This window comes from Pygocentrus nattereri, chromosome 9, assembly GCF_015220715.1.
Source record: "Pygocentrus nattereri isolate fPygNat1 chromosome 9, fPygNat1.pri, whole genome shotgun sequence".
NCBI classification, from domain to species: Eukaryota; Metazoa; Chordata; class Actinopteri; order Characiformes; family Serrasalmidae; genus Pygocentrus; species Pygocentrus nattereri.
This window is the reverse complement of record NC_051219.1, coordinates 18,964,051-19,036,139: the sequence shown is the minus strand read 5'-3', so window position 1 is coordinate 19,036,139 and position 72,089 is coordinate 18,964,051. Positions and strand designations below refer to the sequence as shown.

The 72,089-nt window shown below is 37.8% G+C and overlaps 1 protein-coding gene across 1 annotated transcript; it reads left to right on the top strand.

Moving 5' to 3' along the window:
• The first annotated feature begins 25,049 nt into the window (after positions 1-25,049).
• si:dkey-261h17.1 lies at positions 25,050-63,880 on the top strand. The gene is made up of 8 exons (XM_017694225.2): positions 25,050-25,276; positions 41,478-41,573; positions 43,244-43,488; positions 43,676-43,756; positions 50,805-50,928; positions 51,012-51,055; positions 56,451-56,618; positions 60,758-63,880. The coding sequence occupies exons 1-8, from the start codon at positions 25,201-25,203 to the stop codon at positions 60,947-60,949; spliced, it is 1,026 nt and encodes a 341-aa protein (XP_017549714.1). The 5' UTR covers positions 25,050-25,200; the 3' UTR covers positions 60,950-63,880.
• The last annotated feature ends 8,209 nt before the right edge of the window (positions 63,881-72,089 follow it).

Sequence of the window (72,089 nt, the reverse complement as noted above, 5' to 3'; positions counted from 1 at the left end):
TTGTCTTTATTTTTTCTTCACTCTCTCTGTCTTGCTTTTATTTCTTTACAAAAAAGTTTGGACACTTCACAAAAAAGTTGGGACACTAAAATAAAAATAGAGTGCAATGATATGCCAGTCATGTAAGCCATATTTTTAAAGGAAAAATACTACAAAGACAGCACATCCAGTAGTGACAGGTCTTTTTAACATGGAGCCATGCTGTTGTAATACATACAGAATGTGATTTGACATTGTCTTGCTGAAATAATCAAGGTCTTCCCTGAAAAAGATCTGTCATCTGGATGCCAGCATATGTTGCCAAAACATGCATCTATTGTTCAGCATTAATGGTACCTTCCCAGCCCACGCCATGTGCACTAATGAACCCCTATATCATCATGAATACTGGCTTTTGAACTGTGTACTGATAACAAGCTGAGTGGTCTTTAGCCCGGAGGACAGAATTTCAAATGTTGATTTGTCGGACCACAGGATACTTTCCCACCTTCACCACAGAATCATGTTTGTTCTTAATGGAGTGCTGCCTGAGGACTCAAAGATCACAGCCAGCAAATACTGATGTTTGGCCTTGTCCTTTGCATACACAGATTTCTCCAGATTATCTGAATGTCTTAATGTTATTATATACTGTAGATGATGAAAAGCAAAAGTTCTTTGCTACATTGACAAACATTATTTTTGAACTTCTGCAATATTTGATGATGCAGTTTTTGGTGAACCCCTCCCCATCTTTACTTCTGAAAGACTCAGCCTCTCTGGAATGGTATTTTATACCCAATCATGTTACTGACATGTTGCCAATTAACCACCAGGTGTTTCTATTTTTTTTTGCATTACACAACTTTACCAGCCTTTGTTGCCCCTGTCCCAACTTTTTTTTAAATGTATTGTTGGCATCAAATTTAAAATGGGCAAATAACTTTCAAAAAAACAATAAAAAGTCTTGGTTTCAACATTTTATGTGTTTTCTTTGTAATATTTTCAATAAGATATAGGGTTTAGATGATTTGCACATCGTTACATTTTGTTTTTATTTATATTTTGCACAGAGTCCCAACTTTAGAAATTGTACTTAAATAGTACTTTTTTGGGATTGTACTTTTGAAACCAATTCAGCATCTTTTTATGTAGTCTACTCTGTCCCTCCATAAAATTCCAAAAAATTGAAGTACCATACAGTAATTTGGCAATTATATTTTTTCACTCAGTTTAGTTATGTCCAATTATTCCCTTAGATTAGGCTGCTCCCTTGGACTCCCGGCCACGGATGGCTCTGGCAACGAATATTTAGATGTTAGCACCACTCAGGAGCCCTACTAGGTAAAATATTACTCCAGTCCAAGTAGAAGTTCTCCCTTTAGACCTCCACTTGAGTAAAAGTACAAAAGTATTAAATGTACGTATGAAAAGTAAAAGTACTAAAAGATCATTATAATTCTAGTGTCCTGTTATTGTTTTTGTAACAAGACTCTTGTTTCATTAACTAATTTTAGATGAAAATACTCCAGTGTCACCCTTTCAATAAATTGTTATTAATTAGTAATGCTGATGTCTATTAAAATTATCATAAGCACAAAACACTGAAGGCAAACAATTTCCATTACATAGAACTGAGTGGCTCTGAAATAGCTTCTTTGTAAACAAGCAAAGTTTAAGATTTATTTGCAACTTAGATACACGTTTAATAAAACCTTGCTTTAAATACAGGTTCACAAATGGGTTTTCCTTTAGTATATTCCATCTGTAGGTCTCTGTTCATAAACATAAACTAGCCAAAACTAATTTATTATAAAATTAAAGTGTTTGTATAAATTCAGAAAAAAGACACGTCAGTCACGACTGCATATGTGTACATATTTCTTTATTGTGGACTATTTACAGTTAGGTTAGTTCCATCATTTATGTTGAATAGACACTCCCAAAATTTTACACTGCTGCACTGACGTTAAACCGTCTGCTAGCACTGGGTCGGTATGACCAACAGGTCAAAACAAGCTTAAAACAAAGTGCACACTGTGCCCTGATTGGTGTTCTTGCATTGCGCTTCTTTCATTTTGACATGTTACTTTACAACATGTTACACACATAAACCAGAAGGAACAACAGATTTCACATAATGTAGTGGAGTAAAGGGTAAGATATTTAACTTTGAAATGTAGAGTGAAAGTAAAAAGTTGCCCAAAATGGAAATACTTCAGTAAAGTACAGATACATGAAAAAACTAGATTAAGTACAGTAACAAATTACATTTACTTAGTTACTGTCCACCACTGTCAACAAGTACCTACTATAAGACTTGTGTTTATATTTGTGCTTTTTACTCCATGTAACGACTGGATACTTGGAGGTTTTTCTGGTTTGCTTAAACATGTATTTACAGTAAAAGTTAGTGAAAGTACAGTTTTCTTTACCTTTTTACTCTAAATAATTATTCAACTGTGAGGAATTTCACCATGTACAGTCAGGTCTGTAAATATTTGGATGTCAATAAAGTCATTGTTATTTTAGCAGTCTACCACAGCATATTGAAATTTAAATTAAATAATGAATATGAGCCCAAAGTGCAGATGTTTAGGTATTTACTTCCAAATTGAGTGAACGATGTAGGAATTACAACCATTGTTATGCACAGTACCCACTTTAAAGAGCTCAAGTCTGAAACCCAAAGACATCACCAGATGCTAGGTTTCTTCCCTAGTGATGCTCTGCCAGGTCTTTACTGCAGTTGTCTTCAGCTTCTGCCTGCTCCTGATGTTTTACCTTCAACTCTGCCTCAGCAAGTGAAATTGTTGTGGTACTTTCTATCATGTTCTATCCTCAGTTTTTGGATTTAGCACCTCACACTTGCCTGGTTATCACATACAGCTTAAGGCACTGTAAGAGAAAGTGTTTCTAATAATTCAACATATTATTATTTTGCTCTTTTCATGCCAAAAGACAATTTTCATTTTTTTCTCCATTGTTAAGAAGTATATAGCATTAGTATAGCATTTTAAATGTTAAATATAAATGCCATAGTGTTCACACTGCTTATGACATATTCACTCATCCATTACACTACTCAGATGATGTGATGCACACAATGCGCATTCTTTGCTGGATTCTTTTAGAGCATATGTATGTTCTGATCCTGTCAGAAGGTTAAGGACATAAACATGATCTTCTGTACCATCACTAAAGTGTTGTACATGCTGCAGGTCTTCTTGGACCACCTGATCTACATTGGTTCTCACACATATTAGTATTATTACACAAGTTATTTTGCACCTATGCAAAAATACAAGTTTATGCAAAATATAAGCATTCCCAAAAGGCAGAAAAAGAAACACAAGAGCTCAGCACCATAGCTATATTGGTGAATAACAAGCAATTTTAGTTTCACTGGTGCTGAGCTGTCTAGCGGGTGGAAGAACAGTGGCTTCCTGAGTGGAAAAGAGCCACTGAACTGAGGCATGATTAGCAATCCATTCATTGTAATGGACATGTGAGTTTAAGCTGCAGATATGAATAGCAATAATTAGTGTGATTACGCTCTATGAGCTAAAACTGGGAAAAGCCCAATTAAACACAGAATTATAGCTGTAGTACAGTAAATGTGTTCAGCACAGGTGGTGTTACAGCTGTGTACCTGCCCTCTTGTGGTAACAGCATGCACTGTCAGATATTTTAGGTGTTCGTGCTCATGATCTTAAATGTATCTGTAGTAGCCACTGGGAATGCCAGTAGGGAGCACTATAGCAGCAATCTTCTTGATGAAATTCAATTATATCATATTATACTGTCCATTCCCATCAGTTAGACTTACTATAGTGAAAAAATGTTTTCTCACAACCTTGACAATATGAAAATAATGGCTTGTTAAAACTGAGGAATGTTGGCACAAAGTTAGAGCAAAGACAAGAAATTCCAACACTGCTGGACAATAAAGTTGTACTCTATTATTACTGTACAATATGTCATAACTGTGAAATATTAAGTCAAAATCATGGGAAATTAGGTCATGAAAAATGTAATTACATCTCTGCTGGTGCATCGACTGGGCATGTTTTTTTTTTTTTTCAATTACAATTTCTTCACAACCAAACTGATCACTGAATGATTTCTGGCCATTTTTTAAATAGCCAAATGCCTTTTTTGAAAGCAATGGATAATGAAGACAGTTCAATAGTTTGTTCTCTTTTTACCCACCTAATACTTGCTCGACCCTGCAAATGCAGTATTCAATTGCAGGATGCGTGTGCTTAGCTACTTCATATTTGTCATACAAATGTAACACAGATCCTCCTAAATACAATTAAGTGACTGATTTTGCTCCAGACCAGTTCTGACAGTGCACCCGTGGTTGAATCGGGATTTGGATGATTATGACTGAATACATATAGAGCACTTTGAATCCTATCACTCAGTGACAGTGCTGAGAAGTGGAACAGTAGATACTTGTATCCAAATTAGACTTCAGTCTTCAGCTTCATTCAACAAGGATCATTTGTTGATATACAGGATATCAAGAGTTTACAGAGAGTGATATCTCAGCTGAGATTGCATTGGTGGGTTAAAAATTGACAGTGGTAGCTCAATGGGACACTAATACCTTTAAAACGCAGTCATTTGCAAACTTCTGATCTATAATTTATTCAAATATTCTTGTTTACGTCAAGTATTTTATTTCTAGGATGCTTTGGCAATAATACTTAATAACCGCTCTTACCTAAATAGCCCAAAAAACTTTATCAGCTTTATCAGAAGTCACATTATAGTCTGCACATGTTTTTCAATAGGTGGTGCTATAGCACAGATTTATCATATCTGTAGAGAGTTTGTCTAAACTGCTTGCTAATTAACAGCTGCCCTTCATCTAAACTCCCTGGCCACTTTATTAGAAACAATTTGTAATTACACTTTGCTATTATATATTTAGAAACTGTTTCTATTTGTTGCCATGTATAGGTTGTGTTAGTCATCAGTGGTCAGGTTGTGTTAGTCATCAGTGGTAGGTTTGTGTTAGTCATCAGTGGTAGGTTTGTGTTAGTCATTAGTGGTAGGTTTGTGTTAGTCATCAGTGGTCGGTTTGTGTTAGTCATTAGTGGTCAGTTTCTGACCACAGAACCACGCTTGACTATTTTGGGTGGCAACTACTCTCAACCTAGCAGTAACACTGAACACTCAATAACACTGTACCCAAAACACTCATACCAACATGACACACACTGCCATACTACCACGCTATGTTAAGAATGGACCACCACACAAATAATATCGAATGAGCAGCAGCACTATGATCAGACACTGACCAATGACAAACTGGGTAGAGGGAAGCTGACAAATTAGGTAACATTTCAGAAGAAAATATGTAATCCACTTGAATACGGGAAACAACAGCAAAAAAAAAAAAAACAGAAGTTGCCAAAACTGAAACTAAACGTTTAGAGAAGTTGGGACTCCTAATAAGTGAGAATTACGAGAAAATCAAGTTCCACTTTTGCTTCAGATCTGAAAAATCCATGTTTTTGTTCATCCTTCCACTGTGAGAAGACTAATGAATGCTATGGATCTGAAATTATGTGTAGTAGTGTAAAAGAAGAAAAGGAAAAAGAAAGAACTTGAACTAGAACATCAAAACTAGACAGAGACCAGACCTCAACACTACTGAATGTATTTGAGATAATGGACCATGAGAAGCAGAAAAGCAACGTCTATGACTCACTAAATACTGAAAAAGTGAAATTGTGTTTAGTTATATGATTCTGTGTAACTCATCTTCTCTAGATGTTAATGGCTCAGTACAGTATAAGGTAGGTGAAAGTGCTCGCTGAGTGGAATTCCATTAGAAAGCAAAACCATCTGGTTTCAATGGTCTTTTTTTAGTAGGTATAACATCTATTGAAAGGTTCTATAGGGAATCTAAAGCGGTTCTTCTATGGCATCTGTGGCATTTTGTTTCTATGGCATTGCTAATTTGCATAGTGCAGGGTTCATCAGCAGGGTGACCAAATGTTCCCATTTTCAAGGGACAGTCCCCATTTTGGTGGTCCACAACAACAACACAAATGTCTTTTCAATTAAAAGCTGAGTAATTACTAGACTTGAATCATACAACCAGGTGATAAGCACCTGATTTGTATAGGCAGACAATCTACTTGAAAGTAGGTTACCATATGATCTATGAATAGTGCATCATTTTTTTAAACTGCATCTTTTCAGCCATCCATATATGACATATGGCATATGTAGATAGCAACTGTCTCTGTCTCTCCAGAACTGGAGCTAGCCCAGGGGTGTGTTTAGAGTCTGGCTATTAGGCTATAGCCGTCTTTTTTCTATAGCCTTGGATCACTTTCACTGCCAAAATCATTAATATGAATAAACATTATGGGCTCATACAACCACTGAATCTTTGTGGTAAATGTATCCCTGCCTAACCCCTTTCTAAAGACTTTTAAGACCCTTTTTACTTAGTGACTTTATTTCGAAAAAGTGACACATTTCACAAAGGAGCTAGCAAAAATATAAATCTTATATTTACGAATTTATTCTCATGCATGCATATTCTTTACTGAGTGCTGCCACAGCTTCACTCACCATAATAGGCTACCGTATTTTCTGACATGCTTTATAAAGTTAGTACCCAATTTTATCAATCAGCCTTCATCATAGTTTATTACAGTACAACCGTTACTATGGTCAAAATACACGAAAACTTCATTGACAAAAACATTGGATATTTTAATGGTACAGTGACCAATGAACTGGAAATGTTCCTGTTTCATTTCAGATCTGGTCACTTTATTCATCAGTCTTACTGGTATGGCTTCGGGTTTTCATTTGAATCATGCAGGAGGATACCTCATATAACCAACTATTTGTTTGTCGTTTGAGACTAAGCAAAAGCATATATGATCCTGCTTAATAGGAACTGATACTGATCTGGGAGTAACAGATAACACTACTGCCCTCCACATAGCACATTCAGGTTTGATCCCACATTCCAACATGCCCACCACACTATAGCAATAATTGCATTCGCCTCCCTCCATAACATGATTAAACTGAAAGTTGATTTGATTGTAAATCACTCCAAAGAACAATTTTAACAACCTTATTTTTAAGAGTGTATGCCAAAAAGTTCCCAGTATCTGCCTTTCTCTGAGTTTTCATTCCATACTTTGCATTATATCTCGACATATTCCAAATCCTGTCATAAATCATTTCAGTATGTCTGCCAAGCTGCCCAATTAGGACCATTTAGCTCTGGTCAAGGACTCTGGCTCTGGCTGTTTTGCCAGGACACAGAAAAAGGGTTGAGGACAGATGGAGAGATTTGACATGTGGTTTTGAGGGAGAGATGAGGACATATTGAAATTAAAGTTGTGGGTTAAGGCCAATTTGAGTTTGATCACGACAGATAAATAGAGCAATTGGCTAGATGAAGTGGTTATGTGAAATTTGAAAGTGGCTTGTGGAAATTTGTTACGGGTGAAGACTGCACTGATTGACTGCAGTGATGAGTTATCTGTTCCTTTGAATATACAGCCATTTGGTATGACATTCTATTTGTTCATTCTAAAAGTTTGAGAATGAATCTGTAGTATACTTGTGTAGAAAGCCTGTGTTAGCAGGAGTGTTATTGTGTTCGTACTGTTTCATAATTCTGCCGAGAATGACGTGTATGATGTTTCTCATGCTGTTGGGGTTACGTGCTCTGTAGGGTGTGGTGGGGTTAGTTTTATTAGCATTCAGAGAGATCCCCCCCCCCCCCCCCCCCCCCCAAGACAGCTGCTAAAGTAAAACATCTGCGCAGAAACTCTGGCCTGGGCTGGAGACAATGGGAGTAGAGGCAGGAAAGAAAGGAAGAGGAGGCATGATGAAGAGGATTTTGGCAAGAGACAGAGAGAGAGAGAGAGAGAGAGAGAGAGAGAGAGATTTGTGTTTTTAGAGAATGCACACACACACCCATACATTCAGGTAATTATAAACAAATACCCAAATATTTTTTTTTCCAAATTTACCATTATTTTACTATTGAATGCACATGTAGTTTTACTGGTCATTTTGGAAAATAAAGTGGCTATATTTGTGCTGTAAACATCTTGACCCCTGGTTCCTACCACCATGCGGTAAAGAAAAAAAAATTGATTGGTACGTTTCTCCACAATGAGGCACTTTACATGAAACCATTCTGAATGACTATTTATATCTCCATGACAAAAGTGCACAGAATTTTTAAAAAAAGAGGTTGTTGTGAGATATGAGGTTTTTTTAAGGCAGTAACACACAGTATGATACGATAATATACACCAATGTTCAATAAATAAATATTTGTATTTGTCATATTTTGTATTGCATTGTAATCACAATCACTCTTCTTCTAAGCAATGGTATTTGCAGGGTGCAGTTGCCAAGCAAAAAATAATAAAAGATTTGTACTTGAACATGACTTAACCAATCAGGTTCAGTTAGTGAGTGCCTGATTGTATTTCTGATTCCCACTTTTATTGGTCTATGGCTGTCCTTTTCTTACAATGAGGAGTGAATTGGTGTTTCCTGTGGGTCCGAGGCTTGTTCTGTAAATTTATTTTAAAAATCAAAGAAAGAAAAAAAACATTTAGTCACAATGAAATCACATTTGCTGTTACCACCTCAAAAAGAATCTTATGGGATCTAATTAGATCCCTAAAGCAGAACAGTGTGCACATCCATCTCATTGCCCATAGTGATTCTTTCCCTCCACCACTGCTGCACGCTGTGGAATATCTTGGTGTGCTTGTTTTCCTTTTCCACATTTGGATTTGAGTGGAGACGATGCTGCTCTAATAAGACATGGAAAGCCACAAACAGGCATGCAGAGTTTTATGCACCCTTATATAAGGCGAGACGGAAAAACTACGCCACTGCTGCTACTGGACATGTGAGCTGAAGCTGACAGATATGTGATGTCTGTCTGTCTGTGCTGTTTCTGAGCATGGGAAACAGGAGCATGTCCTGTGATGATGCTGGCATATGGCTGTTCTTGCCTGTGCATGTATGTGAAACACTTTTCATACAAATGTTTTATTTTACATTTATACACAAAAGTAACTTACATAGTATAGCTTATGCCATGGAAAACCATATTTTTTGTATGTAACTCCCAAACAATCAGACAGAGAGAGGAAGAGAGAGAGACAGAGGAAGAGAGAAAGGAAAGGAGAAAGAGACAGATAGAAAGAGGAAGTGAGGGGGGGGGGCAGAGAGAGGAAGAAAGAAGGACAGAGAGACAAACAGACAGAGAGGAGGAAGGATCAGATCAGGCCAATGATAGCATGACAGAATCATTGTCCAGAGTATAAGAAGAACCTATATTAGATTAAATGTATGTAATTTTTTCCACCTCTGGTAATGCATTATGTTATACACTGACTGAGCACCTTATTAGATACACCTACTTAACATCTACACTCACTGTCCATTTTATCAGCTCCACTTAACATATCAGTAGACTTTGTAGTTCTACAATTATAACATTTCCTTCTGTTTTCTGCAGTCCAATTTGTTTTCTAACCTTTCTCAATGGTGAATATGCCACAGGACCACCACAAAGTAGTTATTATTTGGGGGGTGGATCATTCTCAACACTGCAGTGACACTGACATGGTGGTAGTGCTTTAATGTGTCTTAGATAGTGTGGAATAAGTGGATCAGACACAGCAGACTGAGAATAGTCCACCAACCAAAAATACAGTCAACAGCATCCTGTGGGCAGAGTCCTGTGACCACTGAGGAAGGACTAGAGGATGAGCAACACAAAGTGTGCAGCAGCAGATGAGCTATCGTCTCTGATTTTACATCTACAAGGTGGACCAACAAGGTAGGTGTGGCTAAGTGAGTGGACAGTGAATGGACAAACACATTAGTCTCACTGCAGTGCTGAAAATGACCCACCACCCAAATAATTAACGTTCTGTGGTGGTCCTGTGAAGGGTTCTGAACAGGGTAAAATGGGGATAGCTAAGTATACAAAGAAAGGGATGGACAATGATCTGTAATTGTAGAACTACAAAGTGCACCTATGGTAAGTAGAGCTGATATATTGGACAATAGGTGTAGATAAAAAGTAGGTGTGCCTAATAAAGTGCTCAGTGAGCATTCATTTATATAACTGAATTACAGTTACTGGCTTAACACAAATGTGTTGCTTGCGTTACTCATATGTCTCTAAGAGAAAAAATAAATGTCCTCTATGTAGATTGTCCATGCTTCCTGCAATAGCTGACAGCATGACAATGAAGGAAACCATGAGCAGTACAGCGAAAGCATGGGAAGTACTGGAACTTGGCAAAGAATCTGTCAAAGCAAATGTTATCAGAGTAATAAAAAACTGATGTATAAAGATTCCTGTGCTGAGGATGAGAGTCTAAATTTCCCCTAAAAAGGCCAAACTCATTCAGGTTTTCATTCAGCAACAGCTCTGTAAGCTCCATATTTTGTACATAAAAGGTAGCTGTTTCGAACAGCCATAGGTGTTCGTAGTTGTAATCAAGTATAACTGCCTGTGTCTCGTTTCAAAAATGCACATGCAAATGCCTTTTAAATGATGTTTACTGAGATTTTTTCTAAATAAATTACTGAAAAGACTGCTGGGTTTTCCCTTGCACTTATCATTTTGTAGAGACTTGTATGGGCAAGATAAAAGTAAAATAATAGGTAGCAAGATCTTATTTTTTTGAGTAACTACCTCTTTAGAATAGTCATTCCAAACCTTTGAAATGGCAGTATAGGTATGAAATGATGAAACTATGCATAGGGAATTTAAGGAATCTTACGAAGACAGACAAAGAATAATAGGATATTTGAGGTGGCTTGGTCAGAATGAGGAACTTCCTGCATTGTTTCACTGAGCCAGGCTATGGTCTGCATGACACTTTGGGCTTAAAATAATTTGATGTGGACGCCGACCAAACCCATACGCCTATCTACTGCCATTTCCATCCAGAGCAATTCACTCTCACACTTTGGAATGCAAGCAGACAGCCCTGTCCTCAGCAGCTATTGTACTCTTGGCCTTGTATGATCCATCCATCCATCCATCCATTTTCTAAGCCGCTTCTCCCTCAGGGTCACGGGGGTGTGCTGGAGCCTATCCCAGCGGTCATTGGGTGGTAGGCAGGATACAACCTGGACAGCTCGTCGGTCCATCGCAGGACAGACAGACAGACACAGACAGTCACTCACACACTCACACCCAGGACCAATTTAGCATGTCCAATTGGCTTGACTGCATGTTTTTCGGACAATGGGAGGAAACTGGAGAACCCGGAGGAAACTCACGCAGACACGGGAAGAACATGCAAACTCCACACAGAGAGGACCCCGGTCACCCAGCCGGTGAATCGAACCCAGGCTCTCCTCGCTGTGAGGCGACAGCGCTACCCAAGGAGTGTAAATCAATTTAATTCAGACCAGCATAAATAAAGTCTTTATTATTGTTCTTATGGGTGCAGGAAAGGGAGTTAAATTCCAATGTACATTTAACATAGACCAAGTCTACACTGAAGGGAGTGCTACACTTTAAAGTGCTGTTCAAAGGCACTTTCAGTAGAACAGTTTTTATTCCCAACGAAAGCTGTCTGCGTTTGAGAGAGTAAGTCATTTACTGGAACTACAGCGGCGCTACAGACCATGATTGCATGCACGCAGGGTTGAGCAGAATAAGTATATTGCTGAATACTGAATATGCTGTCCTAAATGTATTCAGTAATATATTCTATTCCACTCCATAAAAAGTAACATAATCTACACTGTTCCTTGCTGTTACTGGTTGCAGTTTTCTTAATGTAATTCTTTTAATATGTTGCCTGCTTTGGTTCACTTCTGCTCCCAATTTCCCACTGCTGTCTCAAGAACTAAACAAACAATTTCCCATATGCCAATAACAAAATCCTGCAAACCTGAATATAAAGTGGAAAGGTATGTGATTTTCAGTTAATAACATGCATGTAACTTGCCACAAAATGACCAGTACAATACCAATGCTAAGCTTATCACTCATGAATTTCTATCATCAAAAAAAAAGGTTAGTAATGCTGAAATGAATAACTGATCATCACACTATTTTATCAGTCTACTCAGGCTTTAGCAGTAACTTCATTTGCTGTACACTGATTTAAAGTAGTCAGTAAACAAGCATTGCTGGTGTCTCTTTTAAAAATTGTATATATTTTTCAATTTACTTGGTAAATATTCTGAATACTGCCTTTATATATTGTAGCTTGGACTGAATACAGATACTGAATTTCTGTATTCTGAACATGTATCCCAAATTCTTGTATTCCAATACATCCCAGCTGTGGTGGCATGCCCACCTGTCAGGATTGATGTGTTTTTACCTTCTTTCTCTCTTGTTTCTTGTCTCCAGCTAACCTGACTACTTTATTTGCACCTATCCATCCTTTTTTACTGTAGACTGTAGCTGACATTATTGTACCATGGAAAGGTATGACCTTATTTGTGAAAATTATTTATGGAAGAATTCCTTCACAGCTATTGATGACACATAGTATGCAAATCAACTTGTATCCATGATTTTCCTCAAATTTGACCTTTCCCATAAGTAATAGCCAAAGCTAGTTTACTTTGTATATGAATGAAATCGTGGAGGTGTGTTGCTATTTTTTTGACAAATTTTTTTGTTCTTCCATCTGATGTTTTTATAGCATTACAAACTTGACCAGTCTTTTATTGCCCATGTTCCAAATTTTAAAAACATGATGCTGGCATCAAATTCGAAATGGGCATGTATTTTTCAAAAAAACAAGTTAATATTGTGTTTAATTGCCACCAGAAACAGAAAACCAGCAAGTGGAAATACGGAACAGTCATGGCAGTTCCTACTGAGCTTTCAGAAAATTTTGGACATTATTAATTTTCTTACACTGACTTTATCCCCGTATTTATAAGGAGGAAGCTGTTTAGAGGAATTAGCCTCTTGTATTAGTCATCATGATCATGGACGGTATGCGTTAACCACCAATTGTATTGTAGCAACACAGTAAATAACAATGAGGCGAAATACAGATTAAACATCTGACACTTTATTTTAACTAGCACTGCTAGAGGCTCCTGAATCGAATTCAGAAGAGAAACACATGTAAAAGAGTTAAACTGAAGCAGCTGCAACGTCTCTGTTTAGGCTTGGTGGTCCAGTGGATTTCTTCGCCTTATGCAGAACAGCAGGGGAGTTTGTCATTTGCACAATATGTCAGGACATTTATGCAATGAAATGCTTGTGGTGAGGCTCAGATAATCACTCTACAGGAAGTAAATAAGTAAAATAAAAATACAAGAAAAACAAACTGTAATATATTAAATATACACAAAATACACACAAGATATACACAAAATATAGAGACAATATACATTTTAAAGTGGCTTAAGTGACTTAGTGTTACTGTTCTTTAAAGTAACTTAGTGTTAAGGTGTTATTGTCCATAGCAGATGATATGATATACTGATAATACTGACAGAGTAACTGAGTGAAATGGTAGCTGGGAAAGGACCTACAGCTTCACAGCTTGTTCAGAAGTCTAACAGCCTGTGTGTAGAAACTATTCATTAACCGGGTTGTTCTAGCCTATACACTGTGAAATCTGCTGCCTGATGGAAGGATGGTGAACAGGCAGAGTGCTGGGTGACACCGTCTGACCAGACCTTTTTGATTGTCCTGAGGCAACGGGCCTCAGGCTTCTGCTATCCTCACCACTCCTTTAAGGGGCTTGTAGTCGTAGGTGGTGCAGCTGCTGATCTGAGGAGGCAGACGAAACTTCCTGAGCCTGTGCAGGAAGAAGAGCCTCTGACAGGCAGATCTCACAACAGTGTTGGTGTGGAGGAACCAGGTGAGGTCATCAGTGAGGTGTATTCTAAAAAAAACTTCACACTGCTGACTTTCCCCACTTTGGAGTGACCACCCCTCTGCCGCTTCCTGTAGTCTACGATCATCTCTTCTGTTTTGCTGATGTTGAGACAGAGATTGCTGCCATAGCACAGTAATGACATGGTTAACAGTTATGCATGTTCCAGCCATTTAAGAGTTTCTAAAGAAGTTCATTAGTTAGCGCAGATTGTGGTTGTAACAAGACTCAGTGGGAAGGTAGATCTCTAGGACAAGGTGTCCACTGCTGTAGGATTATCACTATTGATTGTATTAATAATTGATCTGCTCTAATATATTTATTTATATTTATATATTTTAGCATTGCCAAATAATCACATCCAGTTCATAAAGATGGTCAATTTTAATCATTGTTTAATCGTTGTAATTGTAATACTGTAACATAATGGTGGTACAGCATTTATGTACACACTATAATACAAGAGCAGGTGCGAAGAGAGTTGTCAAATACTACAGTACATGACAATAACAAACAGTTAAACAGTACACATTGGGCAGACCCGGACAGTGAAGTGTGCTGGATGGTGTAAAGTACATAACACGTAGCACAGTGTCACGATTGGCTCCTCCCACTCCATGTGCGTTTGTTTTCGTTTTGTAACTCCGCCCTTGATCGTGTTCACCTGTCCCTCATTGTTCCGTGTATTTAAGCCCTGTGTTTGCCCCTTGTGTTTGCCAGTCTTTGTATCTTTGTATCTGGTCTCTGTATCGTGGTATTGGTCTTTTGTTTGATGTGTTGATTCTGGTGTTTGTCATGTCTTACCCTCATTCTATCCGTGTTGGCTCATTGACCCTGGACTGCTTTGACCACGACCCTTGATTTGCCCATAATAAATCTCACTTATCTCAGCGTGTGCATCCGCCTCCTCACTCCCCCTTACACACAGTGCCAGACAGACAGTAATATAAGAACAGCTGTACGAAGGCTATTATATTAAACACTCTTTAATGTAAAAGTATTTGGTACAAGTGACAGGCACAGCACCTGGGTATGCCAGAAGCACAAGTGTCTCTTCTTCAGAGGCCTTTATGACCTTGTCTCATTTGAGCAGCCAATGAAAAGAGAGCATATGGTTGTGTTACTGTTTGGAAGCCATAAACACCAAATGTTGGATCCACTGCATCATTACAGAAAGTAATGTTTCCATGAATCAGCCGAAACCACTCAACTCATTCATGTGTGGTCCCCTAGTAGCCTTTTAAAGATTTACAGCAGCTCAGCATTTGGTATTCATTATTCACTTTTGTTTAATATGTTAAAGTCTTATACTAAATGATGGGGAGATTTCTAATTGCCACTAAATAAATGCCCTCACAGAGTGCTCCAAATATGTGTGCTTCAGAATTCCTAAGGACACTATACTAAGCAGAATGTTAACTGAGAAAGATGCAGGTTTACAGATTAACTATGCTCTTTCAAGATGCTTCAGCTCGATGAATTGTCCCCTGCTACAAGTGGCACGTCTGATGTAGCAGCAGCAGAAGGAATCCCTGTAGCCTGTTCAAATGTGTCATCGTGAATTATGGACATCAGACAGATGTACAAGAGCTTAGCAGTAACGCAGCTGCAAACAAACTAACAGCCCTCCTCTTCCTGACTGCAGTCAGGGGAGTCATGCTGCCTCCACTTGCCTCGATATTTCCATTTTGCAATATCATAATTACAAAGAATTCTTTGAAATTGAAGAATTTCTTTGTGGTCAGATGACATTAGCTAGTAAGCTAGTTAGCCTAATGTATATAGCCTAATGCATTTTGGTAACATTTTCCCCATCGTAAAAATTGACATAATGAGACAAGTAGTCAGAGAATTTAGCAAATGTTTAAAGCTTTATCAGTGACTTCTAAAAGTAAATTACTTTTTTAAAACTTAAGAAATACAATCAACAACTTCCAAATCAACAAAAACCATCTTTTCCTCCACCATGATTAAAATAGAAAGAAATATGGTTCACTTGGAAGCAAGGCTCCACCTGACTTCTGCAAAATGTAGTTACACAGTTACACTGTTATATTTCAGGTTAAACCTCTGGAGGCTGCCAATGATAACATCATAATTTATAGCCAACTCTGCAACAAGGCATGGAACAACGTTTTTGTATGTGTAAAGACAGCATTACCCTGCTAGAGTTTCTGCACAACTTAGCTGAGCTTTCCTAATTTGTAGCGAGCTAGGCAAGTAATCTAGATAACTGTTGTAAAATAAATCTCAGTTCAATGTTCAGGGAAAACACATCTGGCCCTAATTCTGTTAATATTAGGAATTTAGTTAATTAGCCTTTACATGCTGTGGTATTCTATCAGTTTTTGCAGTAACAAAGCAGTTAAATATGAGATTAGCAATGAGGTGTTGTGTTTAAAATGTAGTTCTTTTGCGTTTCAGGACATGGTGCCTACAATGATGTAGGCTAGTTTACTTATTGGTAGTTGTCCACCACACTATAGTGTTCTGTGACATCTGGGACATACATTAATGCTTCCTAAGTGTCTCCTCTGCCTGTAATTGGGTGCTTCATAATATTAGATTCTGGCTACACTACTGGGGTATCAGAATTGTGCACATAAAGTCCAAAACATTTTTTTTGCAAAATTCTTTCATTTAGAATCGATTATTCATTTCATATTAAATTTATTTTGTATAAAAATTAATGTAAAGGATACATTTTTTTTTGTGCATGTGTGTAAACAAGATGATGTTCCCAAAATGTCCCAACACAGTCCAGCCCAGGAGCCTCACATGAACTTGACAAGGTTTAGAGCAACTAAATGAAATAATATATGCATTTTTAAAAAATGGCACAATTTCTTTCAAGGTGAGGGTAGGGCAAATGGGGTTGAACCTTACTTGTCCAACCTTGCAAAAAAAGGCGGTATCAGAACATGAATAGGTCAATTGCAACTTGACGTTACAATCTAATGGAACTTTTATATTGGAAACTCATTAATACTTTAATTCCAGTAGCACATCAGGCTCAATCCAGTTTTCCATAAGACGAAGGAAAAACACACACATGCTCGAGGGCAGTCATGCAGAATGCTGGGGTAATTATAGGAGACCATTTCATGAATAGGTGATACTGAACTGAGAGCAGGAGACGAATTTGTTGCTTAGCAGAGCTAATGTCTGCTGTATGATGGCTCTGGGCGGCATACGTGTTGGTCATACCCTCTCTCTGGAGGATGCCAGCTGGCTGTGGGACAGCTTATGCAAAGTAGCATTTTTCTCTCTCTGAAATAGAGAAGGAATCACACGGGTCTCAGGCGCTCTGGCCGTTTTGTTTTGTTGCCTCCCTCTAGGCCACTCGTTCAGTCGTCACAGTAGCAACACAGCAAGCAGAGGGTACAGAGATACTGGAGTGACATAGAAGCAGTGAAAGGGGAATTTTCAACAAATTCTAACATCTTCTTTTCTCTTCAAAAAAGGAGTGAATCTGACTGTCTGTGAGGCAATCTCTACTTAAAATGCACAGGGGACTGTGAGAGAAAGAGAAAGACAGAGAGAGCGAGAGAGAGAGAGAGACAGAGAGAGAGAGAGAGAGAGAGAGACAGAGAGAGAGCGAGAGAGAGAGAGAGAGAGAGAGAGCGAGAGAGAGAGAGAGAGAGAGAGAGAGAGAGCGAGAGAGAGAGAGAGAGAGAGAGAGAGAGAGAGAACAATGATTATTCTTTTTTTCAGTTGTAATGCAAACCAGGTTGGGCTTTGTGTATGTGTGTGCTTGTTTCTGCACGACTTGTGTGGATTACATGTGTGTGATTTACAGTGTATAAACAAACTGACAAAATAACAATCATTATGATAATTCTGCTGAGCAGGGCCTCAAATAAGAAATGATAGACTGCCAGCGAAATTCCCATTTCTTTCTCACAAACAATGTTGTGCAAGTAAAATGCTCTCTAAAGCTCAAGGCTGTCATTACCATCTGCCATTTGGAGAAACGATACATTCATTTTCGATGAACTTCAAAAATAAGTTTGCCTGTGATGTGCCTCAGTGCGCATTCTGAACCATGAACAACATCATTGTTCGTTAGGCTGGCACTGGCAAAACCTCATAGTTCTTACTCTATTGGAACACATGTTCTAAATACTCTCATTCATTGCTTTTTGTGTGTGAGAAACAGTGTATTGAGAGGTACAATGAGAAGAAACAAGTGTTCATGCCCTTTGTTTTTGCTATTTAATAGATTTCCAGTGTGTGTATCCACTACACATTTACACATACAGGGTCTTTTGACACTGTACTTAAAACATGAACAAAAATATGCATTCATAAGCACTAACAAATAAATTAAAAGGGAAAAAGTGTTCAGATGCCACATATTTATAACATCAATATTTTGTTGCAAAGCTGGCAACTACAGCCTCACAACCTCTACAGTAAGATGTAATTAGCTTTATGCAGTATTGTCATTGAAATTTTGTCCATTTCTTTGGACAAACTACATTTAATTCCCCAAGGCTACCATGTTCCCATGGTTGGATTCTCAATGGCAAAATATTTTATAATTTTTCAATAGGATTCATATCAGGAGATTGACTAATCTAATTAAAACACTATTACCTTACTTTTGTTGTATATTTGGAGTTGGTGTCTTTGATTGAGATTGAATTCTAATATATCCCCATTCATCCCCTCCATTCAGGTTTCCTTTGATGATGTGTAATACCCCGGTACTATTTGAAGAGAAGCAGCTCCATATCATGACACTCCCATCATGCTTCACTGAGAATATGATGCTCTTAGGATCATATGTGACACCTTTCTTTCTCCAAACATAACACAATGAATTATTGCCAAAGAGTTCTCTTTTTGTTTTGTTTGACAAAAGTACATTGTTCCAAAACAGGTTTGATTTGTCTAAATGTGATATTTACATATAAATGTCATCAAATTCTAGGTATGCATCTCTGTGTTTCTCTTTTAGCAAAGGAGTTTTGTGTGAGGTGTAGAAATAGACATGAGTGCACAATGAAACATTGAAAGATTCTACTTTTCACTCAATTTGTTGCCTCTAACATCATTTTGTTACAAATTTTGTATTAAACTTTAAAAGAATTACAAAATAAGTTTTTTTTGTTGTTGTTAATGTTAATCTTTGTATATCGCTACTGTCTTTTACATTATGTGTAAATTTCATGATGAATGGACAAACAGAAATGGCCCAAAATGACTTGGAATGAAGTCTGGTTCCATTGACTCACATTGAAAATAAAGAAGGTTTTTTTCATTCTCCAGTAAAGTTACTAATTTGGAGATAAGAGGTTTTGTTCTGACAACAGCAATATGCTTATAAACACATATTTTTTATCCATACTTAATTTATCCATATTTGAAGTACAGAAAGACATTATTTGTGCAAATGTAAAGTGCATATATGCACATGGAGTATAATAAATAACAAAACCAAAAGTGTGTGGACTCTTGTAAGATCATTTTCTGTGGAAACATTATTTACACTGGACTGAAACTTTTCTCCCACTCATGTACTCTCTCCATCAACCCCCTCCACAGCCCCACCCAGTGTTATAACTCCAGGGTTATTATCATCTGTTCTGAGTCAGCAAACATGATGTGAAGCAAAAGAAGAAAAAGTGATGCTAAAACCCTGCTCCATCAATTCATGGGCTTTTCTTTTATTGATTGTTAATTAATTGTCAATGTCTTCCTTATTGGACTTCTTGCTAGAACTAAAATCAAATGTCAGTTGCATCCAGTATTCATAAAGAGGAAGCAGCAGAGATGTTTCATATGACTGGAAAAGATAGCTCCAAATGTGCCATGCTTAAATGGATGGCACATTGATTTTATTGCATATTTATTTGTGTTTATTGGTATGCTTGACAGCTGATGACTTCAAACTTAAAAAGGAATAAAATCTCAAAAGAGCAGATTTTTCTGTCTTACTCCACATCTCAGATGTCTAGTTCTGGTGTTCTACAGCAAATCTTCTTTTTTCATCTATTTACTTTCCAGCAACAGCTTCTGGACAGCTACACATTCGGATTTTTTTATCTGTAGTAGCTATATATATATATATATATATATATATATATATATATATATATATATATATATACTGTGCCCTCCACCATTATTAGCACCCCTCGTTAAGATGTGTTCTTAGGCTTCTAATATTATTATTATTTTTTTTTAATAATGTAGGACAACATTGCAAAAAAAGAGAAAAATCCAGCCTTTAATTCAAATGCATTTATTGAGTGGGAAAAACATTAAAAAATTATTCTTTTACATAAACTCATCTGTGCCACAATTATTGGCACCCCTGATGTTACTACTTTGTACAACCCCCTTTTTCCAACAAGACAGCACTTAATCTTCTCCTATAACATTTCACAGGATGGGAGAATACAGAGTGAGGGATCTTCAACCATTCCTCTTTGCACAATCCCTTTAAATCATCCTTGGTCCTCTCCTATGCACTCTCCTCTTCAGCTCACCCCACAGGTTGGGTTGAGGTCTGGGGACTAAGATGGCCATGGGAGGAGCTTCATTTAGTGTCTGGTGAACCATTTTTTGTAGATTTAGCCACATGTTTAGAGTCACTATTTTGCTGAAAGCCCCAGTGACGACCCATCTTCAGCTTTTGGGCAAAGGCCACCAGATTTTGATTTAAAATGTCCTGGTATTTCAAAGAGCTCATGATGCCATGCACCATAACAAGGTTCCTGGGGCCTTTGGAAGAGAAACAGGCCCACAGCATCACCGATCCTCCCCCATACTTCACAGTGGGCATGAGGTGCTTTTCCGCATACTCATCATGTGTTACACCAAACCCACTTAGAGTGCTTGTTGCCAAAACTCTATCTGACCAAAGCACATGGTCCAAGTTGACGTCCCAGTACTGCGTAGTGAACTCCAAACGTTTACGCTTATACTTGTAAGTGAGAAAAGGCTTTTTCTGTGCATGCCTCCCAAACAGCTTGTTGGCATGTAGATAGCACCTGATGGCTGTTATGGAGACTTTGTGACCCCAAGATGCTACTCTTTGATGCAATTCTCTAACAGTGAGCTTTGGAGAACTTTTTACTTCTCTTACCATCCTCCTCACTGTGTGTGGTGGCAAGATAAACTTGTGTCCTCGTCCAGGCTTGTTTTCCACTGTTCCAGTTGTTTTAAACTTCTTGATGATTCCTCTGACTGTAGATATGGGCAGGTGTAGGCAATTTTCTTGTAGCCATTGCCTGACTTATGAAGGTCGACACACATCTGCCTTACTTGAATGGTGTGTTCTCTTGTTTTCCCATGTTGAAGAGTGGATAAGAGAAATAGGCCTCTGTGTCACATCATATTAATACCCCAGGAAAACAGGAAGTGATGAATAGAAATGAAAGGTTTCTAGATACTCTGATCAACTTTATAAACTACAGTAGAAATGACACAAATGCTTCAATTACATTTATTTTCTAGTAATTGTTAGGTGTGCCAATAATTGTGGAACAGGTGATTTTATGAAAAATAATGATTTCTTAGCCAGGGATTTTTTTATTCACTTGAGTTAAAGGTTACATTTTAACACTTTTAACACATTTAAGGCTTTTAACACATCTTAATGAAGGGTGCCAATAATTGTGGAGGGTGCTGTGTATATATATATATATATATATATATATATATATATATATATATATATATATATATATATATATACTATACTACACTGTAGGTATATGTGTGTGTGTGTGTGTGTGTGTGTGTGAAAGAATGTGTGGCTGTCAATATATACACATATACAGTAAATTTCCAAAAGTATTCACTCAGATTGCTTTTATAAACATTTGTGAAAGAATGGGTCACTCTCAGAAACTCAGTGATTTCCGTCACAGTACCATGATAGGATGCCACCTGTGCAACAAGTCCAGTTATGAAATTTTCTCGCAACTAAATATTCCACAGTCAAATGTCAGTGCTATTATAAGTGAATGAGAATGACAGCAACTCAGCCACAAAGTGGTAGGTCACATAAAATGACAGCGCTGGGTCAGTGGATGCTGAGACATAGCTTTCTGCAGAGTCAATCGCTACAGACCTCCAAACATCATGTGGCTTTCAGATAAGCTCAAGAACAGAGCATAAAGATCTTCATGGAATGGCTTACCATGGCTGAGCAGCTGCATCCAAGCTCAATGCAAAGCGTTGAATGCAGTGGTGTAAAGTGCCACCACTGGACTCTAGAGCAGTGGAGACGTGTTCTCTGGAGTGACAAATCACGTTTCTCCATTGATTGTGGGGTTGGTGGTTGACTAGAGAGCAGTTCTTGTCTCACTGCATTGTGCCAAGTGTAAAGTTTGGTGGAGGGGGGATTATGGTGTAGGGGTGTTTTTCAGGAGTTGGGCTCGGCCCCTTAGTTCCAGTGAAAGGAACTCTTAATACTCCAGCAGACAAAGAAATTTTGGACACTTTCATGCTCCCAACTTTGTGGGAACAGTTTGGGGATGGCTCCTTCCTGTTTCAACATGACTACGCACCAGTGCACAAAGCAAGGTCCATAAAGACAAGGAACGAGTGAGTTTGGTGTGGAAGAACTTGACTGGCCTGCACAGAGTCCTGACCTCAACCCGATAGAACACCTTTGGGATGAATTAGAGCAGAGACTGTGAGCCAGGCCTTCTTGTCCAACATCAGAATCACAAATGCACTTCTGGAAGAATGGTCAAAAATTCACATAGACACACTCCTAAACCTGTGGAAAGACTTCCCAGAAGAGTTGAAGCTGTTATAGCTGCAAAGGTTGGGCCAACATCATATTAAACCCTATGGATTAAGAATGGGATGTCACTGAAGTTCATATTCGTGTGAAGGCAGACAACTGATTCCTTTTGGAAATGTAGTATATGCTACGTATAAAGCCATTTATCTAGGCAGTAAGCATTTATTTATTTATTTTTGTTCAGAAAAATAATTTGAGTTTTTTTATTGTATATTGTTTTTTCTCTAATTAGTATTGTGCGTGTAATTATATGTATTATTATTATTATTATTATTATTATTATTATTATTATTATTATTATTATTATTATTATTATTATGTTATTGTTGTTGCAAACTTTGTTTTCCATGGTGTGACAAAGCATACAAATGGTCTTGCATAATCTATTATGCTCCCTCCAATTTTTTACAGACTTTGTCTCTTTATCCTGCACTCCCCCTGTTCCCTCAAGAAACAAAGCCACCCTCTCAGAAAACACCTGGATGAAAGTCATTTTCATATAAATTCAGTTTTATCTAAGCAGGCCTGAAGTATTTAAAGCTCTATAAGAGTACGTGTTTGTGTGTCTTTGAACAGCTTTGGTAAAAGTGTTGGTTTGTGCTTGAGCATTAGGTAAGGCTTATAAGGAGTTGTTCTCTTCACAGAGAGTAGCAGCCAAGAGATCAGATTACTGCTCCTCTCCCCCTGAAATGAGTGAAGAAAGAAAAAGAGGACTGTGGGAGGAGACCCACACCCCTGCTATTGGCTCCATTCCCCCCATCTGGCCCGCACCGCTTGACAAGCTGCTTTGCAAACGGTCCCCAAAAAAACACAAAGCATACATCTCACGCCCATGAGTCCAGATGCTCTGCAGCCTGAGGCTCACCCACAGCTATGTGTGAAAGATCACTGCCCACTGTTGGGTCCAGAAACAAACGGATGGGTTTATTCAGGCTGATTGTGATATATTTTGCATGTGTGCCTCTGTGTTTGTGTAATGTATAATAAACATGAACCCATACAGGGCCAACACTTCATTTCCTTACTCTCTATATAATCTATGTATTAGTATTAGTAGTGGTACTTACCTGAGTAGCACTGCATAATAAACCCTGAGATTAAAAATGTAAACCTGAATAATAGGCTTTGGATTCAAGAGGCTACTAACTAAAATGTAAGTAGATTTAGGCATTAAAGAAAAGAATGATTCTGAAACCAAGTCAAAGCATGGCACTGTGTTTTTTCTGCCCAGCTATGCATGCAATATGAGGGAGACTCTATCCCTCATCCCTCATGTCACTGTCTCACAGAGAAGATCTGAACTTATGCAGCACATTTTAAAAGACCATGAATGGGCATGAATAAATGATGGTTTGATGAAATGGAAGAATTTCATTTGATTTAACTGTACCCTAGTTTGATTGCTGTCTTAGTGCAGTAAGCAATTGGTGTAAAATTGTCATCAAATATATATAGTAAAATCTGCTCAGTCAGTTGTGCTGCTTTTATCCATATGACCTTTGTTTACATATTTTGGAATGATGTCAGAAACTCATTGTGAATGCATAAATTCATTGTGAATGCGTAAAATGCAATGTGTTATTTTTTGCTTTTGATCTGGACCTGTGGAACGGAACTACAAATGTAAACGCATCTTCAAATACATTTAGATTGAGACACTACTGAGAAGGCTGCAGGCCTGGCACAAAACCATGGTATCTTAAAACCATTGTGGGGCCAGAGGCTGGGGTATGTCTGTCCATGTGAGAGGACACAAAGTTACAATTAATTACGACAACATAGAAAAGGGATAAATATGTCTAAAGTTGACACACATTTACAGGAAACCCTCAAAGGTCTATCCATTTACAAAATCTGTCTCCTAGTTTATCTTCCCACAACGTACAGCACATCTGTTTAATGTAGCCAATACAAAGATATGCATGCAAACCCTCATACGATAATGAATGTTGGCCTTTACACTGATGCACAGTAAGCAGAGGATAAAGATTAGTTTTACTTTTTTTTATGTAATATAATAAAACTGATCCATTTTGTTTTAAAGATATGAATGAGTGATGCAATAAAAATGAGCAAAATCTCCCTCAGTCCCTATGGGACTAAGTTCAAGATATGTTTAGGTTCAAATCTATTGAGAATATGTTAAAATGATTTCACTGAAAAAGTGCAGTACACATTCGCACCAAACACCAACACACACCAACCCAGTTTTGCAACAAATATATTCTTCAAAGTATACACATGTGCCTCCTCATCTCTTTCTCCATCTACTCAGGCCCAGCTTATTTTGCAGAAAGGGGAGAGGTTAGACAAGCCAGGGAGAAAGGGGTGTGGAGACAGTGAGAGAGGAAAAGAGAGAGAGCAGAAGAGAGAGTGAGAGAGAGAGAGGGGTAGTGGTGGGGCTGTATAAAACCACAGGAGCACAAACCACGCTTTATCCTGCCAGTGTGTCCCGCGCAGTAGACGTTCAGTCACAGGAAACCCCTTAACCCACCCAGCACTCTGCACACGCTCACACACACTGCTGCAGCCCACTCACAAAGGAGGATGGCCACGAGGAGAATGAATGAGATGTGGAGAAGGATGGCTTTGGATTTGGTGCTGTGTGTTCTGCTCTTCCACAGTAAGTACAGACTAAGTTCTTTAGTAAACAAAGTCTACACAGATATTTTCATTTCTTTGTGTCCCATGTGCTGTACTTTGGAGTCATTTCTTGTAAATTCAAAGCAATTTTCTTTTGTCATTTTAGCTTCTTATTTGAGTTAATGCTTATTGTTTATTAGAAGGTTAGCTAATTTCAAAAAAGTGAAGAGGCAAAACTATGAGTAGAAGGGCAATCCCAAAGAAGCAGAAAGATGAGTAGAGGGGAAAAAAAATCCACAGTGCTGTCAAAGATCTTTGTTGGCCTGATTCATGAGATGGTCAGAAGCTTGTAATACTTGCCCAGAACAGGCTAGTAAAAAGTTAGCGGGAATCTGAAACAAAGAGGGCTGGCATGGAGTGGAAACTTGCCGTTGGACATAATTATGGAGTGTATCGTCCTCTTCGACTGGGTGGAGCAGGGCAGGCACATGAGTAGACAGAGGGGCGTGAGTAGGAGTGAATGAAGGGTGGAGGACAGTAAGCAGTAAAACGTCCTTTCTTTCCTCTTCCTCTTTTTCATCTTTCCTTTCTTTTTCTTATATTTTCCTCCCTTGCTGACAATTCTTCTGAATGGATCCTGCATCTTTAGTCTATTTCATGCTGCCTCACAAAGGATGTGTTTCATTCTGTGTTTGCTTCATGCTCATTTAAGGAGAAATGGGCTTTAGCCTTAGAATTGAATGGGTTGTAGGAGGTTGTGCATATGTTTTGTAGCAAGGGAAGTGACCGCATGCCTGTTGATTCAGCAAAGAGTTTAAAAAAAGATCCAAAGGTGACGCCCATGTTAGGATGATTCACGTTTGGTGGTGCAAAAGGGTGATTGCTTCCACCTCCCTGCCTCCAAATTGCTTCTGTCCAGTTCTATTGAAGGTGAGAGTAGGCCAGCCAGCAATGCCATTGGTAATTAGAGGGTGAGCTCTGGCTTGGACTCTCCCTCTACATGTGAGAGCCTGGTATAACAATTTCTGCCCAAATCATTGGCTAGACTGGGTAGTCTTGAAAGTAGACCTGGCACTATTATGTCCATGGAAACACCCCATGTTAGCAAAGGAAAAAATCAGCAGTGAGCTCCAAATTTATACAGTGCAAACGGTCTATTGCTAAGAGACGATCAGCACAAATAGACACTTACAAAGCACATACACAGCATGCAAATCTGACTACTAATTTGATTTTCAAAATAAAAAGGAAATTGAATTATGCAGTCAACCCCCTCGTTAGGCCGCGCAACCCAATATGGCTAAATATGGCTAAGCTTGTGCATGACAAGCAATTTAACGTTAATGTGCCCTAGATTCCACAAAGTGCCCTCAGTAATGTTAAACACTTTAGGCACTCAGAAGTTTTACTTGGTTATATACAGTAGGGGTGGCTGTTTTTACTATTTTTTCATTATAGTGATAAATTACTTTATGGTTTTTGGACCATTTTGATATTGATAGAAATTTTTGATAGGATTTTGACTACTGGTGGCCAGGTCCCAACTTATCAAATCTCAGAAGAACCAACTACTGTCTTTCTTAACATATCATGATATTATGCTCTTTGCCATGTCACCCACCCATTATACAGTAGTATAAACTTTCTGAAATTTTAAGATTGGAAAGTTTAATAACTGCTTAGAGACTGGAAATTCAAAAGAGAGGGTGCTGCAGTTAGGAGCCCTGGCCCCGCCCTAGTCTGAAAGCACAGACTTCCACATATGACCATTCTCACCATTCTGTCACATTGTTGATACTCATGTGCAATTGGCACTAATGCGAGAGATTTTGCTTGGTGGTGATCAATATAGAATCACCTTCTAGAAAGGCTTGGAAAAATCATTATATTAGTGATGGTCCCACCTGTAGAGAAGTTCTACTCTCAGCTTTTCAGCTGATTATGGACCTTTTTAAATCTCCTGTCTTGCACACTTAAAGAGTCCAACAATTGTCCAGTGTATAATAAGAACACACATTTTCAGAAAATCTGGATAGTATCGATCATCACAAATGACATTACATTGACCATGATGTAAAGCAGATGACCAGACAGCATAGAGAAATGCAATCATACACAAACTTTTGGCACCACTATTTCAGGTTTTGTTCATTTTCTAAGTGAAAATAAGTTAACACTTTCTTTACACTTCATATTTTGATGTACAATTGCTATTTATTGGCTTAATTCAACAAATTGGAAAAATAAGACATAAATGTGTCTTGTAGTAGTTTTATATTTTCTATATTTACTTTTTTCAGATTTTCCTTCTTTGAATATGTTAAGATTGCTGTCTGTAAAGGATATGCACTTCAAACTTCGCTGATGACTGTATGCTAGCAGCACTGTTGAATTGGCTTGTAAAGTCTCACAAGCAAAGATCTGCTACTGTTTGGCCACATAATGTCCACAAGTGACAGTGCCCCACCAATGCAAACATCTCCATTTCAGAGACATTAGCTCCCAGCTGTGAGTGTAGCAGGAAGGAGGAGGAGATGAAAAGACTCAGCATGACACAGGCTGATGGCAGATGTATTTAACTCAGCTAGACTCATACTTGTATCAATGCAATTTCAACTAAAGGGTTTTTCAAAACGTATAAAAGGTGAGCCGTTAAGAAAGTTATTCAGAGTGGTTTGATGTGAAATGTGGCACTGTTTACACAGAATTGTTTACAGTGGTGGTGACTGGCAGTTTATTGCCTATAAAGTTTCACTCTTAGAAAACTATTACATGAGTTAGTTACAAATATGCAGGATGAAGTGTTGTTTGATCATAGTTTTGCGAAGATCTTGGCCTAAAACATATTTTTGTAAAAGCATTCAGGGTAAAGAAAAGCAGTTCCCAAATAATTATTTTCAGACCTAGCACTATTTTAGCATTATCACTAATAAATATGAAGATATAAACTAAAATGGTTATATTTGATTACAGACATTGCAAGCCCTGGTTCTTATCACCACCAAGTTTTCCTGCAATGCATTGCTTTGCATCAAAACTCTGAATTACTTTGTTTACATCTCAACGACTGAAAAGTTGGCAGAACTCATTTTGCTGCAGACAAGAATTCAGAACTTATTCAGCCACATGGCAGTGTGGTACTGACTAGACAAGGTCCAAGCAAGATAATGGGTGTTGACACGTAGTCCTCATGGAATAATCTGAGAGAAGAGTCAGGCTGTAATTGGACTTGAGTGGGAAAACACCTTCACACTTCTTTAACTCTATGACACACCTAATTTTCCATTGCGAAACCTGATATCATAACGTGTGCCTCTAAAGGAGCTGGAAGTGTCTAGGGTGTCAGAGTGCAGATTAGGAAGAACCTTGTGTACCCACCACTCAGTCTTGAACCAGGAAACTTCATTCAACACTCACGCTTCATCCAACACTTCATTCAACACTGAAAAGAGCATTAGCCAGCTTAGCATTGTCCCAATATAGACCAGACTTGACTGACAATTTTATGGATGTGATTAGCACAGAAAGGTCATTCAGTGTAGGGCAGATACTAACTTTCATAAGCATTCTGCCACACAAAGGCACTCAGTCTTAACACAAAAGGGGTGGAGGTCTGTGGCTGTGAGTGTCCATCTTCTACATGGCATTATTGTGAGGGAGACACTTCCTGGTGATTAAAGCGAGACAGATGGCAAGAGAGAGAGGCAGCTCTTCTATTTATCTGTCTTGTATCTAGAATATCCTCCTTCACAATCAGGTCTCCAGCCAACATAAACTTGAGCTGAAGATTGCCATCAATTTTCTCATGCCCTTCAGTTATTCATTCAAGTAGACAAACTCCTGTTAACGTCATGTACACAAGGGTGTGGGAAGATTTAACATATCAGCGTTTTACATGCTTTATCTCAAGGGAATCAACAAATCAGGATGTAGAGTAACGAGTGATGTGAACTAATGGCTTGAGGGTGGGCTCATGTGGTCACGCAAGCAAACATAAATGGTTAGATTAGATAAACTCTGGATGACATAGAGATCTCTAGTGATGAATAAAGTTTGCAGCTTGAATTGCTCCTCGAGTAAGCAAAGGTCATCCAGACAAACAGGCCCACGCCTTATAGTCAGTAAAGTTACATAATTGGCAATGCTGAATTGACATGCCTACAACACAACACAACACAACTTAATCAAGTGCATATGTGAGAGAACTTGTAGTTCTCTGTAGATGTCAAGGGCATGAACACAACAAAGAGTCCATGTCAGTTTTTGGTTTAGAAGAAACATTTAATGAACAACAGAAGGCCATTTGTATTCACGTCTCCTCTCTTGGTTATTGCTGTTCTCATAACTCTATGGTTCCCTGCTTCGCTGGCATACTGAGGCAATTTTACAGTTGTTGGGCGTTTATCAGAAAGCAGGTTTTTCTCCCACTGTTTCACATTCATTTTGAATGAGAAACTCTGGCAATGAGTGTGTCCAAAAGACCTGAGTCAAAACATTAGAGTGTAATTATCCCATGGGTACATACAACTCCACTACGAATGGAAACTCTTAAGACATCAGATTGGATGCGTCTAGTACTTGCCTCATCAAAAACAGCACCAAAGCAATGGAAGTTATTAAGTCACTGTGGTAAAACTTCACAACATAGAAGAATATGCTAAGGAGCATGAAAGCCACAATAAGTGCTATTCATGGGCAAATATGTTTCCCTTTGTATCAGCTCTTCATCAAGAGATTTGGAATTTGATACCAGTAGTGTTACTGCATTATGCTTGTTAGTAAACACAGTTTGTGGCATCAAACATCATTTTCCTGGGAAATAAACACAAAAAAAACTTTCTAAGTGCTGTAATAATTGCTCCGGGTAATTAATGCTTAGCAAGTGATATAGCACAGAGGCAATTCTGTCTAATGTTCCCTAATTGAAAACATAAGATTACATCCCTTTCCTGCATTTGCGAGCAATGGGACTTTCTCATGGCTGCCTTTCCCCCCTTAACCACAATGTTAAAGAACCCAGGGGATTTGTTACGGTTAGTCCAAAGGAGGGAAAGCACAAACCCCAATCTCAGCTTTCTTTTGTGTGTGGAATAGTAAGGAGAAAAAAACTTTTCCTGATGTCCCATGATTCCCTCGCTTTTTCTCTCTTCTGCTGTGGCTTTCTCCAAAAGTGTTTGTGTATGTTAAGCTTGCAATAGATCAAACATTTAGATATCCAGTTACGCAATGCCTGGATGCTTATGTCAAGGAACAAGAGCTTGGGTCTGTTCCATGGACATCTGCAGACATACAGTGTTGGGGTGCTGACAGCATGTTTCGTAGTATAGTTGGGGGGAAGGGTGGCAGCTGGTATTTTAAGGAGGCAAAAGCCCATCCCTGTATTGTAGAAGGAGGGGGTGCTATTCAGGAAACAAGGGTTTGAGTTACAACTTCAAACTATTTCTATGAGGGCTTACACACAGGAAAAATTCATGGTCATTCATCAAACTCATAGCAAAGAGTACATAACTATCTGGCTGCATGTAGCAAGCCTGGCATTTTCCTTAACATAAATCAAAGGTAAAAGGGAATCTGGATACGCTAAACACTGCTTACAGGTAATCGAATGAATCTGTTCTGGTGGTTGTAGGATAATCCACTGGGAAGTCATGTGCAAATTATTCTCCAGAAAGTTGTTTTTAGACCACTCTTGGGGTATAGGTGGTTACATGGTGCAGGCACTGCATTCCAGTCGCTAACAGCTAATAGCGAGTAGCATCCTGTTGGAGGGTTTGAGGGCGTGGACAACATTCTTTAACTCATGGTAATTTGATAAATTCCTTCACCCTCGTCACTCTGGTTTTATTATGCTAAAAGAAGAAAATAAACAGTCAGATAGGCAGATCTGTTTAGCAAATGTTTGCGATTAGCTTGGCCTGCTTGGTCTGAAACAAAGTTTTCACTCTACTAAGTGATCGTAGCGTGGCTAATATTTCAGTCAAAGAAGCTAATTAAACAACATAAATTTGCACCTGATCATCGACACAGTATAGCTTTTTCATCAGCTTTAGCAGGACTATCTACAAAAAAAAAAAAAACAGAGAATGCAGGGCAGGAAGGCATGACACAAAGCAGCTTGTAACACAAAGAGGCATTCTTTGTCTCCATTAACCTCTGCCCGGCTAGGATATTCAGGATTAAGATGTGTTTAGTGGACTACGTGTCTCCACCCTGGAGGCGTCAACCCATTAGGCCTTCTATAACATTCCGCAGCCCTGTGCACCCATGAGCATGGGCGGAATTTAAGACTTCGTGTCCCCCTGTCGGCCACTAACAGGACAATCCACAGGCCTGCTGCAAGAACATCTGGAGCTAGGGTCAGGAGTGGGGCTGCAGCCAGGATGATATAAGATGAGGTGCTCTCTTGGGCGGCTTGGGTGGAGCTGCGCAAACCCAACGGTCCGCAGACGTCAGGCTTAGGGGCCCGGCTTTTAGCACAGAGTACATTGGCTCCCTGGAGACTTCCACATCTGCAGCTGTGGAGGGACCCCTCCCTTGTCAGATGCCACATCTTTAGGCCTTCTCTGAATAAAACACGAAGCTGATTACAAGGCATACTAACGATTGCCTCACTGTGACCTTTTAATTCCTTTTGCTCTCTGGGTTGTTTGTTTGTTTTGGTTTCACCGCTACATTCCTCAAGCTAGAAACCTGAGAGCACAGCAAGATTACAGGATTTTGATTAGATGGTAATCTCCATGTTAAAGATAGTTATCATATAAGTAAGACTGCAAATACGATTAAGAAAGGCCTTTCTTAGCAGGGTGGAAGAAGAGGAGTGCAGAAGGTGTCTCATGCTTAAATGGTTCTGTGACTGTGAATACATGGCATATAGGGATGTACCCACATGGCTTGAGTCAGTGTGGTGTGAACATTGTCTTCTGCTGTAAAGCACTGTAGGATGTATGCATAATTCTTAGCTAGTTCTCCACAGTGACAGCTGTTTATTAACTGTTTAAACATTACTATAAGCTTACTTAAGATATTGACCCTTTTATAATTGTTGCAGTTATACATCTTATTTAAATGTGTGCCATGAGATGAAGTATACTTGAGATGCTGCAGCTCATACTTTCAATAATTTATTTGAGCAGTTTTTTCCATGTTAATGAGCAGGGAGGCTACAGTGCCCCTATACTGAATTTTGACACTTTAATCATTGGTTCTTTTGTCCTAAAATGTTGAACAAGTAACATGTTATAGGCCAAAAAAATCTAAACTCTTTGGGTGGAGAATGCCTGGAGAATAATTCCAACCAGACTGCACTGAAGCACAAAGTTGGAAAACTCAAAGTCTAGGACTGTTTGTCTTACATTTGGGTACACTTGAGTTCATTGATGGGATCCTGGATTAAGAAGTGTACCATGGCATTTTGGAAGAAATTGCTCAAATGATAGCGATCTGAAACACATTTCTCCCTGTTTAAAATAAATGCTACTTAATTTGACATTTTGTTTCATAGTATAATGAAACTAATGCTTTTTTAGTATGGCATGGATGCCCAAATACTTTTTGGGGCCACTGTGTGCACATCAAGTTATCATTTACTCTTCCCTCTGCTGAATACTCTCAAACATCCCTTAAATCTTGCTGAAATAGTTTGAAAACAGCTTTTTGGAGGGTTGTGTGCATGAGTACAGTTTGTATGCATGAGGGACCACTTCTTTTCATTAAGGCACATGATATAATAGCATGGGTTCTCCATGCTCAGTTTCCTACATTACAGTGGCTTCCCCTGTGTGTTGTTTCAGATCTGGAGTGCATTTAGGCTTTGAATGCAGGCTATTGTGTCATGTATTAGAGATGAAGCAACACGCAAAAAGGAACTGCAGTAGTCCTTGGACTTGGATGCACTCTTTAGCTTGGTGTTCACCAACTCTGCTCATGGTGATCTATATTAATTCTGACTTTAGCTCATGTTCTCACTGACCCCACGTAAATCTTTCCAATTACTGTCCATAGAAGTTTCTTGATTAACTGGATGAGGTGTGTTAGATGAAGGTTGGAGGTGAAAACTGCAGGAAGGCAGATCTCCAACAAAAGGCTTGGTGAGAATTGTTTTAGCCCATTAAATGGCAAGTAATCTACTGAAACAGAAACATCAATCCTTTTTCAGTTTTTCATTCAGTTTTTCAGTTTATTTACACAGGGTAAGCTCAGCAAATGAATTTGAATTATGAATTTAAAAAATTGGCACAGAGTGCTTGCCGATCACCTTCAGGAATGGGCATAATTTGAAATCCTTGTCCCAAAATGTTTCCCAGTTTTACAACAGATATTGTCACAAAAAGTTTTACATTTTCCATGTCAATGATACAAGTAGTACAAAGGCACTTCCAAAAAAATAAATAAGTAAAAAATCTGCGGCTTGCCTTTGGTTGCCAGACAAGCATGAGCGATCTCACAGTCCTCACCTGATGTGTCTGTATCCCCATTCATGGGGGTCACTGCTGAGTATGGACCCAAGTTATGGTTGCTCAGTTATGGTCAGCTGATGAGCTTGTTTGCTTGCTAAATTTGCTCGCTAACATTAGGCTCCGTTTCCAGGAAATAATAAAATATATGGCACTGTATATTTTATTATATATATATTTTACTATATGTGCACATTTAAAATAAAAAAATATATACTCTGTTAATGTAGTAGGCTAATAAAGAAACTCTGCTTGTTCTGGTGCTTATACATCACTGATTAGCCATGCAGGACATGGGATATGAAACATGTTAGATGAAAGGTTCAATATAAAGTATAAGGCAAACTGACATGTCTTCTTTACTCTGAAATACTCAACTAGAGACTTAGATTTTGTATGTGTGTGTGTTAGAAAGAGGTGGTGTATGTTTTGGCTCTGTGTACACAGATCTCTCTGTGCTCCCACACTCTCAGAAGGAGACCACTGGCTGAAGGGAAGCAGGACCCAACACTAAGATATTGCTTGTACATTATTGAGTAATAACTGACACCCGGCCCTTATCGTCTTATTGTGGCTTCCTCACATCCCACAGCTCCAGCTCTGGCTTCCTGCCTCAAAGCCCTGACAGGTCCACTGCAACCATTTTACAACCACAGTTGTGTAATGGAAACCAAGTTTTGTAAAGGAAGTGGGGAAAAAAATTAAACATCTTATCACTTGTCAACCAAATCTTTCTGTAAAAAACTCTGCAACACTTCTCTCAACTGTATCCAGGTTTTCTACAGACAGCCAGATGTGGTGCCGAATTTCGACCTACTGACTGAATATGACTTCCCTTAAATGTATACACACAATACAGGCATGTTAGGTTACATTTGTACATCTAGGTTACATTGGTATCATTTGTTTCTATTTTTAAACATATATATTCAGTTTGAAAGTTCAGGAATAATATTTACTAAAAGAAACCGCAAACCTATTCTGTGGCATCCATATGCCTGCTACATGCGTGTATGCAAAGGGAAGTGGAAAACTGTGAAAAGAAAAAATTTTAAAACGTCCAGAGCCCACTGGGTGACCCAAAGTTTATTACACACTTCTATAACATAAGAATAGGTCAACGAGTTTGCACTGAAGTCCCTGTAGTCACTGAATAATAAGGCTTAGTATAATAACTGTGAGGTTGAAGGGGTTTAAGGGGACATGGCTCATATCATGGAAAACTGAAGAGGAACATCCCACTGTATAGTCTCTAAACTACAAAACAGCCTGTATTGAATTCATTGATTTCATGATCTCATATAAATTTGTAGTCACATATATGTGTGATGTATGTCTGCTTATTGAGCTCACATCTATCAAGCCCCATTCATTCATGCTGAAGTTATAAAGAGTGTTTTAGTCCAGACTGCTTTTTTGTCAGCCAATCAACAGAACTCATTGAGATATTTCTGGCTGTTCTATATTATGAAGCGAGGTTGGAAAATGGTCACGGATAAAATGAATTATATTTTTGGTATAAAAAAACACATTGTGGATTTCAGGGTTAAAAAAAAAAACTAAATGCATGAACCATGTAAGAAATTGACCCTATTTTGATTGTTGCAATTATACTTCTTAGTTAAATGTGTGTCATGAGATAGAGTATTGTTGAGATAAATATTTAAGATATTTTATATAACCAGCCACAGGACATTAGCCGGGAATAGAGGTATTACATGTGTCCTGTTGATGCAGGAATAAAAAGTCACATACACAAAACATGGCAAATGAGTGACAATATTGTCCAATGCATATGAATCACTCAGCGGCAAGCTTACTGTAATTGGGAGTGACTGAGTGAATCACAGCTAGCTTTGAAGCCACTAGCTAACTTGCGTCATGCTCACGCTGAAACCATAGGTTTGGTTAGACACCAACTCTCAGATGATTTCATTCACCACAGAACATGATGATCCCATCTGTGGGGTTCTGGAGGTTCATCTGGAAACCTCAACACAGCCTCAGTAGTCTTGGGTAATATAAAAGTCTGTCAACCACTCCTCAGTACTCAAACAGCAGAGGATGTGATACATTTGTTTTTTGTTAAAAAATCAAATTAATTTTTATGTTAAAAAAATGCATATCATGATGCAACACACTGATGGGGTTGGGATGCAATGGAATCAAAATATTTATTCAAAATATAGAAATAAAATGTTTATATGCAAGAGTTTTTGCATTTTGAGAACTTAAAGAAGTAGCATTATGGAGTCATGAATATATGCTAATATATGATATGCATGCGCTGCTGTAAGGCAGGCTCTTAAACTTGAAAGAATAGTTTAAAATTCAAATGTGTTGGGCTGGATCTTATTGAAGTTTTTTGTACCACATTGTCCAGCATTATGTATTAATGTCATAGGCTCAAAACAAAAGTCCAGTTTAGTTCTAAAATGCAAAATCAGCGTTATACAGATGAAGATGACAATAGTAGGTTATTCACTTACATGCTCAAAAGACACACCCTTCAGTTTATAATCATCAGATTCATCCACTTGGGGAAGGGGGTCCAATGCACAATTATTATGCATGTTGCATGCAACTGCACATTTCCACCAGAGCTTTCTCCAAATCCCTAAAAATGCAGCTATAATTACATGTAGTACATTCTGTCCATATTATTTTTACAGGTTTTTATAATTTAGTGGAATACTTATAGAATAATTAACCATTATATTTGAAACAAAAAATAACAATCATTAAAGGAATCACTAACAATTCTTGTTCATTATTTTTTTTAATCAGCGCTCAGCATTTAGAGAGCGGTTTGATGGGTGGACTCATGTCCACAACAAATGACTTCTTTATAAACACAGAAGTTCATGCTAAAGCCTGAGTAGGCTGAGAAATCAATGTGAAAACCCAGTTATCTCAATGTTAGTGAGCGCCTGTGAGGGATGATTGAATTTATAATCTCCTGAATAGTGTACATGTTCATGAGCGACAAGCTTAGCATCACTGTTGTATTTGATGTTGAGGCATGACGTTCTACACATGTCGTTAACTGAAAATAGCACAATCATCCATTCTGATCTCAAATGATCTCACGGATATCTGGCTTTAATAAGTGAATTATTCATAAAATTCATAAAATTAGCCAAAGAATTATATGAAAGAAGATGACAAATAAAAGCGAACGGTGTGAATTAAATAAAAAGCAAATCGGTAGAGTTTTTCCCATGTGGCACGTTGAGATGTATTTTGAATATGTTACTTTTTAACGGAATACATTTAGGACAGGGTGTTCAGTATTTAGCCATCACTAATTTTAAATTGTCCTAACTCTGTGTATTGGTAAAACCTGTTTACACATTATACTTCTCAGAACGTAGTATGTCTATTAGCCTATAGCATGAATGAATATACATTAGTCTACATGAGCTAATGGACGCAGTGACTTGTTTGCGTGAGACTGCGCAATCTTCCCAAATGTTATAGCATCAATAAACATGTCAGCTTTTGGCCTCCATGAGTCATTGTGCTGTTTTATTAACACTGTTAGGAGCTGTAGGATTTATGCCCAGTCTAGCCAATTAAAGTATACAACCTGTTCTGCACAGTGTCTAATACAATAGCTCTGCCTGCAAGAGGGCTTCTGAAATGGGGAACCTTTAACAGTAGAGCAGATTTAGAAACACAAGTGGTAGAAAGGAGGCCAGACTTCTTGAAAGTGTGCTCTGTTTAAGAAGTAGATGAAAATAGAGGCCAGCAGCAGTGAGGTGAACATCTAATTAGGGCTGCCACATTTACTTTACTAAATTCAGTTAATGGTATCAATTATCTGTATCTTCTAGATTAATCTGCAGTGATATTTTGATATTTTTGCAACAGTTGTGGTTGGTGTAGCATAGTGGGTAACACAGCTGCACTACTCTCAGCAAAATGAGGTTTGATTCCTAACCTGGGCGAGCACACCACACTACACCAATAAGAGTGCATGGGCAAGACTCCATGCTACATTTACCTCATCTTTTACATGATTAAACTGAATGTTTCTCTGGATAAGAGTGTCTGCCAGTGTTTTTACATTGTCTTTTTAAGGCTTCCTAGCCTTTTTCCAATTAAGTACTGCACCAAGCTTTAATGTTCAGTTGAGTCCATTTTGTTCATTTATTTCTAATAAGTCCCTGCACGCAGGACAATCCTATTTTGTCCCTTCAAACAAGTTGTAGTTCCACAAAGCTGCAGTTACCTTTCTATTCAAATTCAGCATCCCACCTGCAACAGTTGCCAGGCATCAGAATGTTACTGCTGCAAATGCATCCAATACGCAAGAAGCTAACATAAGAAGTTGTCTTCTGCTTTGTCAAGAGGAATGCCACCATAGTTGCTTGTTCTGAATGCTGAGGAAATGTGGAAACTATGTTGATTTTATCTTCATGTTCACCCTGCGTTCATGTGATTTTCTTTTCAGGTTCAACTTATTTTCTCTTAAGAAAATAATGTCATTAAAATCCTAAAACTAATAAATTGCTTATTTTGCTGACACTTGTAGCTATAAGAAAATGCACTGCTTTGAGCAAATAAGACAAATACGATAAATCACGACTAAATACACAAAGCGTGATTTGTGTGATTAATCATGATTAATTACTTTAAACAGCTAAACAGCTCTAGAGGTTTTTTTAAAACGGCCTATTCCACACACCTGCCATCATGATGGAACCTGTAGTACAGCGGTGAAATGGACTAATATTAGCAGAAAATTTAAATAGTTTTGCAAAACCGTGTCACAGGCCTGACTTGGTCCACAGGCCTTGTGTTTGACACATGGGTCCTATATTCTAATTGTGGACAGACACCTGTTGAACCTGAAAGATCCGCTCAGCTGCTCTGCTGCTGGTTCAGAAAGGTTTGGGGGGGGGGTCTTCAGTCCTCAGGGTGTGGTGGTGCCCTCTCTGGTGTTAACGAGGGAGAGGCAGGCTACCCAGCATGCGTCGCAGTCAGCATTCTGAAGCTTGGGTGACAATGAGTTTGATAGTAAGGCACACCAGACTCTAGAATGTCATCAGGAATGCCTTCAGTGAGTCTGTTTCTCAAGAGTCTGACCGAGTCCCTTACTCAACTCAGACTGAAAGTTTAGAGGGAATGTACTGTACACAAGTTACACTGAATCTGAATATGTCAACTTTTAGCAGTAATAAGTGTACTGAAAAAATAGACAAGTGTAAGTGTCAGGGAGCTATAAACCAATCTGTAGCACTTAATTTAACTATAAAGGTTCTTTTGTGGAACTGCTCTTCAAACTTGCATAGTACCTTTCATATTATCAAGCAATTATGTAATAATGTTAGCCAGCACGGATGTCTGTTAGCTGCTGTTACAGAACTGGCATTTATTTTTCTCCTTCAAGCGCATTCAGCTGTCCAATGTCGTTATGTTAGCAGCGCTTCTTAAAGATGCAGTGTTTGGCTTCACCCTCCTATCGTGTGAAAATTTTCATAAGGTAGGCCCTCTAAGGGGTTACTAATCTTATCAATTTGGTAGCTCTAACACATTAAAACACACTAATATTTAAAAAGCAACAGTACCACCCCATTTCACAGTTTTATAACATTATAGTACATTAAACTCAGGAGACACTTTCTGGTGTTGTTTATTCTGCGGAACAGTCACATACGGTCAAAGGGTCTCAAACAAACAACAGGACTATCTTAAAGCTGTTTCACCACATTCAATTCATGTGATTATGCATAGTGTGAATGAGACCATGCAGTTAGTGCTGAAAATCATCTTATTTTAGCAGGACAATCTCACCCAAGAGAGCACTGCCAGGCGTGGCAAAGCCAAAGGTCATGACTTTTTCAGGGTGATGTTTATTTGTACAGGCTGTGGTGGGAGCATTACCCCACACATGGGCTATTAATTACTCAGTGTGCCTGTGCAAACATGCCACACTGTTTTGGAGATGAGAGCTAATGGATTTTGGGTGGTGGGTGGGACAGGGCTGGCTTTTTTAACCTTGCTCTCCACCTCAGCCACTTCATCTCACCCTTGCACTGGGAATACAATAGGGATTTGTGAAAAATGCCTCATTTGCAGGAGCTTTGCATATAGCGCAAATTCCTTCCCGCTGTTTCTATCAGTACTGGTTGTGTTAAAGAATAGTCTAAAAGTCTAAACTTATCCATTTGAAGACTGACTTTTGGTTCCCTATAGACACTTTCAGTAGATTCTGTTTTAAAGAACTGTTTTGAGATCTCCAAATGTGGAGAACCTTTTTAAAGAATCTCTTTAAAGCGCATAATGTAAAGGTTTTTCCTAGAACATTGTGAAAAGGCTTTTTACCAATAAAAGGTTTTGCCTAGAACCATATGTGAAAGTCAGGTATAAATTATTGAGGAATGTGGTAAATGGATGGATTTACTGCACTTTCATGGGTTGGGGATAAAGAAGGAAATTTGAGATGGTTTTATCTTTGGAACCATCATGGGAAGGTCACTTGAGGTCATTGCTCAAAGTTGTAATGGTTTAACACAGTACACAACAAAAGTGTTGTGACATTTATTTTGTTCAGGAAGAAATTGCTAAATTGATAGCTGAAATTAGGGCATATACCCTATGATATCTTTGAATGCGGTTCTGAGGTACTGAAAACCATCAGTTTCATCTCAATCTCTTAGGAAAAGGTGGGGAGTTTGGTTTTGTAAGGAAATCTTTGGGACAAAAGCACGCCATGGAATTTTAAAATATTTGGGAAAACTCCAATGGGATTAATATTTTGCACATAGTCTTAGCAGGCTTGCAAAGTCTGCTATTGGAAATATAATATTACATTTATTTTAAAAGAAAAGAGAGACAGTGAAAAAAGAAAACAATGAATCAAATATAATAAAACATAATAATTATAATAATAATCTCCATGCTCAGTTTTTATAAAGCATCCAAACCAGAGCCTAACAATCACAGGAATATCACAAAAGTAAAACAAATTTAAACAATGAAAAAATATGAAAAATAGAAAATCAACAAAATAGATACAATATAGACTAGAACCCAATAATACAGCCTAACATTTAACAACAAAATCAATAAAAAAACAACAAAACCAATACAAACCACAATATATAAATAAACAAATCACATACTGTCAGATATCTCAGCAAAGATATTAAAGATCACACTTTTGGGTGTCCGCCTATTGCTTTTGTTACAGCTTCCATTCTTTTCTACGAGACTAGCTTTACATTTGTAGGAGAAATCTGCATGGACGTTTACCCACACCTTATCCATGCCTTAGAAGTTGGTTGCTTTTCTGCTTCTCATGATCTTAATAACCCCAAGCTCATTCAAGAGTGTTAAAGTCCGGACTCTGTCTTGACGAGTTCATTGTTCTGAGAACACCAGTAGTTTCCTTTTCTCTGTAATGACTTCTGACTGCTACACACTCTTTCAGACCTATAGTGCTTAGTCGTTTTCTCACAGTGGAAGGATGAACAGAAACAGTTTTTTTCTGAGTTTTTTCTAATCTGAAACAGGAATGGAGATTGATATTTTCCAATGTCTTAAAGATGGATTTCAAATGCTACTTTCAGCAGTATTTACACAGTTTGCTTTGCAATTTTCATTTATTATATATATATATATATATATATATATATATATATATATATATATATATATATGTATATATATATATATATATATATATATATAAAATAATTATTCCACATCCAATGTACACTGTAGTGACTAATTGAAAAAGGCAAACTTGTTCTTAATGATCTTTACTGCTTTTTTGTGTAGGTTGCCTGGGACAGGATACATCTACAGCAAGCTCTGTTATTATTACTATTACAAACACAATGATTACAAACCCAACGACTGCCCCAGCTACTAATGGTAAGTACTCTTGCATTAGTTATAAACCTACAGAATGAATTCACACTGTTTCAGTTGGATGTTGACTCCTGACTGACTATTGCTTACTGACTGTCTTCCATCATACAATGTGCAGTTTATGTGGAATTACTGCTAGATGTTTCATGCTAACATCCTTGTTTACATATGTAATTTTAGTAAGTAATATGTAATATTAGTAAGTAATTATATTTTTCTTAACATTTTGCGGCACATTCATTACACGTTATAATTGGCTGTAGTGGATGCAATGGCTACAGTCCAATTAAAATCTCATAAATTGCTTTAGCATCATTTGAAAATGCCAGATGCAAACTTTACAGTGTTTGAGCATTTTGAAATAAATTGACCAAAATTGGTCCAAACTTACTTGGAATAAAATTTACATTCTCTTCAGAGAACACACTTATGCATGTTGTAATGCATAATTATTGTTTGTTTGCTGTGTGTGTGTGTGTGTGTGTGTGTGTGTATGTGTGTATATATATATATATATATATATATATATATATATATATATATAGTATCTGTATTCAGTCCAAATTACATTTTTTAGAGAATACTGTTATAGCACCTACTAAACAAAGATAAATCTTCAAAAGAACAACTAATGCTTGTTGATTAACTATTTTAAAATCAGCACATCATGCAGCAAATATGCTCATTAGATGAACTTCATTTAACAGCTTCTTTACAAACAGTGAAGTTCCTGCTAAAGCCTGAGTAGACTGATAAACCGGTGTGACAATTCAGTTATCAGTCTCCGTTTTTGAAGGCTGATCAAACTAATAATCACCTCAGGTAGCAGACATGTTTGTAAGTGATACATTTAGACTTGACTTCTGTACAGAGAACTGAGGGAGCAGCAGTGGGCCGAAGCAGGCAATGAAAGAAAGAAGAAAAAAAATTAAGAATTTCAAAATGCAATGCAAATTTTCCATGAAACTTGTCAACAGAAGAATTACATGAAGAAAACTGCAAACCAGCAACAGCGAGGAACTGTGCAAATTAAGTAAAATATGACACCAGAGATTTTTTTGTTTTATCAATATGTATTCTAAATGTATGTTTGTGTGTATGTTTGTTACAAAATGTGTATAGAACACATGCTACTAGAAACATACTATTATGTTAACTTTATGTTTATGCAGTTGTCCCTTTTAAATCAGGAAAAGTCATTAGCTTTGAAGAAAAAACTATAGATGTTTAGAGATGTTAAATATTGAATGGTGCCAAACTGACGCCAAAGATAACAGGAGTCATTTATTGATCTGTATGTTTATTGTGAGGTGTGTTTATTGTCACAGGGCCTGTTTCGTTCCAGTTTATACAAGTTATATTGAGAGATGACAAGTTATGAAAAGTTATGGCACATTATATAATTTATATATTTTTAAGTTATGGCTATTATATATTTTATTATTATTATTATTATTATTATTATTATTATTATTATTATTATTATTATTATTATTTCCAGTATATTAAACTCAAGCAAATACATAGAAATTGTGCAGTACAATAAGCAGAAAAATGCCATATTTAGGTTCCAGAGCTGCTGAGGATATGCATGGTCAAATCTTTTGATACAACTGTATAGGTTACAGCCTGAGTTTTCATCTTTATTGATTTGTACTTTTCTCTCTTCACAGCTGCTAACACCCCAGCTGACACTACTATCTCTGATGCGCCTAAGGACACCGAAGCATCTCAAACAGTTGCACCTGTAACTGTCAAGGACACTGTAAGCAGCCGAGCTACAGACCAGGCCACCATAGCAGCACCCTCTGGACACAGTCTTAATTCTGTCACTGACAAGGGCGAAACAGAACTTCTAACATTCCTTGCAGGCTTTGAAAAAACTGCCATTGTGGTCATGACCTCTAAGCCAGAAACAGTGAGTGATTCTGTCCTGCACTGAAATTGTTATGTCTCTAAATTTCAATGCAACATGAACATATATTTCAGTCTTAGTAATTCATAATGAATGCAAAAACTTGTTATAAAGGAACAAGTTTGTTGCCTGCTCTTTGATTTGGTCCACACTTGTTTTGAAATTGTCTTTGTTTTTCTAAATTTCTCAGACAGTAGTGGAGTGTGTGGAAAAGGAGGCAGTACAGGACAGGAACGCTGTGATAGTTGAGTTGCAGACCCCTTCCAGCTGTGTGAGTAGAGCAACACTTCACACCGGAACTCTGCACACTGGTCACATAAATATTAAATAAATAATAAATATTACACTTCAACCTCACCTGAACATTTTAGATTAATTCTCTGTAAGTGTTCACTCTACAGTCCCTACTGGCCATACATAGAAATTAAGCTGCAAAAACAGCCCAGTCCACTTATTCACCTATTCAGCCTACAGCAGTACAGCAGCTGCAATGATTATTTTTGGTACATAAAAACACTTCCCTACTATCACCCCTGGAATAACAGAAAATAAAATACAAGACAATGAAGAATATTAGCCCTCTAAATGTAAACAAAATGAAAAATCAAGAACATTTAAAAGTAACAAATAAGAATAAGAGATTTTGCACTGTATGTTTTCTTATTGGAAAAGTACTATAAGTTTTGCCACCTCTTGTCAGTTAGGGTGAACCTGATGAGATTACATGTTTTGTTCATTTTTGTTCTATAGAGAGGACATGTTTGGTGCCCAGTTACTGCAAAAAAAGCCATATGTTTGCAAAGGACATGTTAATTTATTTTCACTTAGAAAATCAAAAACATGTAATTTGACTGCTGGTAATCAAATTCAAAATTTGCATATGATTGACTTTCAGGGAATTTGCCAACTTATTATTGACAGGTTATGTAACAGATTTTTTTAGTCTAGTAATTGATTTAATTGTCAGTCTTTTTTGTTGTATTTCTATATTTAACACTTTAAGGACAACACAATGTGCGTAACTTAACAAAAAAACACTGGAGAATTACTTTATAAGGCATGACTCTAATCTTTCTCAGCTTTATACTGAACATGCTCATTGGTCCTTGCTATATTTTCATAGACGTCATGCTAAGAAGCACTTAACACTAAAGCATTAGGACCTAGATCAAGTATATGTATAAATATAGGCGTAATATAGTGTTTAGCCTTATCTTACCTAATGTCTTGGTGATGATGCATTCAGACACTTTGGTGATTACCCCTTTAACTAATTAACCCCTTTCAATCCCAGACATATTGCATACTAAGGCTCATTATTCAGTAGCTACAGGGACTTCAGTGCAAAATGGAACAAATCTTTGGGTGAGCCAGTGGGCCCTGGCCATTTCAAGCATTAATATCTGTCCCCAGAGTAACTGGGATACAAGCACGTCAGTTAAATCTATCCGCATGTGAAGTATAAACTGTCTGCATGCTACCATGTTTTCTGTCACTAAATTAAAAATATTATATAAACCCAATGCTGCCTGTCAGTGGATACATCGTTTCTGAGTGAGCATGCACACGTGTTCAAAAAAGTATTCATACCACTAAGAGATATTTATTATGTAAGTAATGATAAAAGAGAGTAATAATGATGAAAGTTTATTGTCATTGGTATACCACACAAAAAATATGAATTTTGGGTTTGTTCTTCACATAAAAATCGAATTACCAGAGCGAATCTTGTAAGAAATCACATTAATAAAAGGTAAAAAGGTAATAAAAGGTAATAAAATACACTATTAAAATGGTTCTTCAAGGGATCTTTAGTAAAGAAAAAAGTGCTATATAGAGGTTGTTGTGTTCTTAAATGTCCATAGCAGAATGCACTGTTTTTAGTAGTAGTAATCTCTATCTAGCTCTGTACACATGTCTGAGGAAGGAAGCTTCAGTTGGACAAAGATAGCTTTGTGAGCCAAGGCAGTTGGGGTGTTCTAGCATATGGGACCAAACTGAGGAGATCCTGCTGCACTTGTCACTTTACAACAGTACTAAATCATCCTTTCACGCAAAAGTTGTGAGCAGTCAGACAAGAGGCACCATTTATATCTGTGGCCTTGGCCACAAAGAGGTCAGTCAGAGGCCTTGGAGGGACACTGTGGAGGATGTACTGGTGTTTTAGTCACAACCAAGACTTTTAGTGGCCGAGTCTGACATGAGACCGAGACAAGAATGAGACCTTAACAAGACAATCTGAACAGTTAAATCATGTGGACTGCAAAAGCTTTTGTGATCATTTGTGTGGGCTGCGAGTTGCAAGTTTGGGAACCGCTGATACAGAGAAAGGGCAGTTGTATTCTGTTTCTTCTGGTTTTCTTTAAATTCACGAATAATTCAGTTTCCACTTATCTCAGACAGAGGCATCGCACCTGCCTGGTCTCCAAGTTTATTTTACCTTGAGATAAGACAACATCAAAATGATGATGATACTGAGATGAGAGTGAGACCGGTAGTTTATAGTCTTAATGCTCTTCTTGAGTACTACAATGTACGATGTACAGTACTGATCTGGACGCTTTAAAGCTTAATGTAATAGTAATGGTGATGAGAACAGTAGGGAAGTGGGGTCTTGGATCACCCCACAAATTATTTTCAGATGTCAACAAACTCTGCTTGGCCTCTTTGCCCCACCATGCATTTGGTCTAAAGTAACTTTCTAAAGTTTTAAGCAAGCGTGTAGTAAACAATATATAGAACTAGCTGGTGAGCTAGCTTAGTTAGTCAACTGGCCTACGACAGTGTGACTGGTGTTTACAACTTGGCAAAATGGATAAGAAAAGGAGAGAAGCGCATAGCTGAGAGAAAAATATCTTCAAATTAACTACTGAATACTTATTACTTATGCAAGGAAGCATCAGGTCAACACTTTGACGTACAGCTAGCTACCTACCACTGTGCTAGAACACATTGGTTGTAGTTTTATCATGTTGAGTTACAGGTAGCCTAGGCAAAATGGTGTGAAAGCACAAATGGAGAGAACTTAAATTTCTGATACATGATATGCAACTATGAAAAATGTCTGTGGTAACATCTCCAACTCAAAGAAGATTGAAAAAAGATATCACTGTGCCACTTAATTGTGTTTGAGTGCACATAACAGAGCAGTTGGTGTTATCACTGGTTGGTTATTCAGTGTTATAGTCATTGTAAACAGCATTGTGGACAAGATAGCTAGCTACTGTATAGCATTATGCTGTGCTTGGTTTAGAGGTCAGAGCTCAGAATAAAATCATGTTTCACCTGCATGCTTTGAAGCTATAAAGCATGAAAAAACATGGGCACCTATATGAAAACTAGTATTGTTAGCAACAAGCTAGCTCATTAAGGTCAGTAACATGAGTGATAGCTCGTATCTTCAAAACAAGAAACTTTATGGCCAGTGTTATGTTAGTTGAGCGAGTGAATACTACTAGATTAGATTAGATTGACCTTTATTAGTCCCACAATGAGAAAATTTCACCTCCGTATTTAACCCACCCGTGCAGTGAAACACCATATGCACACTAGTGAAGACACATACTAGGGGGCAGTGAGCACACCAGTTGGGGCACCTTTCCGGTCTGGCCTGCGACTGCCCCCATACTATAATCTCATTAAAATAGTGAAGTGATCATTATTACTGTTGATGTTGGAGTTGAGAACACCATCTCATAATTCTTGGTTTATGGGGTGATTTGTGTGGTTTCACCTAGTCGGTGAAATTAAATGTAGTTTTAACATAGTGAACATAGCTAGCTATTGTACAGAGTTAATTTGAGCAACATAATATGCCTATATGTATATATTGCTACATTTGACTTGGCTTGGAAGCGGGAGCTACAAAGCAGAAAAAAACATGCATGGCTTCATGTAAGTGAGAATTGTTAGCAACAAACTAGACAGTTAATGTTAGAGATTTGCATCATAAAGGTCAATAGTTTATTTAGCTTCTCAAAACAGTGAAATTTGTGGTCAGTGTTATAGTTAAACCAACTATTGTGTTCATTAATCTAAAGCATATGGTATGATAATCTTATTTAATTCTGTTGATTTGATGCCATACACTGAGCTCTGAGTTAGGAACTCCATACAGAGTTATGTTTTCCTTCAGTTCAACACAGCATAAGTTCAGCTATGCTAAGATAAGCAGTCGGTGAATGTTCTGCTTATCCCATCAGTCAGATGTAAAAAGCTTCAATTTCTAAGAACCTCAACTGTTGTTTTGAAAGAATCTAGTTTTGGGTGAAGCATGTCTAAATTCATTGTTTACCATAAGATGGCAGATTCCAGACATCATATCAAGTGTAACTAATTTCAGCTTCCAAACCAACAAACGTTTCTGTGAAAGTGCTATTTTTCTTTGTTAGAGTTAAAAGCAGGAAATAGAGAAATAGGCCTTTCATCTGACCATTTCAACACCATACACTTGTGTCTGGCATGCGTCCTTGCAGGTGATGAACAAGGGCTCTTCATATGGAATGTACAGCCTGCTTGCTGGATGGAATTCTATCACTGTGCCACATGACTAATAGCCCAGATAGGCCTGCATTACAGACATTACAGGTTCAGAAACAAGCTGCTACAGAATAAAGGAGAATCTGTTCAAACAATCTAATGGAACCTTCAGCAAAACATCTGAGGGAGTGCACAGCTTAGCCAAAAGTAAAATCTCTTTGGAGATTTCAGTGCACTACAGGAAAACAAGTCCTTCAGAAAAGGGGGTGGTAAGAAGCATCCTAATGGGAACATCTTGCTCAGGACATCTCGAAAGTTGTACATAGGGAGTATGCCAAGATGGAAAAAACTCTCAGAGAGAAAAGTGCAAGAATGTGACTGCTAAAAATGGCCATCTAATAGTCCCATGTGAAACTATGAAGCTACAAGATAAAGCATATGCTGTCTAAAAGGGGCTCAAATACCAAAAACAACAAACATTAGTCTTACTAATTTTCTTATCTTTCATGTACAGTTCTGGTCAAATGATAAATTTTGTTGATTTTATGTTAAAAATAACAGAATAAAATACACATTCTCTAAAGAGGACACATTTCTGCAAGCTTTAATGAATAAGTGATACTTTTTTAATCCCACAAACAGGGAAATTCCACCTCCGCATTTAACCCATCCATGAAGTGAAACACCACATACACACTAATGAACACACACACACTAGGGGGCAGTGAGCACACTTGCCTGGAGCAGTGGGCAGCCCAATCCACGGCGCCCAGGGAGCAATTGGGGGTTAGGTGTCTTGCTCAAGGACACCTCAGTCATGTGCTGGGGATCGAACCGGCAACCTTCTGGTCACAGGGCCGGTTCCCTAACCTCCAGCCCACAACTGCCCCAGTGTAACAAACAGTGTATCAAATTAGGGGAAATAAAACATGAAATGTGCCCTGTGCAAAGGTTATGGTGCATTTTATATCTTATGTTTATTTTTTCATTATATTAAAGTCAATTTAAAAATTGCAACATTTAAGTTTGCTTCCTGTAGAGGATGTGTTAACATAATTTCACTTTAAAAAGCATACATATCCGTCATACAAACCTTAAAATTATGTCAACATTTATAGATACAAAAACAGTCAGATAATGATAGCAAGTTTCACTTTAATGGAAAGTTTATTTTTTGGGGCAGGTTTCTCTTTTTTTCTTACACTCCTGCATATAACAGAAGGAAAACAGTTGTTGATCTTGGCTTCACATGCATTACACACTAATGAAATCCAGGCAATAGTCACAAAGGCTGTAGTGTAGAGGATACACGTTGAGCAGAGACCAGCTATGAGGCTCAGGAAATGTGTTTTCATGTGTTTGCATACAACCCCTCCAGCCCACATTTTCCTGATTATCAAGTGAGGGAGAGAAAAATAAAGAAAAGGGGAGGGAATGAGAGACAGGGCGAAAGAACGAGGGAATATGATGTCCTTTCTAAATTGCCTCAATGAATCTTAGCTACAAAACCCGTAGCAACCCAAAATGGTTAGTAACAAAGCAGAGTGGCTCATAAAACCTTGCTGAAATAGATCAGCCCTGCTGCTGGCTCATAAAACAAGACTTCCACTTTCTTATACTACAGTTTTTCAGATGTGACAGAAAAAAGTAGTGCTCAGAACTTCCAAAACCATTTTAATCATGCAGGTTCAGTGGGGCTCAAAGAACATACGTCTTGGACTTGCCTATAAATCCAAAAGCAGACGTCACTTTAGTCACTGTTCCTGTTGAACACTAGCCAGTTGAGGTTTTGTTACTAATGTCCCAATACTGAAACGTCTAAACCTCCATGGTAAAATATTGCTTAAATAAAGGTCTTATTTATATTTCTACTTAAGTCAAAATTCAGAAGTACTCAACTTTAAATAAAAATTCCCTTGTTCAAAACATCGATAAAATTATATTAAAAATATAAAATTCAGAGTAGTTTGATATGAAGTGCTCATTATAGAGAAAAAAAGTCAGAATTGTACACAACAGTGGTGAAAGGAACCCAACCTTTGAAGTGTTTAATGCCAATTAAAGTTCCCTCACAGGAAAATATTGAATGAAATTGTTAAGAATACAATGCTGGGTGCCTATGACACTGTTTTCCATAGTTGTGAGATCAGATTTTGGCCAAACAGAGAAGGTACTATTTGGGTGGTGGATCATTCTCAGCACTGCAGTAACACTGATGTGGTGGTGGTGTGTTGCACTGGTCTGAGTGGATCAGACACAGCAGTGCTGCAGGAGTTTTTAAACACTGTGTCCATTCACTGTCCACTCTATTAGACACCCCTACCTTGTCAGTCCACCTTGTAGATGCTGCCCATAGGACACTGTTGGCTGGATATTTTGGGTTGGTGGACTATCCATTCAGCAGTGTTTAAAAACTCCAGCAGCACTGTGGTGTCTGATCCACTCAGACCAGCAGAACACACACACACTAACAGAACACCACCACATCAGTATTACTGCAGTGCTGAGAATGATCCACCACCCAAATAGTACCTGCTCTGTGAGGGTCCATGGGGGTCCTAATGATTGAAGAACAGAGTAAAAGGGGGCTAACAAAGTATGTAGAGAAACAGATGGACTACAGTCTGTAATTGTAGAACTACAAAGTGCACCCATATAGTAAGTGGAGCTGATAAAATGGACAATGAGTCTGATCTGTGTGTATTGTAAAATCATATCCTGCAGATAGTAGTTGGTAGTTGAGTGAATATATATATATATATATATATATATATATATATATATATATATATATGTATTACCCCATAATTTTTTCTGTGAAATGCTTTTGTCCTGCACAGGATGACACAAAGAACAAAATAAAGGCCCAAATTCATCAATTATGCCCCACAACGAACTGCACCTTTGAAATCTTCCAGGAGGAAAACTCCAAAGATGTGATTGTAACTGGATCAATGAGTGAAGGTATGTTCATTTAATTTATTTTTTTGGATGAGATCCTAATGTATAACTCAATCTTGTGAGCTCAAACTTCTCTCTTCCTACAGATGATGTCACTGAAATGGTTGGTAGCATTGCTAATATCGAAGATGTGAGTATATAATATTGTCAATACATCTAATATTTCACATTTTAGGATTAGTGTAAGAATATTACAAGATTATTTAACCTATATCTAGATTGCTGCATGTTTTGCATGTCATTTTTGGTCCACTGGAAGATATTTTTCCTTTTTTTCAGACATGACTTGAAATAAACACAATCGTCTGAATTATTTACAGATTATGTGCAGTGATTTCAAATCAGTCTTTCATGGGCATTTAATTGAAAACAGCACAACGAAGACATTTAATATATTAATATTTAATCTATTACCTTTTTTTTTAAAATATACACTAATTCCAAATTTAACAACTCCGACACAAAAAATTTGGGGGAGAGACAATGTAAGACTGTGGAGTTAGTGGAAGGATCAAAAACATCTATTTTGGGACTTTCCATAGGAAAACAGTTGCATAGGTAACAGACAGTGCTATCATTATTGGGCATAAAAGGAGCATTCACCAAAGGCTAAGTTGTATATTATGTCCTTCTAATCATTAACACAGGCGAGCGTGGCTGCATATCCAGCAGGTTAAGAGCAATGTTTCTCAATACAATATTGCAAAGAATTTAAGGAATCAGGAAAAATATCTGAGCCCATGGCCGAAAGCCAATATTATTCAATATGATTCAATCCTGTGACCTTTGATCTCTCGACTGTACTAAAAACTGATATAATTCTGTAATGAATATAGCTGCATGAGCTATTTCAGAAAACCTTTGTCAGTAAACACAGTTAATCTGTAATTCAATGTAAGTTAATGTTCTACTATGCAAAACAGAAGTCACATATCTACAACATCCTGAAACGGCATCAAATTCTCTGAGCTAAAGCTCATCTGAGGTAAACTGATGCAAAGTGGAAATGTGTACTGTGGTCTGATGTGTCTATCTTTCAAATTGTTTTTAAATTAAAATAATGGATGTTTTGTTCTCTGGGGCAAAAACAAAAAGGACCATCTCATATGTTACCAACGCACAGTTCAAAGGCCAGCGTTTGTCATGGTATGGGAGATTGTTAGTGCCAGTGGCATGGGTAACTTGAACTTTTGTGGAGGCACTGTTAATGCTGAGGGGTACATCCGCATTTTAGAGTAACATATGTTGCCAACTAGATGATGTCTTTTTCAGGGATGTCCCTGTTAGTTTCAGCAAGACACTGCCAAGACACATTTTGCATGAGTTACAAAAGCATGGCTTTGAAGTAAGTAAGGGCAGGTGCTAGACTGGCCTGCCTGCTGTCCTGACCTGTGTCCCATTAGAAATGTGTGGCACATTATGAGTATATAGAACAGCTACAACAGTTGGCATCCTTAGTTATCAAATGATTACTGAACATTGTTCAGTTCAGAAGGAAATATAATGTAACACAGTGGTAAACATGGCCCTGTTGCAGGCATCAAATTTAGAATAAACATAAAGAATAAATATCTTGTCTTTGGACTGTAAACTGAAATTAATACAAAAAATAATTGTTGATTGCTTTTAATTTACATTGATTATATTGTCCCAACTGTTTTGGAATTGAGTTTGTAGATAAAATCGCTTAAAAAAGTAAAATATCTGTAAGCAGTTTAAATAATCTTATTATGTACTTACAGTAATCCTATGAAATGACATAGTAGATATATTTACTCCTTCTAAGATGTTTTCACTTGCTGAGACATGCATTTTTGCTGTGTGCTATTTTCCTCAGTCTTTCTTGTATATGTATTAGACTTTTGCTCTAAGTCCACAGCATAGACTCCTAAACACTTAAAGAAGATGGTTTTTCTTTGGTAAAGAAAATGGTTCTAAATAGAACCATTAACACTCAAAGAACCCTTTGCATGATTCACAGGTTCTTTGCATCATGAAAGTGTTCTTCAGATTAATGAAGAATATGCTTTACATCAAATGTTTCATTTTGATCGCAGTTCAAAGTCAAAACTACAGACACATAAGAGAAGAAGACCAATAAGTGTTGAGGCTAACAGTGTCCAAGATTATATGGCCAGTCTTGTAAACCTTGTTCTAGTGTAATATCAAGCACCAGTGTAAAACAGATGAGCCCGATGTACGCAGGCACCAGGGTGAGGATTCTCAGAGAGAAGTCCTGACTGACCCTCCTCCGCCCCAGGGCCCACTACTGACGTCAGGGCATCTGACATAAGCCTGTTACACGCTCCCCTCCCTATTTTGTCCCTTTCTCTTTCTACCCCTCCCTATAACGTTCTCCCTCTCTCTCTTTTGCTCTCTCAGCTGGAAGTCATCTTAGGCCTCAACTTACATACACACACACGTGCGCACACACACACACACACACACATCCACATACATACACACATGCGCACACACTCTAATGTTTGGATAATTGTGCTGCCTGTGTTTCTCCTCAGAATTTATTCTCCATTGCACATATTTTATGTGGGCCTGTGCTTGTGCCTGTTGCTGGAAGTTAAAAAAGACTATGAAGAGAATATAATGTGGGTTATGTAACCAACAGCACACTTGCAGCTCTGTCTCTGAACATAAGATATACTTATAAATCTGCTGACAATAAAGGAGTATATGCTGATATCTGCATTGATAACCACCCCCTATTAGAACAAATGTGATCAGGCTCGGGGTGAAAAATCCTAAAAATATTGACGATATTCCAGTTTAGGCTTTAAAACTGGGTGATCCCATATGGATAAAAATTTACTAACATGTACTTTTGTATATTTGAAATACATGTCAAAAACATAGCAATCCACTGCTCAAAAAAATAAAGGGAACACTCAAATAACACATCCTAGATCTGGATGAATGAAATATTCTCATTAAATACTTGAATCAAAATTATTAACCAATGGAGGCCTGGATTTTGAGTCACACACAAACTTAAAGTGGAAAAACACACTACAGGCTGATCCAACTTTGATGTAATGTCCTTAAAACAAGTCAAAATGAGGCTCTGTATTGTGTGTGGCCTCCACGTGCCTGTATGACCTCCCAACAACGCCTGGGCATGCTCCTGATGAGGTGGCGATGGTCTCCTGAGGGATCTCCTCCCAGACCTGGACAGCTCCTGGACAGTCTGTGGTGCAACATGGTGTTGGTGGATGGAGCGAGACATGATGTCCCAGATGTGCTCAACCAGATTCAGGTCTGAGAACGGGCGGGCCAGTCCATAGCTTCAATGCCTTCATCTTGCAGGAACTGCTGACACACTCCAGCCACATGAGGTCTAGCATTGTCCTGCATTAGGAGGAACCCTGGGCCAACCGCACCAGCATATGGTCTCACAAGGGGTCTGAGGATCTCATCTCGGTAACTAATGGCAGTCAGGCTACCTCTGGCGAGCACATGGAGGGCTGTGCGGCCCTCCAAAGAAATGCCACACCACACCATTACTGACCCACTGCCAAACCAGTCATGCTGAAGGATGTTTCAGGCAGCAGGCATCTCCACGGCATCTCCAGACTCTGTCACGTCTGTCACATGTGCTTCACATCTGTGAAGAGCACAGGGTGCCAGTGGCGAATTTGCCAATCCTGGTGTTCTCTGGCAAATGCCAAGCGTCTTGCACGGTGTTGGGCTGTGAGCACAACCCCCATCTGTGGACGTCGGGCCCTCATACCATCCTCATGGAGTCGGTTTATAACCGTTTGTGCAGACACATGCACATTTGTGACCTGCTGGAGGTCATTTTGCAGGGCTCTGGCAGTGCTCCTCCTGTTCCTCCTTGCACAAAGGTGGAGGTAGCGGTCCTGCTGCTGGGTTGTTGCCCTCCTACAGCCTCCTCCACGTCTCCTGGTGTACTGGCCTGTCTCCTGGTAGCACCTCCAGCCTCTGGACACTACGCTGACAGACACAGCAAACCTTCTTGCCACAGCTTGCATTGATGTGCCATTCTGGATGAGCTGCACTACCTGAGCCACTTGTGTGGGTTGTAGAGTCCGTCTCGCTACCACGAGTGTGAAAGCACCACCAACATCAGCCAGAAAGCAAAAAGGCACTGAGAAGTGGTCTGTGGTCCCCACCTGCAGAACCACTCCTTTATTGAGTGTGTCTTGCTAATTGCCAATAATTTCCACCTGTTGTCTATTCCGGTTGCACAACAGCTGTGAAATTGATTGTCAATATTGTTATATTGTGTTGTTTAAGTGTTCCCTTTATTTTTTTGAGCAGTGTACATTCCAAAAACTAAAATTTCAGAGTTATAATGCCGTATTAATCAAATATATTTAAAAATACATTTATGGAAATAGCCAAAATACTTGTCTAATGCACTTTACTGCTTGGAATACAAGTGTGCATATCCCAGTCTCTTAATTTAAAATATTAGCAAATGAACCAAATGAAACGCAAGTGCAAACAGTGCATTAAACAAGTATTTTGGCTATTTTCACACACTGTCAGATGAATTTGATAAATACATTTACATCCACTTGTTTTTTATAGGACATTTTTGTGTGCAGTATAAAATACAGTACATTTGGTTAATATAGCAATATAATCTGAAATATATTTTAGTGTTTGGAATGTATTTCAGCATGGACTGCAATGTACTCAAAATGTATTTCAAATATTTTAAAACATATGTCCATATATTGTTTCCATATGGGTGATTAGACTGCTGCTCACATATATAGTCAGTGTTGTATTACAGTGTTCCTTTTCTCAAGGAATTGGTCCTGCCTTCTATAAATCAATGATTGTGATTGGTTGATCCATTCATTACTTCATAATTATGATGATGATCTATTGCATTAGGACTTGTCTTCAACTCTTAAAGTCAATAGCACAGCTTGATAAGATACCACAGAGGAAAACAATTCCTGATTGATCAAATTTCTGCTGGATATGGCAAGAATTTCACCCTTTTGTTTCCATTCAAAACTTAACAATGAAACAAGAGTAGTAGTGTTATATTTGCAGAGTTATAATACAAGCATGAGTTTTATTTTACTGCATCATTTGAACACATCTGCTGTCCTTTACATCATGACTACCACACCTTTTCCTTTCCTTGTAAAGTTGCCAATTTGCATTTAGGTTTTTAAAAAAGTGGTGATATGGTTCTTTATAGAAATATTTAACAAAAACGGTTCTATATAGACCCAAAAAAGAATTTAGCTTTTGTTACAAGTCATTTGGTATGACATAGAACACTTTTTGTAAAGGGTGCAGGCTTTCTCTGTGTCTGTGAATCCAGCATTAGATCATTCCCCTGATCTCTTTAGTTTAAAACCAAACAGGAAATTCTTTTCCCATAATTAAAAAAGAAGTATTGGGTAAACTGCAATTTGTGAAGCAACAACCACAGAACTGTTACTAATGTTTCTTGATGTGATGGAGTCCTCCTGATTCAATGAAGTCAGATCCATAGCTGAATCATTTGTCTTGCTTGTATGCAGCTGGGAGTGGCAAATGCCTCGGTCAGGGAACAGAACGAACAGCCGCCAAAGAAAGAGTCACCTGCTGTGCTTGTGTCCCTGCTAGTGGCTGGCTTAGCATTGGCTGCTGGGCTTATAGGAGGATACGTGTGGAAGAACCGTCGCTCCAAAGCAAAGGGCATGAAACTGGTGAGGGAACATACACACACAATGTCTTCTTCACTCTTATGACAATAAATGCCTAACAGTGCATAAATTCACATACAGGGACTTGAATGTGGAACATAGGGAAGAGCACAGCATGAACTAATGATACACATTTTTGTACTTCACAGAATTCACACCTAAAGTATTTTTATTGCCCTCTTGGTGCCTGTAACAATTGGTGCCTGTAACACTGGACTGAACTTGGCTTAAGTTGACCTGGCTTGTCTTGACTTGAAACTCTATCTACTTACAATGTAACATCTTATAAATTCCCATCTCCCTCTCGGGGTTGATATTTGTTCAGCCTTCTAGTTCCATGCAGAAGCTGCCCGGAACTTCAGCCCAAGTTTTGTATCAGTCAGTCTCCCTCATACTACCACCACATGCTGGAGGTAGTATGAGTATCATTCATAGATGGTAGATGCTGGACTCAAACATCATATTTTCATTCATAGCAGAGATACGCAGGTTGTATTAAAAATTGCTCAAATACTTAAAATATTAAGTGAAATACACAGTCTGTTGTACACTGTATATATAAACACAGGTTGTGTCCTGCTGTCTACATATTATGGTCAAACTGGTTACGCTGTAGTTTATCTAGGTTACTTCAGGTTACTGAAGTAATAAATGAATACGCTTACAGGTAAGGGGGTATTTTTCAACATTTCAGTTAACTGAACAAAAGTATGTGTAACATCACTTTCAGAACAAAACCTTTTCAGGAAAACAAATTGTGACTTTTTAGGTTTTTTTGTTTGTGTTTTGTTTTTACAGAATTTGAAAATACCTGCCATTTACACTGTGTTACACTAAGAATAATATCTTTAATTCACACTGAGAGTTATAAATGCTTTTTCCCTTCTCCTCCAAAAATGTGTCTTTTGGAGTTTAGAACAAGGAGATAGGATAGAACAAGGTCTTGTTCTGACTGCAATGATAAGCACATCACTTTTCCTTTTGACATTTCACTCCTCCTTCCTCCAACTGTGCGGTTGTTTATGTCATAATAGAATAACCAAAATCTCAAACATTCAAATGTAAACCTCAGATTTCATTTTCAGGCATGGCCTAGTACTATTATACAATTCCGCTTGTGATCTTTTAGTCACATCGTACTTTGAAGGTTCCCTATAATAGTATATCTATAAATGCATAAGCCCTGAATTCTAAATGGCTAAGCTGTGTTTGAAGGCATTTGTAACATCCCTTTTATTTTGTTCCCTTCCTGTTTGTTTACCTAACCATATGCTTGTTGGTTTGATTTTTCATTTCCTACCCATTGCCTCCACCCCTCTTGGGTGCATCCAGTCTAGTTTGCCTGCCAGGTGTCTCTGTTTTGGTTCCATTGCTCCTCCATTCTCAGCCCTCATGTTATGCTCCTCGTCTGATTTGTTTTTCTCTCCTCCCACTCATCATTTGCTCCAGCCATGTCTTGTTTCCTGTTTGGTATGTGTATCTTGTTATGCATTGTGTGTTTGATACCTTTTTGTTTTTTGTAATTCTCATTTATTTTGCCTTGCTGGATTCCTTCTTCAGTTCCTGCTTCTGGGGGTTATTTCACAAAGCAGAATTCCTTGGTTAACCTTATAAGACCAAAACACAAGTATGTCCACTAAGAACTAAGGAACATTCCTATTGGACATTCCTCATCTTATGACTTAAGTTGTCCAGCTTACTAGCTACTTATAAAATGCATCCTGCTTCCACAGCTCCACTGTTGTGTGTTGGGAAACACACTTTTATCACTTTCTTATACCAAGTGAGTTCTATATTAATGTACAGTTATGTTGCTCACATGTACACTATGAAAAAGAGTTTCTAAAATTAATAGAACAATGATTTGTTTTACTTTGTTAACTTATTATTTAAAGTTCAACAAACTCAGAAATTGAAGTCAAGAAGATTACTTACTTTTTAAGGCAAAAATATATGTATTTTTACAGGGTACCACTGAGCGTATGGATAGACACGATCAAGCATCAGAGTGTATGACATAAATGACCTGAAGCCGTACTAAAGATATCACTAAAAAGAACCTGGTTTTGTGGCAGGAATTTGGGTGGGTTACTGCTTTAAAAAAATTCTGTTCAACTGAGATGATTAGGAAAGTGAGTGTTTTATGCTAATGGAAAAAATGTTTAAAGTTAAATAAATGACAAAAAATGAGGTCTGTTAGATTGTGACTGGAGCTGGAAAGTAGATCTCCCAGAGCAGAGTTGGCAACTGCTGCTTTAGATATTTACTGTCAGCAGGTGTCACTGCCATAAAACTTCAGTCTGCCCCACCAAGAATCCTCAGTCAAATCCTCATTCCAAAGCTACACACTCATTCCAACTGCAAACGTTATTGCAAAGCAATACATTTGTAGTGCATTTGGTGCAGATGCAAAGGGTGACCTGATGATGTGTGCACTGGAGAATTGTTTCCAGGCTTGTGATTATGTGGGAAGCAACTGGCTCCGTATCAGAAGTGGTTGCACACACCCCTATCTAACTTCCCGAACTTGAGCATTATGAGAGTGAAATATTTTTCGTTTCATCTCCATGCCAAATCAGCACAGCTGTTTTTTTTTTCTCTTTGACGTCAAGCAATAAAGTTCTGATAAAAAGCTGCAAAGCCCTTAACTTTGGCTGCCAACAGTGGAGCTCCATCTGTATTGATAAATAGAGCCATGTGGCATTTTAAACAAGGACTGAAAATGAACAGCAGTTTTTGCTTCATATTAACCCTTAGAGGTCTACTACTGTCATCGTGTTGTACTACATCATTTACATAATTCATTTTTATGTAAAATAGTTACACTATGAATCATACCCACAATTATGATATTAACTTCAACTCATAATGTAACAGAAATTATGCAATATTGTTTTGTAATCTAGACACAAAAAAGTAACTCTATTCCAATGCAGTTTCATGTAAAAGGCATCAGATTACAGATGTTATAAAATTATTGCAGGACTAGCAAGACTATAATAAAAAACACTTTTTCACACAATTTTTCAGATCATGAAAATGTGACAACTCACTCCACCAATCTCTGTTATGGTTGGCATAGCAACAACCAAACTGACATGCTGATTGTGTCTCAGCAAATAATAACGAACATCAAAAGGATTAGGTTGTCTACTGCTTTGTCCTGTATCTTGCTATATTTCCAAAAGCAGCTAAATGTGGACTATGGACATCAGAACTAAATGCAAAAAAACATTCAAAACACAATAAGGGAGTGGAACTCTGTGCTGCTTTTGCTTTTCCAAAAAGGAAAATAATCTGCCCATTACCACTTTGTGCCCTTTTGCACTCTTTTATTGGCAAATGATATTCTGCAGATTATTAGTTTTTTGTTTGTTTGTTTGATTTTTCACTGAACAGGCAATTTGCAAAATATACACAGGTGCATAATTTTGACAGGCAGTTGAGTCACCTATATCATTTTGTGTGATACATTAGGGCAGTTTTCATGTTTCTTTTATATTATTCTTTTCAAACCTTGTACAGATTTGTTTTAACTTTAATTTAAAATGATTTTAATAAATTAATCTGATCATACTTGAAAAATACAGATGGATATAAATGATTATATTGCTTTAATGGGCCCATCTCCTTTTTCAAATAACAGCATTTGATATACTACATAAACATCACTAACATTTCCAAACATTCTTTTCACTCCTCAGTCCTTACAGTCCATATACAGAAACTAAACCACAAAACACAATATAAAATCAAAACAAAATACTAAGTAAAACTGAAAATAAAACTAAAAATCAATTAATAAACAAATGAATACAGAGTTACTAAGCTGCAGCATTTACATGATTACAAAAGTAAGGGGGAAGAGATTCAGGAGTTTTCAATTACTACTTGATAGAAAACAAACATGTAGAAGAGAAGCAGTGTTCCAAGTCTGGGGCTCAAACTGTTAGAATCTGCACTGTTAACAGACATTGAAATGATCTACAGCTGAGAAATAATTTGTATAAAATTACAAAAACTTCTGAGACATAAAGATGCTGATTTGGTTTGAAAAGTGTTCTTGCTCCAAAATGTAATGGATACCTTGCAAGGAACAAATGATAGATTTACCAAGTTCTTTTTATGCTTATTCGCCTTAGGCTGAGGAGTCCATGATGCCTGATGAAGAGAACCAGGGCAACACTTTGGTATCTGTGGCCCCTCTGAACCCCCCAGAGCCCCAGGAGAAGCCTAGCCTGAATGGAGAGTCCCCAGAAGCTGTGAAGACCCAGAATCCCCCTGCAGCTACCAACGGTCACTCCGCCACGAAGACAGCAGACACTGAGCTGTGAGAGCCATTCAGTACTGTACGCCCTGGGTTAAAGCCCATCATCCCAGGCCCCCTTAACCTCAACCCTGTTCTGTAGACCTGACCAACAAGGGACACCAGGGAACTACCACAGCCAATGCTCCATCTCCCGTATTTTCCTTTATTTTTACCAATGCAATTAGCAAACACTGGGGGCCGAGCTAATTTGTAAAGATGATGGTGATGATGGTTCTGATATGTAGTTTAAAAATATGTTGTAAGATTAGGCCTAAACTAAAATTCTCAACTGTAAAAATGACAATCTCATACTTTATGGTGTTAAGTTGCAAGGCAACAATGATGATGATGATGATGATGGTAATGCTGATATTTTGGTCGGTTCATAGGATTGAATCAGGGCGACAACCAAATCTTTTATGCATATTTCCAGTTGATAAATGCCATGTAAAGAATGTGTAAGTTTGTGGTAATATGCTGATCAAGTAATGATGGTGCTGGTAATTTTGGTATTAAATAATGAAATGACGGTCCTTTATAATGTGAAGAACATGAGAGGTGTGGCCCCCTGAGCTGATGTTAAATACTAGCCTGGGTGGAGGACCTTCCACATGATCCATTGCTGGCTCCCATGACTGCAGTCAGAGTTGGCCTGGGTTTATCCCCGCTTGTGTCTCAAAGCTTCACAGCTTCCCTCTGAAACCTTCCACATGGCTCCCTGTCCGAGAACACATCATTCCTCTGATCATTCTAAATTACATGATGAAGAAATGCTCAAAATGGTATATATGGGCTTTATGTTTCCTCTGAATGTGTGTGTGTGAGTGTTTACCTCCATATGGGTGTGAAAATGTATTGATTTGAAAGCGATCATTGATTTTGGAATGCTATTACCAAGTGTGAGCTATTTTTTTGGCCAAAGTAAAAAGCTTAGGCAATTTTCAGATGTAAAAATCCCAAAATGTTTAGTGTAATGAAATTTACCTGCATTGTTTATCACACTGTAAAAATGTTTAGCTTGCATAAAAAGGCAGTTATTCTGTAGTCAAAACTAAAATAAATATTTAGTTGAGCTACCATAACAATCTGTATTGCAGTAAGATCTACAAGTCAAAACTCTGGATTTTTTTAACATAGTGTTAGGAGTCTTGCCCAAGGACCTACCCACACAGGGTCTCATATGTAGGGTACCAACCCCTGCCTAACTACAAAGACAACAATTTACATAATTATATAATTTAATGCAGGGCATGTAGGTTATACTGTATGTGCTAAATGCAGCTATTGGTGCGACAAGATGTTGCAAGGAATTTCCTGTTGGTGTTCAAAAATAAAATATTTAATCTAATACATTTACAGTAAAAGTGCATATCTATACATTTGACTCAACTCAGGTGGATATCTTTTTTTCAGAGGAAACTGGAATGAATTCATTAGATTTAAATGCACCAAATGTAAGATTTGGGAATTTTCGAGACCTTTCTGGTTGAAATGTGTAATTGCACGCAACAGTGTGGAAAAACATTATGTAGTAAACTTGCTGAAGAACATGTCTTCCAAGAATGTAAGTGAATGATCTACTATTGTTATCATATTGGTATAATGCTGATTTTAATTAGAGACCTAAACCTTAAGCCTTCCTGTGTGTGTGACATTAATACCTAAAGACGCATGACGTGATCTGAAAAATTCCTGCGAAATCCGACCCGACAGCTCTGACTTTTCAACTACGTCAGGCTTTACAGAGTTTTTATTTTCTCCTGACTCAGTAATGCTACTTCTTTCAATTTGAACAAAAATCTTGCATAGTGCTGCTTCAAGAAAGAAATCTTAGCATCATTGCTCTGCATTTTTGTGTTTTGTTTTTTTTTGTAGTATAAAGAATCGTGATCAAATCGAATCGCTGTGAGATTCACACCCCTAGTGTGCATGTGTTTGAATGCATCCATGTTGAAAGGTTGATGCGTGTGTGTATCAGTTGGTGTGATATTTTGAGAGCTTTGCTGTAAGTATGCATGTGAACAGTCTGCTCGGACTAGAAAATTGTCATGTACAAGTTTTTGTTTGAATGACAATGTGATGACTTGAGGAGTTAAGGTCTTACATGTTGCTGGACCTCAGTGAACAACAAAGAACTCTTTTTTCATCACTGCAAACCACCAGATAACTCCAAAAACTGCCAAATCCCATACAACCACCAGCCCTGAGGTGACACTTAAAAGATCTCCTTTTCAATGGACCAAGAGACCATTTGGAAACATGTATTTGCTTTATCTTTGTAAACCAGTATTATGCTCTTTTGTAATATCTGTGTAATTTGCATAGTCGTTTAGATATAGCAGTTATCTTGAAACTCGTCCTAGTCTTGCTGTTTCAATGCATTTCTTCCATTCATACTTACATTTGTAGATCAGACATCAGCCAAAGCAAAACTTGAGCAGGACAAAAACTGCACTGAAAGAAGTGATGCGTTGAATTTGCTTGTTGGAAATGTGTAGATTTTAAAGTAAAATGCATTACATCAATGCAAATTTGTCTTTCAGTTTATTTACTTCTGGCAATCATTGTGTTAATGTAATATATTTTATTCATTATGTCTGAAGTATATTCAAATGTATTACTTTTTTCAGTGCAACTGTTTATGTGTACATAGACTACCACAGCAATAGGCACAGTACTGTAAAGGTAACAGACTCTCTTAGCTTGGCAGCCATAATATGTCATCTGGTTTTCTCTTCAGATCAGCCCATTTCTGGAAAACAAAGTAATCACACATGCACGAGCAAGTTACATACTTTCTTTTGCATTTTTTTTTCACGTGGTTTGTTTATTTACACTCCATCTTAACATTTCATTGTTCAGGGAGGGTGGTCTGTGTACTAGAATTGTATTAAACTGATAACTGTGTTTTTGATGTAAGTTTGAGATATGAATAAAGTTTTGGAAAGTACATGTATTTCATTTTGTTCCAGCTCATAAGATTTATTTTTTTTCAACAACAAAGAAACTGTTTATCTGGTGGAATTTTGTATGAGATTATCCACAGGCTCTCTCTCTCTCTCTCTCTCTCTCTCTCTCTCTCTCTCTCTCTCTCTCTCTCTATCTATCTATATTTCTCTCTGGTTATAGCTCTCTTTCTTAATCTTTTTTCTCACAATCTTTCTCTCTCTCTTTTTCTATCAACCATTCTTTCCCAATCGCCCTCTCTTTATTTTTATTTCTTTCTATCCCCATCTCTCTTGTTCCCTACTGCCTCTTAATCCCTGTTTCTCTATTTCTGTCCCTTTTTCATTCCCTGTATGTCTCTCTCTCAAACCCTTTCTATCCCTTTCTCACTTTATCTCTCTCTATATATTTACCTCTCAATCCCTCTCTCTCTTTCTCAATCTCTCTCTTTCTCTCTAACTCTCTTTCTCTCAATGTCTGTCCCCCTCTCTCTCCCTCCTTCAACAACTGCTCCCCTCTGTCTTTCTGTCTCCCTCTCCCCTCTCTCTCTCTGTCTTTCTGTCTCCTACACACACAAACAGACACATATAAAAATACTCTGTTGACTCTGAAAGATTTCTATTGCCCATAAGAGCAAACAGCTGGCTTGCATAAACGATACAATGATGACATCATGGTGGAGGGATTTGTCTGTGTCTCTTTGGGTCACGCCCCAGTCAAAAGCCTTCTCAGCAGGATCAGCCTCCCATGCGGTGGATCTGCAGTTAACCCCACACACCCAACTCCTCTCTAAGAAACCATCAACCCTTATCTCTGGCCTTAGCATCTTCTCACTGGGCTTTCACTGTCAGCAGTTGGATGGGGAGAGAGGGACTTTTGCAACATTTGCCTTATGAAGATGTTAAACATTGATTTATACAACCATGGCACATTGACAAAAGTAATTACTTGAAATGTCATTTTCATATTAACAATATATATGACCTCAACACATTTTGCCTTATGGTTCCAGTAGTGAACCATGACTATTAGAGATGGGAAATCAGTTTGGGAAAGCGCCTCTACAGAAATGCTCATTTCAGATAGTGCCCCTGTGTTACTGTTAAGCTAATTCACATGGATTCACATGGACTAGATATGCAGATATTTCCATGTTTTAATTGAAGCTTGTAAAAGATGTATTTCTTTTTACATACTTTTCTTTGTATGTAACAGTTTTACAGTGACATCTGCAGGAAAGAGCCCTGGCCTAGAGCTGCTGCTATTTTCCATTTCTAACAACTGGCTGAAATGCATTGAACAGTCTACCAGTGATGTATCTAGGACTTTCAGAAGGTCTAGAATACAATCACAAACTCTTACAGAATTGGTTGATTGTACTGTCAGTTTTTATTTATTTCAGTGGTTAATCTGACATGTTAGGCCTTCAGTTCATCTCCTGAATTCGTAACCGATGGCTGCGCTAGCTTGGCTGTATCTACTTAGTTTGAAATGTGTCTCAGTCTGGATGTTCTGACCACTCAAATCTGATTTCAAAGTGTTTTTTGCATCACATGCAATGCAACTAACAATGACAATGTCAAGTGGTTTCAAGAAGAGTGCCAGAGATTCATACTTGTGCTGGAGAATTTCTACTCATACGCACTATGGAAAAGAACAACAGCCTGTAGACAGATGCAGGACTAAATTTTATATATTTTATATAAATATCCTTGCACTTTCAGGGGAGGCTTTCATACAAGCAAATCTGGAAGAAACCTACTTGAACAAGTCAATTTACCAAGCAATATTTGGCAATCTGGGAAAAAAGGGTGTTCCAGAGGTCATGATGCCTGTGTCATTACCACTGCAATATCTCAAACACATCAAGGTTGGTAATGTCTGTACAAACTAATCCGATCTTATCACTTGCAATTAACAGTGCAAGACAGTCGTCTCAAAAGATGTGCTTCGAGAAACATATCCAATTTGCAGTCTGAACATAGCCTTAGATACCACAGAGAAAAAAGATCTCGATAGGAAAACAATTCAATTATTATAAAACTTGCTTTAAACACGACAGGCATAATAAACTAAAATAGACCGTTTTAATTTCACAGGAACCAATAAGCCCTCTCCATAGGCATAGAAGACCCTGAGGTTTCCCCACTGTTCAGTTTAATTGAGTTTATTGATGCCAGGTATCAATAAGTATTCTAAGTATTAGAAACACCTATCGTGTAGGTGCACTTTGCAGGTTAACAATAAAGTCCACCTGTTGCTGTACAAGTGAATTTCATTTAAGTGGAAATCAGAAGCCACATTACTTTTTTCAGTGCATACAACAAATTGCAAAACATTAGGATCAGTTATAATTTGATGCTGCAAAACAAAAAGTAAACATGATTGGAACAAATTTTATTTATTTTATGGTTTAACAAATAAAGAAATTGAAAAAGTAGAATAATATATATGTTAATACAAAAACACTTCCTTGCCCACCCTGTGGATCAATGATATTTACTTGATTTTTTGCATGGCTGTCGTTTAACTGTTACAGTGTAAACAGAGCCCCCCTTCATCCCTCCCCAGCAATCACAGGACACTCATATGATCTCCTTTCCTACCCTCAGGGACCTCTGCCAAGGGCTTCACAGTCTACTGTCACCAAAAATATGCCACCCTTCAAATCAAGAACATACCACAAAAATCTCTCAAGGCCTTAAAAATGAGGCACATAATCACAGACAAAACGGCAGCTATCAGTACACTTGAGAGAACATTCCCGAATGAACAAGGCACAAACAAACAAGCTGCTTTTGCTTCTGATTGGGCCTGACGTTGAAAAGAAGTTTAACCCCTTGACCTGCAGATATATTATGTAGTCGTAGTCTTAAGGCAAGTCCAAGTCAAGATTGAGATCAGGAGTGGCTGAGATTCAACATAAAAAAGAAGACAAAACTGACATTTGTTTATAGTTCATTGTATATTCATTTTCATTTATTTGACATATTCAATATTCATAGATAATATATTTTGTATTATAAAATGGATAGTTCCAGTTATGCCTTTGTAAACATGACATAAGCACACGACCTCACATCAACTGAATTCTGTATTACTGCCCCACATCATGAAAAATCTTTGTGCTGTTAAAGGAATTATCACTGTAATTCAGCTTGCATGGACCACTAAGTGTACTGATGAAGTAACAACCCGTTTCAGTTTAAACTGAGGGGCTAATAACTTATTTTCTTCATTAGAACTGGGCTGGTGAGCTGGCTAACATTCTAAAAGATAGCAAACATGCTAAATTGCAACATTAATATCACAGGCTTAAATTAAAGTGCTTACATTATGATTTACTGTAAAATGGCAATATAAAAGCATATAAAAAAATGCCACTTGACTTACACACTCTGAATGTCCTTGTTTAAATTCACTATGTGTGCACTATGTAAGGAGCAGGGAGCCATTTAAGATGACGTGAAAAGTGGGGCACTGTAAGATTGTCAGAAGATTTGCGGTGTTAATTTGGTGACCAAAAAGTGCTTAGAAAGTGTAGTTTTTTTGCATTCAACAGTGCTATGTTATGATATGTTCACTGTTATGTGAGAAAAAAGTTAAAAAGTTCACGAAATGACCGCAGTGTACAGCGAAGGGTGACTGAATGTTCTTCTCATTCAGTGGTCAATGCTTGCTTGGCAACAATACCACATACAAAAGAAACTACATGTTAATAACAAATTATTTTCTGAAAAGGACGGCATGGTGGTGCAGTTGGTAGCACTGTTGTCTCACGGCAAAAAGGGTCTAGGTTTGCTTCCTGGCCGGGTGGCCAAGGTCCTTTCTGTTTGGAGTTTGCATGTTCTCCCCATGTCTGCATGGGTTTCCTCTGGGTGCTCCGGTTTTCTCCCACAGTCCAAAGTCATGCAGTCAGGCTAATTGGACATGGTAAATTGCCCCTACGTGTGAATGTAGCTGTCTGTCTACCCTGCAATGGACTGGCAACCTGTCCAAGGTGTTTCCTGCCTTCCGTCCATTGATCCCCTGGGATAGTTTCCAGCTTCCCCCCACAACCCAGAAGGATAAGTGACTTAGAACGTGTGTGTGTGTGTGTGTGTGAGTGTATTTCATGAGAAATTGTGTATTTCATCATATTTTATGTTCTATGAAAGCAATAAGCCATTCCCCATTATAAAATCATAGTAATGCTTGGCCTCTCATAACTTATTGTTTTAATATATTTTGTGAATTATAATATTAAAAATATATAACTTTATAGCCTATCATCTGATAATTATTATATTATATAGTCTTAGTCCTTTTGCAGATTTTATTTGATCATGTAGACAAATATATTCTGTTAGAAGGTATTGTTACTATTAATTTAATAATGATGGAAAAACAATTCAGCTCATGATGAGTTGAGGTAGAACTATTGCACTTAGCTGGTCTCAGGAGCGATGTCCAAGTCCACTTTATCACAAGACCAAGACAAGTTTGAGTCAAAATGATGCTGATGATGAGACCAAAACAAGACTGAGACTGTTAATTTACATTTTTCAATCAGTTATTACTCTTAATTCTTATGATTTCGTAATTAGAATGTGGCCTGTTAAATCAAATCTGTCAATTAACACAGAAAAACAATTCTGAAAAGCTACGTAAACACTTGGTGATCATGGTGGTCCCCCTTTATCAGGTGGTTGGTCTAAAATAACAATTTAAAGCATGTATGTCATACATGGTATGCACATAATAAATTGTATGCATGTAGTAAATGATGGCATGGAGTAAAACTGGCCAGCTAGCTTAATTAGCCAGCGAGCGATAAGTGAGCTTAAAACTGAGCATTTATACAAGCCGCATTTTATTTACGATTTTTCCACGATGAGTTAGACTTTGTGCTTGAGCACTGAGCCAGCTGTGTGAAGAAAAAAAAAACCAAAACAAACAAAAAATCAAAATGACTGGATCAAATGCCAAATTAAGTTGTAGTTGTGTTTTTGTATAATTAAATAATACTGATGAGATAAATGAGCAATTTCAGAGAGATCAGTCAGTTTTACTCAGGCTTTATCCCTGACCTCATTCTGTTATTGGGCACTGATAATCTCTCAACTTTTTGCATATACTACTTTTGTGCTCATAGAATAAGTGGCAGTCTTGAGAGTAACGCAGGGCAGAGGCTGCATCACAGAAGGAATTTGAAATCAAACTCACGCATACACACACTCACACATCAGCAGGGTGTTTTCTCAGAGGGTGGGGGCCCATGTGTTGTCGCAGCTGTGAGACCTGTCATGTTTTCTTTCGCCCCTCGCAGATCGCCTGATAATCCAGAGGAATGGAAGGGGAGAAGAAGTGAGAGAGAAAAGAAATGAAAAGAGAAAGATATGTCAGGGTTTACACCACGCTAGCTATAAGGGAGGCGAGAACACCCCGGGAGAGTCCACTTCCATTAAAAAAAAAAGAGAGAGGGAGGACAGATGCTGAGAAAGAGAAAGCACAAGAGGGTGTTGGCCATGTCTGGGAGAAGACCATTGTCTTCAATGGTGTTTTGACTTGGATGCTCTGGACAAACACAAACATTACGCCAGGGATCAGGGGTTAATATTACATCAGCATCCTATTGCCTCCAACAGCTGAATTGGTGTCAGCTGTCATCATAACTCCCAACAGTGGAATGCACACAAGTACTTTATCACACCTGACACTACCGCCCAGTGCAAGACCACACCAATTTTTTTTTCTATAATGCTGCATGACCTTCAAAACCACATCTAAAATAAATCTCAAATACAGTGTGAAAGTCTTTCGCACCTAAGCACATTTTTAAAAGCCATTTATCTTGGCAATAAGGATGTTTTCGGTTGTAAACCATATGACATTACAAGAAAAGAAGATGAACCCCTTACATGGCCATGGGCCCATCAACAGGCCCAAAGTTTTCTTACCCACTTCTTTAACATTAGAATTGTTCCTGTAGCTACTAAATAATAAGACTTTGAATGTAATAAGCCTGGGATATTAAGGGGTTACATAAAAATACAGCAACAAGTAATTGGAATTTTGAATTTTCAAAAAAAGTAGATATCTTTTGAGCTATTTTAAAGAACAAAGTTTGGTTCCAGATTTATCTTGAATGCCCTGAGCTCTTGCATGAATTAGTTCAGTTCCATCACTACCACACTGCATTTAACATACTGAAACACAGATTAAACCAGGTATTAGATGATAACTACAATTATTACTGGGCAATCATGAGGAGAGGTTTGCAAATGAATAAACAAACACACATAACATACACACAAACAGAGTGTATTAATGTTATTTGTATTTACTGTAATATTAGTGTTTTATGAGTAAAAAAATGCTTGCTGCTCAGATACTTTTTCTAATTTTGCCTGATGCCTAAAATATTTGAGCAGTACTGTATATCACTCTCCAAAGGTCTGGAAGTTTGACTGATCAACATGATCTTATTGTGAATTTATCTTCAACAGCATAATGTTGGTTTTGCATCTGAGACCTAAACATTGAGCCAGACCTTCTTTTAGAGTCTGTGTGTTAATACTCAAAGACATACGATGTGGTCCAAAAAATGCCAAATCTAACCTGATAACTAATGTTTTAATTATTATTTCAGGGCAGCATATTTTAGTGTTTGTTGTTGTTGTTGTTGTTTTTTTTTTTTTTTTTTTTTACTCCTGACTGATGCTACTTTTCACAATTACAAAAATTAAATTTTTAAATTTAATTTTAAAAATTAAATATAAACTTGCAGCTTAGGTATAAAGCTTTAGTAACACTTAAGTATCTTTAAGTGCTAATATTTTAATCTGGACATTTGGTAATAGTAATAAGGAAAACATTTTTACTTCCACATAAAATAAATTATATCTATAAGAATGTAAATAGAACCCTTATATGGTGGTTCTAGCAACTTTAAAAAGGTTCTTCACACTCATACATGTCATATAGAAAAACATCTCTAAAGAACAATCCATTGAAAAGTTCTTTTGGGAAGCAAAAATGGTTCTTTTAGAGTCATGCACAAGGAAACCTTTCAAGCTCTTTATTTTTAAGAGTGTAGCATTTCAAAATGCTTAATAAACGAGCATGATTTCTTTGCTGGCTTGCAAATTACTTTGTCTTGGTCATATTAAACAGAATCCATAATATTATTTAAAAGACATCATCTTTGAACTGTGTATTTATATATGTATATATTGTCTTACTGTATATCCTTTACCTCAAAAATGTCTTCGAATTTTTGGCAGTGCAAGACCTATATTGTATACCAGAAACAGTCATTTAAATGACTATTAGGCTAAGCAGTGCAAAAATCTAAGTCAAAGTATCAAAGTACTAGCAAATACCTGTTTTGTGTTAACAGAACCTTTGCACACATTGTTGCTATGCAAAGAAAACAAGTATCTCCAAAATGCTGTTTACAAGAGAGGGCAAAATGGAAAATGAGGGGTAGCTGTCATGCTCAAATGATGTAGAGAAGTAATCTAATAAAATGGAGATACAATAAAAGATTCAATAAGATTAACAGTCAATCAAACATTATTTTAAAAAAATACCAAAGAAAGCAAGGAGTCACCAAATGTTTGCCAAGCAGTGTCATCGTATGACATTGTGCTTTTGGCTCTTTAAAAAGAGATGCTATGAGCAGAACTGAACAGTCAACGTTCTGTATGCTTCAATCTCATATCTATAGGAGGTATATGTACGAAGGACGTCCTCCCACATATACATGGAAGGGCTGGACCAACAGGAGTTTCCTATTAGGATCAAATTGACCTCAGAGTGCTTACCAACTTCCTGCATCCATCTGGCATTCCAGTTTCATGTTGACATACTCCTTATCTCTGCACTCCGGAAAAGGCCAAACATCTGACCTCATTCGCCAAAGCAGGAAAGCGTCTTGGGGAGTTTCCGCTACTAAAGGTCAAATGCTACCTCGGAGTGAATAATTGGCGGTCAGCATGGCTGCAGGCTGGACAGCACCATGAGGCTCTCCTGAAGCCCCAGTTCAAGTTGGCACTGACACATAAATAAGAATACTGCTACTGTTGTGACATTTTGTTTTACTGCAAAACTACTTGAATAAGTTACTCAAAGATAATGTTCTTCATACAAAACACAAGTTCAGTGCTCAAAGTTTCAGTAGATGGATTGGCTACAGAAGCTAATCCACTACCTTATCTTGAAGCTATCTAAATTAA

What these genes read in the sequence shown, in the direction of transcription:
- si:dkey-261h17.1 (XM_017694225.2), top strand. Translation starts at nt 25,201, where the DNA reads ATGGCCACGAGGAGAATGAATGAGATGTGGAGAAGGATGGCTTTGGAT. An exon ending in TGACCTCTAAGCCAGAAACA is followed by an intron (nt 43,489 to 43,675) that starts GTGAGTGATTCT and finishes TAAATTTCTCAG; the next exon opens with ACAGTAGTGGAGTGTGTGGA. An exon ending in TGCAGACCCCTTCCAGCTGT is followed by an intron (nt 43,757 to 50,804) that starts GTGAGTAGAGCA and finishes TGTCCTGCACAG; the next exon opens with GATGACACAAAGAACAAAAT.